At 47.0% G+C, this 70,178-nt stretch overlaps 2 protein-coding genes across 3 annotated transcripts; one reads left to right on the top strand and one right to left on the bottom strand.

Moving 5' to 3' along the window:
• Positions 1-2,092: 2,092 nt before the first annotated feature.
• Positions 2,093-8,925, bottom strand: Pgam1 (phosphoglycerate mutase 1). Its single transcript, XM_028774774.1, has 4 exons — positions 8,720-8,925; positions 4,771-5,045; positions 3,901-4,081; positions 2,093-3,159 (listed from the first exon to the last, which is right to left on the bottom strand). Exons 1-4 carry the CDS (start codon positions 8,856-8,858, stop codon positions 2,990-2,992), a joined length of 765 nt encoding a protein of 254 aa, XP_028630607.1. The 5' UTR covers positions 8,859-8,925; the 3' UTR covers positions 2,093-2,989.
• Positions 8,926-25,634: 16,709 nt separating this feature from the next.
• Rrp12 (ribosomal RNA processing 12 homolog) lies at positions 25,635-56,924 on the top strand. Of its 2 annotated transcripts, XM_028774188.1 has the most exons (34): positions 25,635-25,876; positions 26,441-26,670; positions 29,086-29,169; positions 30,249-30,325; positions 30,683-30,788; positions 30,976-31,092; positions 33,681-33,819; positions 33,906-34,033; positions 34,776-34,874; positions 35,413-35,504; positions 37,118-37,229; positions 37,437-37,534; positions 38,661-38,775; positions 40,309-40,451; positions 40,599-40,720; positions 42,938-43,002; positions 43,088-43,250; positions 43,596-43,750; positions 43,918-43,985; positions 44,434-44,527; positions 45,400-45,558; positions 45,659-45,739; positions 45,923-46,028; positions 46,231-46,338; positions 46,813-46,970; positions 48,117-48,208; positions 48,360-48,527; positions 48,644-48,813; positions 49,028-49,153; positions 50,751-50,800; positions 52,963-53,029; positions 54,077-54,144; positions 54,454-54,536; positions 56,431-56,924. In XM_028774188.1, the coding sequence occupies exons 1-34, from the start codon at positions 25,738-25,740 to the stop codon at positions 56,531-56,533; spliced, it is 3,885 nt and encodes a 1,294-aa protein (XP_028630021.1). In that variant the 5' UTR covers positions 25,635-25,737; the 3' UTR covers positions 56,534-56,924. The 2 variants fall into 2 exon arrangements, with proteins under 2 accessions (XP_028630021.1, XP_028630024.1); XM_028774191.1 differs by lacking the exon at positions 29,086-29,169.
• The last annotated feature ends 13,254 nt before the right edge of the window (positions 56,925-70,178 follow it).

Genomic DNA, 70,178 nt, shown 5'->3' with positions numbered 1-70,178 from the left:
CTCTGAAGACCAGGCTGGCCTTGAACTCAGAAATAAAACATCAGTTCTTAAGGGGAAAATATTCCTGTCTTTTTTTTTTTTTTTTTTTTTTTTTTGGTTTTTTTTTTTTTGAGACAGGGTTTCTCTGTGTAGCCCTGGCTGTCCTGGAACTCACTCTGTAGACCAGGCTGGCCTCGAACTCTCAAACTCAGAGATCCACCTGCCTCTGCCTCCCAAGTGCTGGGATTAAAGGCGTGCGCCACCACCGCCCGGCTCCTGTCTTTTTTTAATTAAAAAACATCTTCAATTTTGATTTAATGTTTTTCCTAATATCTGAAATATGCTGAGAATGAAATTTCTTGGCAGCAGTTTTACATTTTCATTTATTTCCTTACTGAACCTGGAATGTATCAGTTATTACCATATTTTAAAGAAGTATAAATCAAGGATTAGAATAATCAATTTATGTCAAGTGGTGGTAGTGGTGTTTTTAATCCCAGCATTAGGAAGCAGGCAATCTCTGGGTTCAAGGCCAGCCTGGTCTATGGAGGGAGTTCCAGGATAGACAAGGCTACACAGAGAAACCCTGTCTCAAACAAAATTTAAAAAAAAAAAAAAAAAAAGGCTTATTTTCCCAAGTCATACAACTATCATACAAAAACATAGCATTCAAAATCAGATCTTGCTGTAGAGCTTAAAAACTTCCTTGCCTTGGGCTAAGGGGCTTGCTTCCTTTACACCAGTGGCTGAAGAGACAGTCCATGAGCGCTAGCTGGACATTACTCATTCAGTTGGCACACATGGAACAAGCCTTCCAGTTTCAGGAAGTTGGGGTGTAAGTACCTGCAGGAGTGAATCCTGTCCTCAAAGAGCTTCATTCTAGTGGAGAAAGACCAGTGGTGTGAACCAGGAAACATTTCAACTCTAGTCATTTTAGAAAAGCCATCACAAGCCAGGCGGTGATGGCGCATACCTTTAATCCCAGCACTTGGGAGGCAGAGGCAGGTGGATTTCTGAGTTTGAGGCCAGCCTGGTCTACAGAGTGAGTTCCAAGACAGCCAGGGCTATACAGAGAAACTGTCTTGAAAAACCAAAAACGAAAAAGCAGGCCTGGGAATATAGGCAATTCAGACTTTGTAGGTTCAATCCTTAGCACAAAGTGTGTGGACAACAATCAGGATAGAGAACTGGCTGGGTTGCAGCTCAGTTGAACGCTGGTTGTGTAGTTTCAATCCCCAGCACTGCAAGGATAGTCTACAAAGTTCTTATGATCACCTACTATGACTTAACCACCTGTCACTATATCACTTTTTGAGACAGAATCTCATGTACTTCAGGTTGGCTTCCAACTCAATTGATAGGCCCCCTCCCTAGTACTGGGATTAAAGGTATACACCCCCAGTGACACATCTCCAAGGCCACAGGTAACAGTTCCACCACCTTCAGACCAAAATAATCAAACATGAGCTCATGGAGCCATTATTTTAAACCATTTCCTTTTTGTTATGCTGTGTTTGTGTGCATGTGCCATAGTTCGGAGTCAGTTCTTGCCTTCCTTCCACCTTTACATGAGTTTAAATGAGAAGTGCTTCACCTATTTACTGAGCCATTTGCCAGCCCTCCTGATGCTTAACTTATTCTTTTTTACCTGTATGTATGTGTTATATGTGCACCATATAGGTGTGTGCTGGGAATCAAACCCACATGGTTTGATTTTGTTGTATACAAAAGCATAAATACAAAAGCAACAAATGCTCCTAACCACTGAGCCACCCCGCAAGTCCTTCATTCTTAACTCTACCAGAGATTCTGGGAAGCCATGTTGGACATCCAACAGTTACTGGTTTCCTTTCCCAATTTAAAGGGCTGGGATTTTATTTACATCACTGCATTTAATGGCTGGTAAGACTTATGTGTATGGTGTTTCCCCTGAGTGTTTGTGCACTGTGTCCAAGGCCAGAAGAGGGTGTTGGATAACTCAGAGTAGCCAGTGCTTTTCATCTGAACCACCTCTCCAGCACCTTTAATGTTCTAAAACCCTTCATCCGACAAAGAACTTAGTGTGCACCTCAAACTGAATGCTGTTTTCTCAGACCAAAGATACAACAAACAGTAAGTATTGCACATCACTCCTTTATTATACTGATCTGGAAAGAGACTTAGTTGTTATGCCCAAAGGAGTTCTGAACCCACACGGTAGGGTCAAGCAGCTGGAACATGATTCAGACAGTGAAAGACAAAGACTTACTTGGACATGATCATGGGCACTTCACCTCTACAAAACAAGGCAAAGGGATCCAAACACAGCAAGAGGTACAAGGAGTTTATCCCATTTGATATGAGGAATGGCTTATTTTCTGGTGACCACATAGGACTGTTTCAACTGCCACTAGCAACCTTAGAGTTGCTTTTGTGTGCTGATAGAATGTATACATACTTTTTTTTGTAAAAGTAAATGTAACACATAGACTTGATAAGATTGATCCCAACCTTCTAGGGCCAGCAGCTCCTTTAGGGTCAGAGAGAAAGTAGGGTCTTTTAAATCACCATGAGGTTACTTTCACTCTCCACTGGAATGACTATGCCCCCAGTTACCTAATTGCAGTAAGAGTGCAGGACAGGTGACAGGGACAAAACTGGACTGCAGCTTCTCACTGGTCATACCACAGCACAGTTCCTCCCTGACTTCTTCCTAAGCAGACCCTTAGTAAACAAAGAGCTAAGAAAAACTATAATTACTATCTCTCAACTCTCCTGGTACAGGGAGCCATCCCTGGATGTGGACCAAGAACCTGCACCCCCAGAGGTGTTATCCTGACTAGATTCTATGAAGGGAGTGGGTGCAGGGGATAAAACACTAAACTGAAAATGGGAGCCACGGGTCCCCATCTGCAGCTACAACTTAAACCTAAGATCCTAAAGACACAGTCAGTGTGATGGGCGCTGGGGAGGGTGCAGGAGGCAGAACAGGGGGGGGGGGGGGCCGGGGGAGGAGTCTGCCGCCCTGCCTTCACTTCTTCACCTTGCCCTGAGCAGCCACAGCCTCCATGGCTTTACGCACAGTCTCCTCGTCCCCCAGGAACTGCATGGGCTTGATGGGCTTCAAGTTCTTGTCCAACTCATAGACGATGGGAATGCCCGTGGGCAGGTTCAGCTCCATGATGGCCTCTTCTGAGAGACCTGAAAGAGCCACCATTTTCAGCCAATAGACAAGAGCCCACATCTTCAGATTTACTCTTTACCTACCCATGGCAAAGCACTTAAGAAGGAACAAGACATTCTTTCTGATCTACTGTAATAGTGGATCTAGTGTCCCATGGAACAGCCCCCAATTATGACTTTCCAAGCCTCTCAATAGCATTTGAAAGAATGAGAAGGTATACAAGATTCTAAGATGAGCCACCAACAAACTGCAGAAAGTTACACTACAGCTATCCCTACAAAAGTAGATGTAGAAACGCAGGCCTCTATTCTCCTCAGATATCCTATAGCCTAGCCATCTGGACCTCTAGGTCCTCAGGCCTCTTGGACCTGAGTCACACTGTGATTGCAGTTTCAATCATATTCTGAGTGCAGTTCTGACACTTCTAGAGCAGGTAAGCATGTACAACTTTAATACAGTCACTTAGCATGTAACAGTTCTGAACTAAATATTATCCTACATAGAGCAAAGTGTCAGAGGCCCACTGTCACTATTTTGTAACACACTTCCTGCTGCCTTGAAATCAGGGTCTCACTATATAACCTCTTGCTTCAGCCTCCCTGGTATAAGCCACCACATCCTGCTGGCAGACCATAGAGATTGAGAAAGGAAGAAAGTCCATCTACACTGTCAAATTTTTCCTTGTTAAAAAAAATCAGTCTGATGCTGACGGTTCTGCTTTATCATCCTTAAGGACTCCTGTAAGAAGATGCACATACCCTCCAGATGCTTGACGATGCCCCGAAGGCTGTTGCCATGGGCGGCAATCAAGACCCTTTTCCCCTCCTTGATCTGGGGGACAATTTCTTCATTCCAGAAGGGCAGTGCTCTGGCAATAGTATCCTTCAGGCTCTCACAGGAGGGTAGCTGGTCCTCAGTAAGGTCTGCGTACCTGCGATCCTAAACAACAAAGATTCCAAGGTTGCCAGTTATTCCAAGTTGCATCTCATGTGTATCCATTCTGCCTAGCTACAATCTTAAGGGATTAAGTGACTGATGAAGATCTCTCTCAAGGGTCCAAAATGCAGCTCAGAACTTGAAGAGGATCAGGAGTCATTGTCCTGCATCCTCATTTCCCAGTCCAAAACACACATAACTTAGAAATCCAGGAAGGAGGCTTATCAAAACAATGTTTCCCAGTCCCCTTTAGTTTGCTGCTGGCTTAGGAAGGCTGGAGATGGCTTTATAAAATATGGCAGCACAAGTGAAGGGCATTACTTAGCAGTGGGAGGTTATGTTAATTATTTTATTATAATTTATAAGGTAAATGACAAGTGGTAGACACACAAAGAGGCCTGGGGCTGGAGAGATGCTCAGCTGTTAAAAGAGACCATTTGCTAACATTTGCTGCTCTTCCAGAGGACCCAGGTTTGGTTCTCAGCACTCACAGATAGAGGTTCACAACCACCTCTAGCTCCACAGGATCTGATCTCTTATGACCTCCAAAGGCACCAGGCACACATGTGTGCACATAAGTATATACAGGCAAAACACCCATACACATAGACTTGGAGAATAAAATAACGTGGAGTGAGGCCCACGTGCTAGCCCAAGGCTGATGATGTGACCACACCTGCACACGTCCATACCTTGCTGATGTTGCTGTAGAAGGGATGATCAGGCTCCATGGGAGGTGGGGGGACATCGTAAGATCGCCTCCAGATCTTTACCTGCGCCTCACCATGCTTAGCAGCAGTTTCTGCTTTATTGAGGCCTGTTAGACCCCCATAGTGTCGCTCATTGAGGCGCCAAGTCCTGACCACTGGCAACCACATCTGGTCAATGGCATCCAGGACTGTCCAGAGGGTCCGGATTGCTCTCTTCTGCACAGAGGTGAAGCAGATGTCAAATTCATAGCCAGCATCTACAAATTAAGAAGTGCAAATGAGCCAGGTTTGGTGACACATGCCTTTAATCCTGGTACCAGGGAGACAGAACAGGTCTTTGTGAATTCAAGGTCAATCTGGCCTCCATGGCAAGTTCCAGGACAGCCCAGGCTACAAAGAGTCCTTGTCTCAAAGAAAAAAACAGTGCCAAGTGAGAAGCTAGCAAGGCCTAACATGAGCTACAAGTGTTTTATACAGAAGTCTCTTACACAGGTAGTCTAAACAAAAACTGCTTGGGCAAGATATGGTGGCACACCGTATCTTTAACCCCAGTATGAAGGAGGCAAAGGCAGGTGATCTGTGAGTTATAGCCCAATCTACTTAGTTGCAGACCACTCAAGGATGGTGGGACTGTATCAAAAGAAAGAGGAAGGAAGGAAGAAAGGGAGGGAGGAAGGGAGGGAAGGAGGGAGGGAGAAAGAGAGAGAAAGAGAGAGAGAGAGAAAGAAAGAAAGAAAGAAAGAAAGAAAGAAAGAAAGAAAGAAAGAAAGAAAAAAGGGAAAGAAAAAGACAGAAAAGAGAAACTATTTGGCAAAGTATTATTGTTGCGGCCTTTGAGGGAAAATTTGTTGACTTACATTACAGCCAGCAGCACACTTCCTATTGGCTTCAATAATTCCAATAATATTCTGTTAACCAACTAACCCAAGGCCTAGAATATTACACCTGAACACATTTTCACTGAACCTGTGTTCAATCCCCAGAATCCACACAGTGGAAGGAGTGTGCCCACCACAAGTTATCCTTCCTGTATACCCTAAGGCATGCACGTGGGTAGAGACCTATGTTGATACACAATAGATGAAGGGGTTTAACTTTGTTTTAATGAAAATGGATCATAAGCCGGGCAGTGGTGGCGCACACCTTTAATCCCAGCACTTGGGAGGCAGAGGCAGGCGGATTTCTGAGTTAGAGGCCAGCCTGGTCTACAGAGTGAGTTCCAGGACAGCCAGGACGGACTACACAGAGAAACCCTGTCTCTAAAAAGGAGAAGGAAAAACAAAAACATTTGAGCTCTTAAGTCATAGCTAACTTTTCTTTTTTTTAAAGATTTATTTATTTTATATATGTGAGTATGCTGTAGCTGTCTCGGCATCGGATCCCACTTCAGATGGTTGTGAGTCACGGTGTGGTTGCCAGGAAATGAACTCAGGACTTCTCTCTGGAAGAGCAGTCTGCGCTCTTAGCTGCTGAGCCATCTCTCTAGCCCCATAGCTAACTTTTCTAAAAAGCTCATCACTGCCCCCTGCCCCCATACCAAACTGTGATTTAGTCTTCACTAGAATCCTATGATGTTACAATCTTCTCAACCCATTTTTAGCAGATGAGAAAAATAGAGAGGTGCTGGACATGGTAGCATGTTTTTAATCCCAGCTCAGCAGAGGAAGCCAGGACGATCTTGAGTTCAAGGCTAGCTAGCTGGGCTTGTCTTTATATTTTTGAATTAAGGAGCTGTCACTTCTCTTATGCCAAGACACGCTCCTGCATTCAACAGTACACAAGGCCCTCTTCAAGTTTAACCACAAACTTCTCTGGGCATTGCTTCATATTGAGACTAGCAACAGTTATTTAAAAAAAAAAATGTGAAGTAAAATTTCCTGATAGTCATTCAACTGACAATGAGGCCACTGAGACCAACCAGTGGGGAGAGGGAAGATTAATACCAGGAAAACCACCACCACCCACGAGGGAAGACAGATCTCACCCGAGCCTCTCTGCACAAGTTGATGAAACAGACAGCCATCACATCCTTCACCATCTCCTTAACCAGAAGATGAGAAATGTTCCCCAACAAAGCGCTGAGTCACCCACCGAGAATACCCACAGAACAAGCCTCAGCTCCCATGATTACATGCTACGGGCTGTCTCCTCCAAGTATTTCCAAATAGTCCCCAAGGCTAAAATGGTACCCCTGAGGATTCTGGCAAGAATGCCATAGGACCAGAAACACAAAGACACTGCTATTTAATCCAAAGTACAGCCATGGGTACAATGGATACAATATGGACTCCTCTCCCCACCCCCACCCCACCCCCTGGGATCCCTTCCTCAGCCAAAGGCTGCAGGGAAGCCTCACTAGTTTCCTTCTGAAACCCTCAGGAGTTCTGGTGGTACAGTATGCACCTTGGGTCTTCTATGTTACTGAATTATAGACAGTAGCCCTCAGTCGGTTTTTGCTTTTAATCTTCCATCCTTTAATCATCTGTGATATCTTTGGGAGATGCTAAACTTACATCAACTTTTTAAAGACAGTCTAGCTGTGTAGTCCAAGTCGACCCATGCTCTAGAGCCTCCCATCTCAGCTCCCTGAGTGCTGAAGAAAATTACAGGTATGCAGCACCATGTGCGATCTTATATGTGATTTTCTAAAACTTAGTGCTACAATATTTAATGCTGAAATGTGTTATTATTTTCCAGTTCAACATATAATCATTATCTTACCCAGAGAACAGAGGCAGTTAAGCTTTGTCCTGAGCTAGGCGTCAGCAAACTATCCCAGGCCTATACAGTGCTTCGTGGAACAACGCTAAAGAAAATGGCTTCTTAACCACGTTCCTTTTTCTAGTCTCACCTACATAGGCCATACATCTCAATGAATTCTCATTTCCTTGCATCATGATTTCATGTTCAGTCTTCCTTCATCTGAAAAGGATGTACAAGAAGCTAGGGAGGGCAACCAAGACACACAATATGACTTCAAGCAGGCATCAGCAACCCTTCAGTTGCGCCATGTCCAAGTTAGGATGTGCCCTAATCACCAAGAGAAGCGCCTTTTCACTACAGGGATTCTCTCCGTTGCAGGGAGGATTTGCTTATTAGCATTTCCAAAATCACAGAGATCTGTGGGTGGTGCGGAGCGCCCAGCACGGATAGGCAAAGGCAAGCTTTTATCTCCTGGACGCTTCCACCCTTTGCCCAGCCTCTGTCCTTGGCCATCAGCCCACCAGATCCTCACACTTAACTTGTTACTCCACCCAGAAATGGGGCAAGGACACTGGATTAGACCTAAGTAGGTATGACCTTGGACAAGTCTTTCCAGTCACTTTTCTAAACTATTAAGGGGACAGGGAGAGGTAAAAGGGAGGGAAATTAAATCCGCCTGCTTTATAGTGCTATAGAGAGCATCAACTGAAATCACCCACTCACATTTCTGGATTCGTTTTTGTGCTTTGCTGCTGAGCTACAAATCTTTCAGAAGCACGCGGTTTCCAAGTGCCTCGAAGGCCATTAGACATCTCCACCTAACATCCCCCATTACCCAGGACGAGCCCGTGACCTGTCGCTTCGCCATGATCGGCAGGCGACTCAAGTAAACGCGGGTACAGCCACTGATGTCACGGGGAATCCTCCGCCAGGCGCCCCAGGCCCTCGTGGTACCCTGATGGCTTCTGGCCGCCACAGGTGGGGCTGCTCAGACCGGAAGGACAGATTTTCGCCTAGCGGCGTCTGCGCCCTCTTTCTGGTACAGCCTCTCACACTTAACGGGGTGACCTTGACAAGCGGGCTCCCCACCCTGCGTTCACCTCCCCAGATGAAAACTCAACTGGAGAGGCCGCCAGAGGTGCCCGCCTCTGGAGAGCGCGCGGGGGCTCAGGCGGCCCCTAGGCCGGTGCGGCCCCTGTTCGCCACATCGCGCTCGTCTAGCTCGTACCTCGCAACGCCTGCCCGCCGCGCTTCGCCTCCTCGTGGCCTGCTGGGCTCAGGTCGGCGTCGTACCAGCCGCTGAAGCGGTTCTCCAGGTTCCAGGCGCTCTCGCCGTGCCGGATCAGCACCAGTTTGTAGGCAGCCATGACGACAGGTAGAGGATGCGGCAGCAACTGAGGATCGCTGTGATTCTCTTCGCAGCCCGCCCCCCGATCGCGCCTGCGCGCTTGCACTCTCCCGCCCCACTCCCGCGCACTTTCTCCCCGAAATCTTTCCACTCGCTCCACAAGCCTCCGCCCGCCCCGTCTGCGCATGCGCCTCAGGCAAGTTCTGCGGCCTGCTAAGGGGAGGTGGAGTGCACCGCGGCGGCAGTGCGCATGCGTCATACGTAGCGGTACCCGCGTGCTACCCGGCAGTCACGGAGCGCACGTAAGCAGGGAGGGCGGAGGATCCCGGTAGCCTGCTTGCGGCCCGAGGCACCGGACGGCCACTCTGTGCTTCCCCTTTAGGAATGGTCGCTTATCCTTTGAACAGTTCTTCAGCTCTGCCAGGCCACAGCCCCATCCCTGCGTAGTTCCAATATACACCCTTTCCCTTTTAATTTGTACTTCGGACAGGTCATAAAACCTCTCAGCCTCTCTTGTAAAAGTGATACCTGGCTTGCCCTCTTGGCCTTCTTGCTCCCACTCTGTCCCCTCTCCCCTTCCCCGCTCTCTCCACGTGCTCATGGCCGGCCTCTACTCCTGTACTTCTCTACTCTCTCTCTGCCTCTACTACCCTCTTAACTCCCTTCCCCATGCCCTGAATAAACTATAAAATACTATTAAAAAAAAAAAAAAAGATGTGCTAGATTAAAGACGTGGTTCATTACGACAGTCAGAGCACAGTTTTTTATATTTCTTTTCTTCCGGTAAAGAATCCTAGTGCTGATTCTGCATCTGAGACAGTGTCGAAGCTCCTGTGTAGGTCTACAGGCTCATGTCCTCAGGAGACTGAACTTTTGACAGAGCCAAGGAAAGTTTTAACATGAAGTGGTCAAGTACCAACTATGAGCTAAACAGACTTATTAGTGATCTTAGTGTCTTAATGCTTTATGAATATTAACTCCTTCCCTGTTTCCTTTGTTTGTTTGTTTGTTTTGTTTTGTTTTTTGAGGCAGGGTTTCTCTGTGCAGCCCTGGCTGTCCTGAAACTTGCTATATAGATCAGGCTAGCCTCGAACTCAGAGATTGCCTGCCTCCACCTTCTGAGTATTGGGATTAAAGGCGTGCGCCACCATGACCAGCTTTTCTAGTTTCATAATAACCTGTGGTTACTGTGTAGCTATGGGCTGTCCTGAAACTCACTATGTAGACCTGGAACTTACTGCATAGACCAGGCCAGCCTCAAACTCATAGAGCTGCTGAAAGGTACTAATGATGGAAGGGGGTGTCTCAGTGGGCCCATGCCGAGGCATCTCCCTGAAAGACCACCCACACGACGGTATAGCATAGAATAGAGTTTATTCAGGGTATGGGGAAGGGAGCCAGGAGGGTAGTAGAGGCAGAGAGAAGAGAGGAGAGAGGAGAGAGGAGAGAGGGAGGGAGGGAGGGAGGGAGGGAGGGAGGGAGGGAGAGAGAGAGAGAGAGAGAGAGAGAGAGAGAGAGAGAGAGAGAGAGAGAGAGAGAGAAGTAGAGGCCGGCCATGACCACGTGGAGAGAGGAGGAAGGGAAGGGGGAAGGGAGAGGGGACAGACAACCTGCAGGCAGGGATCAACTGAGCAAGAGAGAGAGGAGGGGGCAGGCAGCCCCTTTATAGTGGGCAGGCCTACCCAGCTGTTGCCAGGTAACTGTGGGGAGGAGCATACCTCGCTATTGCCAGGTAACTGTGGAGGTGGAGTCTAGACAGAATACTAACAGCTCCTCCTGCAGCTGCCCTGGACCAAGTGCTGGGGTTAAATGCCGGGCAATCTTCCGCTTTGTAGCCCTCAATCAAACTGCAGAATCTCTCAGCCTCATCTTTTAAAATGAGTGTAATAGATAGAGATTCAGTGGTCCCAGCCCCTTAATCGAGAGGATCAGGAGTTCAAGAACAGCTTTAGCTGGCTACAAGATTTCCTGTCTCTGCCCCAAAAACTATAGATGAGAAACCAGGACACGAAGGCACACTGTTCAGGGTTCTCCCCTGTGCTCTAACTAGCACCCACCACCTCCCTCCTGCCACTGGGAGAAGATGAAATTCAGTATTCAGTTTGGAGCAAGTCTGCACAGAGGAGTTCATAGTTCACAGCTAGGACCACCCTTTAAGAGTGGTCTGGGCACAGCCTCCACAGGGAGGGCACAGACACAAGTTTCTAGGGAAGTTTTCTTTCTCTTCCTGTTACAGTCTGTCAGGAGCCAGACCAATCCAAGGCTTTGTCAGAGGTCCCAACGAAAGGACAAAGGGAACTTTAGTTCTGTGTCCACATCCAGGAGCAGACTTGGCAAGGTCCAGTCCTGGCCCTCCTAAGGGTTTGGTTCCTCGGAATCTTTCTTTCTCCCCAGAAGGGCTATAGTCATCAGTCCTAAAACAACTGTGTCTGAGATATCCTATGTCCCCTGCTAACACTGCTTGACTTAGCTTTCTGCTAACCTTAGCTCATTCCCCCCCCCAAAAAAAAACCATGTAAGACAATGAACTTTTTAATAAACTTGTTTGGCATAGTAATGAGTTTATGCAGGACTTCCCAGGCCAGCTATCTGTCTTCTCATTTCTCATCCCGGTCCTCCCACAGTCCACCCCACCCTCCAGAGCCCTGTCCTGCGACTTCCTGTCAGCAGTCATCCCCACCTAATGCCAGGTTTCCATTCTAAAATCATTGACCTTTAGTTCCTTTCTCTTGACCCTAATCTATGTCCCCTCTTGTGACTCCTACCAGATTCTCCTCCTGCCTCACAAAATTCAAGATTTCTGTGCTCTTACCTAATTAGGGTCCTCCATTCCACAACAAGTAAGAAGTGTACAAAGAAGGTGCCCTTGGAAGCCTGGTTTGGTTTGCTCAGGGACTTGCAATGTGTAGCTCCCCTTCTCTTCTTCCCTTTCCCCATCTAGGAACTAAGACAATAATCACCTGTGCTCTGCGGAGAAATAAATGAGGTGACCCGGTGACCTGGTGACCCGGTGACCCAGGTGATGGGCTCAGTGTTATCTCTGGCAGTCAGTCAGTCAGAGTGTGAGAGATGTTAACAACACTGTGCTCCTAAATATTATTAACAGTGTGGCCAAGAAAGAGAAAATGTTAATGAGGACACCTGGGAGCACTCTGCCAAGCTCACCTCCCAGCAGGATACCTAGTAAGGGATGCCCCTTTGGTGGGATCAAAGCTAAGCAAACAACTAGAATATATTTTGTTCTCTCTCTCTCTCTCTCTCTCTCTCTCTGTGTGTGTGTGTGTGTGTGTGTGTGTGTGTAGCCTGTGCCAGATTGAAATTCTCACTCTTCCTGCTTTAGCTTCCTGAGTTGTGATATTGTTTGAGTACATACAAATGGACTTCTCCAGCACAGGCAGCTAGGATTCTTTGGGCAATAGGCCAAAGGCACCTGTACCACCCATATGGGAAAGGATTAGCAATCTTCTCCTCCTCTTCCTCCTCCTCCTCCTCCTCCTCCTCCTCCTCCTTCTTCTTCTTCTTCTCACCCTCTTCCTCTTCTTTAAACAGTTATGTACCTTTCTTTACTTTTTATTTGCATGAATATTTTGCCTGTGTTTATGTGCACACACTGTATGCATGTCTGGTACCCTCAGAGTCCTGAAAAAGACATTCAATATCCTGGAACTGGGGTTATAGAAAATTATAAGGTACCATGTGGATGCTGGCAACTGAACCAGAGTCTTCTTCAGGAGCAGCAAGTGCTCTTAATCCCTGAGGCCCAAATCAGGAAGATTTCTTAAACTCCAGAGAAAAGTAAGAATAGACCCATGTATCTTCCTTCAGTGAAAAAAAAAAAAACTTATCTCTAATGAACACAAGACACAAAAATGTGTCTTGGTTGACTCTTCTGCCCTCCAAAGCCTGGGTCAGAAGCAGAGAAGCATTTACAGGTTTGAGAATGAAGCAGGGAGACGGCCGCTGGTCAAGGCTTAGGTGTAATATGACCTTATCCCTCATGTCCATCCCTACAAGGTTCTCGGGATCCAGCAAAGCTTCTCTCAGGACACTGCCTGCCCTTCTACCCTAAAGGCAGCATCAGGACGAACGGGTCCTGCTATTGTTTGGATGGAAAGTGCCCCCCCCCAAGGATCTGTATTGGAGGATCCCCATAGGACAATGTTGGAAGGAGGAATTTGGAGAGGTCTTTGGATATTGAGGGTTCTGCCTCTCTCAATGCAGTCCAAAGGAAAATTTAAAATTTAAATAGAAAAGAATTAAAGAAAAGAGCTAAAGAGAAAGGAAGAAAAGTAGAAGATCTATAGAAGGTGGAACTTATTTTCGATATGCAAATCACTCGGAGTGTGCCCTGGAAAGAATTACCCTGTCCCAAGGCCTTTTCTTCACACTTCCTCTGCTTCCTGGCCACCATAAGGCAAGTTCTTGCTGCCATGACTGTGCTGTCTGGCACAACACAGCGTCTTTGACTGACGCTGAACCAAACCACCCCACCCCTATCCCTCACCCCCGACCCCCACCCCTGTTTAAGTCATTCTCAGGCAGGTCTGACTTTCCAGTTCTCCTTCTGTGGGGATGACCCTGAAGGGTCCATGCTTGTATTCTTTGCCCTCAACCCAGATCTAGGAATACTGTCTAAGGAATAAAGTCCTGGTTGGACTCCAGCCAGACTTGAAATTTGGACTCTAAGACCCCAAAGCTCCTCTTCTATAGCAATGTTTGATTCCTCAGGCTCAGGGGGACTTCCTGGGGGCTCTAACAACTGTAAAACAATGAGCCTGTGGGCTGGAAAAATCCAGAGAGAATAAGTAGTATCCACAGCCCTATTGGGCTCTGTGGTCCCTGTGGTACATGGAGCCTCCTTCAGCCAGCCTTCGCCATATTTTTTCCCCCACAGAACACTGCCTTATCAAGTACTGAACATTCACCGAGGGCCTGATTTAGAAGGAGTGGGGTGGAACAAGATATGTGAGGTGTGGAAGGGGTGGCTGCCATTCAGCCCCCAAGGACTCCCTGTGAAGACAACAAATGTCTTTGCCTGTAGACCCATCTCTCACATTCTCTCCAAATGTTCAGCTCTGCGCCAGCTGGGAGAAAACTGCTGTAGGGTGGGAAGCAGGAAATGAGCCAGGCTGGTGCTTCCTGCCTCTGAGCTTCTACGTGAAGGAGCTGTGCTGCCCTGCCACATGAAGCTTGAATTCCTGCCCTCAAAATCTGTCACCATTCAACATGACCAAAGCTGAGCTGGCACTACGAGAAGAAGAAGAGAAAAAACTTCCTGAAGGCTCCCTCTTGGCTTCAGCCAGACATGGTGGTGCATGTCTTTAATCCTAGCATTTAGGAGGCAAAAGCACACAGGTCTGCGAGCTGTGATTTGAGAAGAGTTTGTATACTGTCATGCTTTGAATATTGTTATCATTGAAGGTTCACAGGTTCACACATGGCCCAGTAGCAGAGGATCTGGCCTGGGTAAGCGTTGCAGGCTGAAGCCAGGGCTTTTGCTGTGTGTGCGTGTTTATTTGTTTATCTATTCCCCTCCCCCTCTTGATCTGGCCCGCTCACTCCGGCCCCAAAGGTTTTGTTTGTTTGTTTGTTTTAATTATATGTATGTCTTCAGACACCCCATAAAAGGGCATCAGATCTCACGACAGATGGTTGTGAGTCACCATGTGGTTGCTGGGATTTGAACTCAGGACTTCTGGAAGAGGAGTTAGTGCTCTTAACCACTGAGCAATCTCACCAGCCCTATCTATTTGGGTTTTTTTTTTTGGGGGGGGGGGGACAAAGAATCTCTATGTAATCTTGGCTGACCTGGAACTCAATATGTCTTTCAGCCTGGCCTCAAATCACTCATATCAAAAGTACTTTTCCACCCGTTAGTTCAGTTTGCTGTGTCTAATATTTTCTCTGCTATTTATTGTTTGTTTGTTTGTTTGTTTGACTGTTTGATTGTTTTCCTCTTCAAAATAGGATTTCTTCTTGTAGCTCTGGCTGTCCTGGAACTCACTCTTTAGAACAGGCTGGCCTTAAACTCAGAGATCTGCCTGCCTCTGCCCTCCGAGAGCTGGGATTAAAGGCTTGTACCACCGCTGCCTGGCTACCTTTCAATCTTTAACTGGGAGAGGGAAAACAAAGCCTACCAAGAACCCTAGACAGTAACATTAATATGATTCTAGCTACACTGTGTGTCCAGTGTAGGCAAAGTTGGCTCGTTAAGCCCAGGAGGGTTGTAGGTATAAATAAGAAACTCAAATTTTTTGAAGGGTGAAAATGTCTTCAAATGGAACTGGGGTCATTGTGGCATTGCCTGTGAAAATTCCCAAACTTTGAAAGCCAGCTGTGGGACTGGAGAGATGGCTCAGTGACTCCTCTTCCAGAAGTCCTGAGTTCAATTCTCAACAACCACATCATGATGGCTCACAACCATCTGTAATGGGATCCGATGGCCTCTTCTGGTGTGTCTGAAGACAGCAACAATGTACTCATATATATAAAATAAATAAATAAATCTTAAAAAAAAAGAAAAGAAAAAAGAAAGCCAGCTGTGATTGCACAAACCTTTAATCCCAGCATTTAGGAGTCAGAGGCCAAACGAGTGTGTATTAACATTTCTTCTAGGCACTGCTCCACAATTACCTGGCAACAGCCAGGTATGCCTGACTCACTATAAAAGGGGCTGCTTGCCCCCTCTTCACTCTCAAACTTTCTTCCTCTCTTCCTTCTCTGTCTCTTCTCTCCCCATTCCCCTCCCCCTCTCTCCACCTGTTCCTGGCCAGCCTCTACTCCTCTTCTTTCTCTCAGGAGGAAGGGATGCCTCACCATTGGCCCACATAGGCACCCCCTTCCCCCACACCAAACATATTCCTGGTTCTTCCCTTTCTTTTTTATAAAATACAACAGTGTGTTATTCCTGAAAATTCAAGGGGAAAGACCACCGACCAAATCATGGCCAAATTAATTAAAGCAAGCTCTCTTACTTGTGTACATAGGCTGTTTCTCCCTAAGGCAGGGTTCAAGAGATCAGCACTGAACATGGCGAAGATAGTTTTTAAAGTTCAGGAGTAGAGGTTCTCAAATGGGGGGCCTGACAGTCAAATAGGTGGGGTTACAGAAGCACAACCAGCTCATAGCAACTCCCCAAAACAAAACACACACATGCTTGCAAGCTGGTCATAACCAGCTCATAGAAACTTCCTGAAACACACACATGCTTGCAATCTGGTGACAACGACTTTTTTTTTTGAAACAAGATTTTATTGTCTTCGTAACAAAATAGGCTTAGATCTGTATCACTTGGCCCTTTCTCTTCTTGTCGCCGCCTCCCAGCTCAAAATGCTCACATCTCTTAGGAGCCAGCATCCTCTTAGATCTGCAGTTAGGCTCAGCACACTCAAGTCTGAGCAAGATCTTCTTTGTAGTTTTAGACTTTTGATGGAAAACAGGCTTAGTCCGCCCACCGCAGCCACTCTGTTTCCTCTCATTGTAGAGTGAAAAATTATAGATACTGGGTATATAGAATCCTTTTTAGACATATAACATATTCTTTAGGCTTTCTTTACAAAGACATGGAGAAACCGAGCCATGAAGCAAGTTAGGAATGTGGGAAGACCAGTCACCATTACTGGAACTGGCCGACCCGCAAAGAGAAAGGAAAGAATGCAAGTGAACTAGGTAGAAACAAGCTGGGAACCAAGCTGAGAACCAAACTGGTAACCGCAGTGACAGGGCAGGACCACATTCTTGAGAAAGATAGGCATACAGAGAATTTTCACCTGACCCTGACTCACGTAGGTTGGGTTCCTTTGGAATGTTCCACTATTTTTATGTTATGCCACTTTAACAACCCTTCATCCCCCTCCCCATTCCTTGGTTTGTGGTTTTTCCCTTTAAAAACCCCTCTCAAACTGGTTGTCGGGGTCAATTCAGCTCCTGCGTGGGCATACGAATTGACCGGCAGCTAGCTGTCACACACCCTAATAAACCTCGCTATTGCTCCGGTACATGGTGTCTCGAGCAGATTACTGGGTGGTCGCGACTTTCTGAGACTTGAGTGAGGGTCTCCCCTCTGCGAAGATCTTCATCATGACAAGCTTTCCCTGGGCATACAAGGAATCCTTGCCCTTCTTGTACTGGGTCACACTTTGTGGGGTCAGTGCTTCCCACATTTCTTGCAGGATGTCCAGGGGGTTTTAGGAACATTCACCATGCTTGCAGGAGCACTATCAACTCAGAAAGAAATAGAATTATTATTATTATTACTATTATATTTTTTAAACTTTAATTTATATGAGTGCACTGTACCTTTCTTCAGACATACCAGAAGAGAGCCTAGGATATCATTACAGATGGTTGTAAGCCACCATGTGGTTTCTGGGAATTGAACTCAGGACCTCTAGAAGAGCAGTCAGTGCTCTTAACCACTGAGCCATCTCTCATAACAACTTTTTGAAACAAAGGTAGGGTTGTCATTTCCTGGAACAGGCAGTACAGAGCCTGTAGTTAAGGTTACAGGTGGGGCATAGCCCAGTTCTTTATTTTTTTTTTTTTTTTTTTTGGTTTTTCGAGACAGGGTTTCTCTGTGTAGCCCTGGCTGTCCTGGAACTCACTCTGTAGACCAGGCTGGACTCAAACTCAGAAATCCGCCTGCCTCTGCCTCCCAAGTGCTGGGATTAAAGGCGTGCGCCACCACCGCCCGGCTCATAGCCCAGTTCTTGAGAAACAGATTTTTTCATAAATAGGAATGAACCTAGTTTGTGATTACTGTAAGACGGCTCTCAAGCCGAAAGTGGAGGCAGACTGGTTTATCAAGTGTGACATCTAAGGCTGTCCTCAGACTCAAGTCCAGTTTGCTTCATAGTGAGCATCAGGCCAGCCAAAGCTCCATAGCAAAAGCCTGTCTCATGAGAACCAACCCAACAAACTAATGAATTATATACTTTACGTGATTGAAGTGTATTTTACTTAAAGTATATCTCATATCTCAAAGCTGTTTTTAAAAAGTTGTAAACAGTTATTAAAGGGGTAGGGGACACCACCCACAAGAACCCTTGCTCTTGGGAGAGAAAGTAGGCAGTGGTTCTGGGAGCCCAAGATGGCTGTCTATCTGCTAGGAAGACAAACCTCTGTTTAGGGGTCCTGGACCATGGAGCTCTATCTCAGTATTCTCACAGGGGTGACAATCCTGGATGAAAACACAAGGTTCTTGTAGAGCTAGGGACAGTAAGAGGGACAAAGGATAACAAAGGCAAGAACCGTCCTTAGTTATCAGAATCTAGACCTAGCTGCTGCTCAGCCACAGTTACAGCCCAACTCATCCTGAAAGACTAGCAGGCACCCTACCCAGAGTGCTGTTTGTGAATCTCTAGCAAGCAAACTTCCAGGGGCCCAGATTTCTTAGTTGGGGAAGTGAGTTTGAAAGCTTAGCCACATCAAAGTTACTGGGTGGCTGCCCAACCCTTTCTGGTAGCTCGCTAGGGACTTGAAGAGCCTGGCTGCTTGCTGCTGCTGTGAAACGTTTAACCTTCCTCAGAGACCTATAAGAAGGATGCCCACTGGCCTCTGTGGGCCTGACTTCTCTTCATGATGATACTCTGATGATAACCCTGCTCCCACCTGCCACTGCCATGAGGCTTTCCCAAGGCATTAGTAATTCCTCTTTTTTCCTTTTTTTCATTGTCTCTTTATTCCTGGCATCCTGGGCTTGCTCTGTAGACCAGGCTACTTCCAAACTCACAAGGATCCACTTGCCAATGCCTCCCAAGAGCTGGGATTCAAGGTGGTTAGCCACCACACCTGGCATTAATAACTCTTCTTATAAATGCCTTAGCCACCCCCCCCCAATTCATCTCAGTGTCTTCCTTGAAACCCACAGCAAGACCAGGAATGCCTATCTCTGCCTTCACACCCCACATCTACCCTACATGAGAGGAGCTGTGCTGGAAGCCAAACCCAGGAAATTATCTGCTGTGCTGGGAAACCTAGTCTCAAGTCCCAGGAACTTAAAGAACGTCTGACATTTCCTGGGAGCCAGTTAACAACAATGGGATGGTCTAGGGCAATAAGGATATGACTGTGGACTGGTCTTAGACAATGAAGACTCAATAGTGGGATAGCCCTAAGCAATGACCCTCTCCCAAACTTCCCGTTTTGCTGTGTCTTTATAACCTACCCCCAAAATTAAAGTTTCAGAGCTTGATCAGAACTCCAGACTTGTTCTCCTTTTTTGTGTCTCTTGTCCCTTCATTCTTTCTCCCCCTTCCCTAAGGTCCCATCAAATCCCCACGGGCAGGGGCAGAGCTGGGCTCCTGGGTCCCGTTTCTGATTGAATATGCCCCTCTGCCGGGTAACTCCCTAGATAAAGGATATAAGAAGGACTTCCAGGATGGATCTTACAGTGATATCCTGGGCTCATCTCAGAGAGCCCAGAGAAGCCCTAGCAAAATGTCCTATGTTAAAGTAAGGCAAGTCCGGGAAGGGTGACTGAAGAGGGAGAGAAAAGGTTCTTGGTACTGGAGATGGGTCAGTGCTAAAGAGCTTGTATTGCCCTCGCAGAGGTTGGTTCCCAGCATCTGTGTTTAGCAACTCAGAACCACCTACAACAGCTCCAGGGGCATCTGCACTCGAGTGTACTTAACTACTCAAAAACACATGCAAACGCTAGCTTAATACTAAGATAGAGCTCTCGAAAAAGGTTTTATTGTGCTGGGAGTGGGGCTGCATACCTTTAATCCCAGCACTCAGGAGGCAGAGGCAGGCAGGTCTCTGTGAGTTCAAGCCTAGCCTGGTCTACAGGGTGAGTTCCAGGACAGCCTGGGCTACACAGAGAAACCTTGTTTCTAAAAACAACAACAAAAAAAGAAAAGGGGGAGGGGACTCATTGGGAAAGACTGTTCTTTTCCCGTGACAAAAAAAAAAAAAATTACCTTCACAAGTTTGTTTTTTGTTTTTTGAGACAGGGTTTTCTGTGTAGCCCTGGCTGTCCTGAAACTCCCCTTGTAGACCAGGCTAGCATTGAGCTCACAGAGATCCACTTGCCTCTGTTCAACGAGTACTGGCTTTACAAGTTTTAAAGGACTTAATCAAAGACAATTCCCCTCTGGGTAGTTGAACAAGGGCAGTTTGCTCTGTGGCTACTACTAACAACACGACCCCCACCCCCCAGCAGTTGGCTAACCAGTGACGTAACATGGGCTAGCCTCATTTTTCCTAACCTCTGCTTGAAGCTCACTTCCCTGCTCCATGAAGCTGCTGAATTTTAGAGGTGTGGTTCTGCCTCCCTTGGGCTTTTACTTCAGTACTGCCCGTCTACCCTGCAGGGACCGGGTGGAAAGGGATGCTAAACACCTTGCACGAATTGCTTTGCCATCTTGCCATAGCCACATAACAGCAAACAGATTTTCAGACACGGAAACTTTGAAATTCAGTCACCTGTCCCATGTCACATAGCAGGATGTGGCTTCAAGCCCAGGCATCTTAATACTCAGTAGCAACTGTGTCCCAGCCAGCTAGTCTTGACGAACTTCTTAGGACAATAGAGGCTGTCTCCATCTCTAGGGCTAGCTAGAGTTCTAAATTACACACCCAAGCCACAGACTTCCTTTTGTTTGGGACAAGAGGCTACCCTTTAATTTCCCCTTCCTACTGCCTGGTGTCCTAACAGATTACAAAACCACTGACCTAAGGAGGACTTCCTGCTCGCTCTTTTTGCCCTTAGCTCTCTGGGTGCAGTAGTTCTGTTCTCTCCCTTGGAACGTCACAGATTTTTTGTTTGTTTGTTTGTTTGTTTGTTTGTTTTTCGAGACAGGGTTTCTCTGTGTAATCCTGACTGTCCTGGAACTCACTTGGTAGACCAGGCTGGCCTCGAACTCGAGATTTTTTTTTTTATAGGTGTGCCTGCCAACAGTTGTCTCTCCCAGCTTTACCCAGCTGTTGGCTTGTGTGCCCTTGGGGAGTCACACTCAACCCTCTGAGACCAGGTTTTTAATTTGTGAAATGGGGAGGCTGGCTGTGCTCTCCTATGCTTGAATCAGAAATAGGTTCTAGAACTTGAGACTAGTTTCTTAGACACCTCACACTCCTCACACTTCTCACACTCCTCACACTCCTCACCTGCTCACCACGTTCCCTGTGGTCAGCATCTTGCTTGCATGCTCCTATTAATTTTTGTGAAACCTATGAGCAAGCATTCTTATTTTATTATGCCCATTTTACAGATTAAAAAAATCTGAGGCCTGGAGATTTATTTATTATTCATTGTATAAATTCTGTTCCTCGAGAGAACCCTGACGAATAAATTTATAATAAAGCTACATAAATCTTTATGTATATAACATATCTGAGGAATTATTAGTGGGTTTCTGGATGTTGTTCGGCCAGTTCAACAATGGCTATCTAACAATGGAAGGTCTAAGAATACAGTAGTTGTTGAGTATGCATGCAGATGGATGTCTTAGCTGTTCTTTAGTTTACACCAGAACCCCAAAGATGTGGGTGCCATCTGATGCCAGTGAAGGAATGGACTCACTGGCTAGCAAGGAAGAGGGAGCAAGCTTCCTTCTTCCATATCCTTTATATAGGCTGCCAGAAGAAGGTGTGGCCAAGATCAAAGGCGGATCTTCTCACCTCAAAGATCCAGATTAGGGGCCCAATGGTGCTGGTACACACTCTTAATCCAAGTGCTCAGGAGGCAGAAGCAGACAGATCTCTGTGAGTTCAAGGCCAGCCTGATCTACAGAGTGAGTTTCAGAACAGTCAGGACTAAGCAGAGAAACCCTGTCTCAAAAAAGATGCAGAGGCCGGGCAGTGGTGGCGCACGCCTTTAATCCCAGCACTTGGGAGGCAGAGGCAGGTGGATTTCTGAGTTCGAGGCCAGCCTGGTCTACAGAGTGAGTTCCAGGACAGCCAGGGCTATACAGAGAAACCCTGTCTCAAAAAACCAAAAAAAAAAAAAAAAAAATGCAGAAAACAAAAACAAACAAACAAACAACAACAAACCCAAAAAACAATAGCCAAAACAAACAAACAAACAACTCCAAACCAAACAAACCAGAAGTCAAACCAAAACCAAAACAAAGATCTAGATTAGAAGTGAATCTTTCCACTTCTAATTTGTTTTTAAAGAAAAAAATACCTCGGGAAGGTGGGGGGTAGTGATTAAGAGCACTGACTGCTCTTTCAGAGGTCCTGAGTTCAATTCCCAGCAACCGCATGGTGGCTCACAACCATGTGATGCCCTCTTCTGGTGTGTCTGACGACAGCTACAGTGTACTCATATAAATAAATAAATCTAAAAAGAAAGAAAGAAAGAAAGAAGGAAAGGAAGGAAGGAAGGAAGGAAGGAAGAAAGAAAGAAAGAAAGAAAGAAAGAAAGAAAGAAAGAAAAAGAGGAAAAGGAAAAGAAAAAAATACCTCACAGGGGTGCTTAACCATTTGAACTTTAGTTCATTCCAGATGTAGTCAAGTTGACAACCAAGAATAGCTATCACAGAGAATAAAGTAACTTGCTCAAGGTCACATAGCAAGTGGTGACACAAGTCCTGGTTCATGGTTTAAAAGTAGTATGAGCGCTGGGCTGTGGTGGCACACGTCTTTGATCCCAGCACTTGGGAGGCAGAGGCAAGTGGATTTCTGAGTTCGAAGACAGCATGGTCTACAGAGTGAGTTCCAGAACAGCCCGGGCTACACAGAGCAACCTTGTCTTGAAAAAATGCCCCCCCCAAAAAAAGAGTGGCATGTATCCTATGGTGCTGTCTGTGGTTTATGTGGTGTGAGGAACCCTGGACTTTATAGAGCCTCTTGATGGAAATCAGTTATAGAATTCGTGGGTAGGGAAATTGATATTTCACCAAGAGGTGAGCCCTGCAGTGGAGGGCAGAGGTGTGCTTCTTGTGCACACAGTTTGGAGGTGAGGCAGTTTCTGTTGTTCCCCAAAGGGCAAGAAGAGTGGGCGTCTCAATCTCAAACTGCAAAATCCTAGTAGAGCTAACATTTCAGCCTTTCCATATAGGTCTAGCCCAGGTTGCTTGAAATGCTCCCTCTTGTGGTGACGATGTGTGTCTACACTCATGCAAAGTACCATGAACTGTTTTTTTTTTTTTTTTTGGGGGGGGGGGAGAATTTTCCATGTTAATTTTAATTGTCAACTTGATAGGATTTATAATCAAATAAAAGGCAAATTTCTGGTGTAATGTGTGTGGTGTGCCTAATGGTGTTTCCAGAAATGTTTAACTGAGGTGGGAGAGATGTGCCCATAGTAAGTGGACAGCAACATTCGATGAGCCAGGACCCTAGACTGGATAAGAAAAAGGGAGTACAATCAGCCTATGTCTGTCTGTCTGTCTGTCTGTCTGTCTGTCTGTCTGTTCTTCCTGAATGCAAGCACAATGTGCAGCTGCCGAACACTCCAAGCACCTTGCTCTCCCTACCACAATGGACTGCTCCCTCTAACTGTGAGACAAAATAAATTCTTCCTTTTTAAATAGCTTTGTTGGGCATTTTGTCTCAGCAGTGAGAAAAGTCACTAATGGACAGCCATTTTCACATGGACTCCAAATGATGGCTCGGTGGGTTTAGTATTGTATAAAAGGTAAAAAAAAAAAAAAAAGATATGAGCTGAACATTGTAGTATACATCTGTAATTCAAGCACTTAACATACTGAGGCAGGATGATTGCCATGAGTCCCAAACAAGAGTGTGTTACATGGCAAGGACCTGATTGCCCCATTCCCTCCCCCTGCAAATAAGATAAAATAAAATAAAACAAAATAGAAAACAAGAGTATGAGCCATCTCTTCAGCCCCTCTATTTTTAAAGGTACATGCAGGTAAGTATATAACTACACAATAATCCCTTGTGATTACATCCATGTAAACCCCTAAGATATTAGAATATAACTACATGTCTTGTCCTTACACTTAGCTGTTACCAGATTCCAATATTCTGGGGTCTTTTTTTTTTAATTAAATAGAACCACACAATACACATTCTTTTATGTCTGGAGTCTTTCATTTAACTCTTACTTTCACATAGCAGATTTCTGTGTATACTACGCAGAAGCTGCTGTTTATAAATGATGAAATATTTCATTACATATCATTATATCACAGTGGATCTGATCTATTCTGTTGATGGGAGTTTGCTCATTTCTAGTACTCAACCATCTCTTCTTGTAGCAAGTAAGAAATCATCTCTGTTGGGTGTGTATCTGGGAATGAATTTCTAGGTAGAGTAGTAGGGATATGTTTTTAGTAGATACTACTAGACCAAGCCAGATGTTATGCCTCATGCCTGTAATCCCATCACTTAGGAAGTGGAGGCAGAAGAATTGCTGTGAGTTTAAGGCCAACATGGGTCACACAAGACGTCACTTCAAAATACAAACAAGAAACAGGGGCTGGAGAGATGTCTCAGCGATTAAGAGCACTGTCTGCTCTTCCAGAAGTCCCGAGTTTAATTCCCAGCAACTACATGGTGGCTCACAACTATCTGGAATGGGACCCAGTTCTTACATACATAAAATAAATAAATCTTTCTTTAAAGAAAAAGAATTGCTGGGTAGTGGTGGTGCGCACCTTTAATCCCAGCATTTGGGAGACAGAAGCAGGTGGATTTCTGAGTTCGAGGCCGGCCTGGTCTACAGAGTGAGTTCCAGGACAGCTCAGGCTACACAGAGAAACCCTGTCTCGAAAAACAAACAAACAAAAAAATTCATACTGCTCTTGCAGAAGAGCTGAGGTCAGTTTCTAGCAGCACAGCAGAGAACTCGTAACTGCCGGTAACTCCAGCGCCAGGGGATGATCTGATGTTTTTGGCCTCCACAGGCACCTGAATTCATACCACCACACAGATGTACACATAATTTAAGAAAAATAGTACTAGCAGTTTTCCAAAGTGTCCATATCAACCTTTCATTCCAACAGCAGTATATGGAGACAGCAGGGCTGTGTCCTTGCCAACAGGGCACCACTTCTCCTTCAGTTTTGCCTTTCGGATGGATATTCCCTTATGGTTTCAATTTGCAAAGTGGTTTCAACTTGCAAAGCAAGTCTTATTGCTTTTTTCTCTCGTGAGGCCAATTTCTGACTTTTGGGTTTTGGTTTTTTCTTAACTATGTCTTTTGTTTGCTCGGTTTTGTTTTGTTTTGTTTTGTTTTGAGACAGGTTCTCATTGTGTAGTCCTGAAAGTCTTGGAGTTCACCATATCAATATATAGATCACGCTTGCCTTGAAATCACGGAGATCAATCTACCTCTGTTGCCTAGGCGCTGGGATTTAGATAGGATCTTGCATCTTGCAGTGTGGTAACTAGAATGGCTTTAAACATTACGACAATCCTCCAGTTTGCTGGGATTACAGGCGTGCGGACACCACGCTCCACTTGAACAACCGATTTTTGTTTTGTTTTGTTTTGTTTTTTTCGAGACAGGGTTTCTCTGTATAGCCCTGGCTGTCCTGGAACTCACTCTGTAGACCAGACTGGCCTCGAACTCAGAAATCCGCCTGCCTCTGCCTCCCAAGTGCTGGGATTAAAGGCTTGCGTCACCACTGCCCGGCCCAATTTTTTTTTCGGCCCAATTTTTTGAAAGTAATATAAAATTGTCTTTTAATTCCAAAGAAATTCCCGTTTTATAAGGCTTCCTCCATGGCCATGAATCGTGGCTGTGCAGCAGGAGCCTATAGCACCAGAACTCCTTCCCTAGAGTAAGGTCTCTGAGCAACTATGAAGCCTCAGACCGGATGTTGATTGCTCTTGCCGTGGCAACAGACTGAAGACAGGAAGTGACATCAGAGGAAGAGGACGCGAAGCCGGCTGAGGACACACACGTGGGTTCTGCCGTGAGTTCTATCTTTTCGGTGTGTTTGGACGCGTGTTCTCTAGCGAGTCCGAGCCACCGTTTGGTCAACATGGGTCGCTCGGGGAAATTGCCCTCCGGTGTCTCGGCCAAGCTGAAGCGCTGGAAGAAAGGCCACAGCAGCGACAGCAACCCCGCCACTTGCCGCCATCGCCAGGCCGCTCGCAGCCGCTTCTTCAGCCGTCCGTCAGGTAGCCCGGCCGGGGGATTCCTTGGGCGGCGTCTGTGGCATTCGGCCAGCCACATTAGAATGTCAGCCCTGGGGCTCCCGGTGAAGACCCGCCCCTCGAATTTGACAGATGCGGAAGCTATCCTCTGAAGGGAAATGAGTTGTCTAGGATACTGCGGCCTCAGGGTTGAGATACTTGGCCTTCACTACCCTTGGGTGGCTCGTTAGAGTTGTGTATGTGTTGAGAGAGTCTTAGGGAGCGAACCCAGGACCTTGTGCACGCTAACTAAACACTCAGCTACTAACCCACATCCTCAGCCTTTGGGTGTCTCTGTACAATATACGACCCTGGCTCTGGATGTCGCTGTGCCTGTAGTAGAGAGAAGCAGATCTGGGGGTTCCTTTCTCTTGGCTTTGAAAGTTGCAAGCATACACAGGGAGGGCTGTGCAGGCAAGCCGGGTTCCAAATCCAGCCACTGGGATTGGGGGTCTAAACCCTCTGGCTTGTTTCTTAGGGATTCTGTTCCTTCAGCCAAAGGCAGTTTTGGTGGAAATGGGGCCATTACCTTGTTACTCTGGTTCTCAGGAAAGAGCGACCTGACAGTCGATGCTGTGAAGCTGCATAATGAGCTGCAGTCGGGGACCCTGAGCCTGGGCAAAAGCCAAGCCCCTGAGACGGCCATGGACCAAGATCCAGAGGTGGCTTTCACTGAGAAGTCCTCGGGCACGTTTCTAAGTGGCTTGTCTGACTGTACAAACGTCACCTTCAGCAAAGTGCAGCGCTTCTGGGAATCCAACTCAGCTGCTCACAAGGAGGTAGGAGATTGGTTTCGGAGTTTGTAGGGCAGTGGGCGGGGCACATTCAAGACTTACATACAGCTCTGGTGACAGCAGCTGGTATTTCTGGATGATGTGTCAGCTCTCTTACCCTTTGTGCCCTTTACATATACTCTCCTTGGGTAGAGTCCCCTTTAAAAAATGTGTGTGGTAATGTTCATATATATTTTAAAATTTTTGTTGTTTATTTTTTTGAGACAAGCTTTTCCTCTGTAGACCAGGCTGGCTTCAAAACCGTAGAGATCCATCTGCCTTTGCCTTTCACGTGCTAGGGTTAAAGGTTTGTGTCATCATGCTCAACAAAGCATATTTATTTTTATTGTGTGTGCCATGGCATGAGCATGAAGGTCAGAAGACAACTTTAGGGAGACCTTTCTCTTCCTTCCACCGTGTAGGGCTCTGGGGTCAGATTTAGCTTGGCAGGTTCAGAAGCAAATTCCTTAACTGGCTGAGCCGTGTGGGGTGCTCCTGAGTCCACTTTTTAAACAACGTCTCTGCTGACTAAAATCCTTGAGAGTAGAAATGGTTTCAACATTTGTCATCCCAACTGTACTTCACACAGGAATTTTTCCATGTGTTTCCAGGGAAGCCAGTGTTCAAGTTCATGGTGAATAACTGTGGTTAGGATTTGTTTTGGTTAACAAGGAATGTTTTACTTAATTGACATTTCAAAGTTAATATGTTTAAATTTTTCATTATTTAAGTGAAGAATATCAAAATGCTACAATATACAAAGATATAAGTAGACTGAACTGTTACAACTCGTCCCCCAATTTGAGTCCCTCCAGTGGGTATTGTCAATGGGTCACTATGTGTATTTCTAGACTAGCACTGCCCAGTAGAACTGTAAAGTGGCCTACGTGTGTAATTTTGAATTTTTAGAAGCTACATTTTTAAAGTAAAAAAGAATAGGTGAAATTAATGTATTTGACCAGTATATATAAAATACTAGCATTTCAACACATTTAGTTAACTTTTGTGTTATTTCTTTTTTTTTGTTTTGTTTTTTTTTGTTGTTTGTTTTTTTGTTTTTTTGTTTTTTCAAGACAGGGTTTCTCTGTATAGCCCTGCTGTCATCGAACTCAGAAATCCGCCTGCCTCTGCCTGTGTTATTTCTTTATACTCTGCTTTTTATGTTTTTTCTTTATTTCCATTTGAGTTGTGTGTGTGCATGTGTGCCCATGTGCCCATGGAAGCCTTATCTCCTGCAGCTGGACTTGGAGTTGGTTGTGAGCTCCCAGGGCGGGCGCTAGGAACTGACTCCAGTGCTGTACAAGATCGGCAAGACTTTCCAACTTCTGAGCCATGTGGATGTGCGGTGTCATCAGTCAGGATTGTTGTGGGCATTGTTTTGTTTTGTTTTTAGACTCGGGTCTCACTCTGTACCCCTGGCTGGCCTGAAACTTGATGTTTAAACCAGGCTAGCCTTGAACTCAAGAGATCTGTAAGTCTCTGTTTCTCAAGTGCTGGGATTAAAGGTGTGTGCCACTGCCTGATGACAGGGTCTTTTAGCCTAGCTCAGGTTGGCCCGGATTGCACTTTGTGGCTCATGTTAACCTCAGACTCACAGTAATCCTCTTGCCTCGGTCTTTCGAATGCTGGGATTATAGGTGTGCACCACCGTACCTAGTTCTGTTCAACGTTTTGTGTGTTTACTAAGGTTTACTAAAAATATAGTTATGTTTTCTATCCATTGCTTTCCAACTTTGTCACTGACAAAACAGTATTTCTAAGTTATTGTATCTATTTTTTCTCACACTGTTGGTTTTGTGCTTGTTGTTTTTCAGTAATCATAAAACATTTAAATCTCATTATCTGGGCATGGTAGTACATGCCTGCTGTAATCGCAGTATGTGGAAAGCTGAGGCAGAAGAATTGCTGTCAATTTGAAGCCAGCCTGGGTTATATAGCCAGACTCTATATCAAAAAACAAGACAAAAACAAAACAAAAAACAGCAAAAAAGCCTATCAAGTCTAAAATAATAATAGTGTAATAATAATATTATTAATTACTACCACTACTACTACATTCTGACTGCTGTTTCCTCTCCCTCCTCTTCTCCAAGTCCCTCCCCTCTAGCCCCACTCCGGTCCTCGTAATAGTGTAGTATATGATCAGTTTCCTCTTGCTGACTGTGTTCCAGTTTGTGGCTGCAGTGTGCATGTTCACAGAGGTGTTTCTATAAGAAACAGTGTCCTTGAGGTGGCCTTGGAGAAGTCATGTTCTTGGGCCTCTTGTTTACTAGGCCCTGTGGTGTGTACTCCAGCTGCTCCAATCTTGTCTGACTTAGAAGCCCTAAGCCAGGACATCAGTTTGTGAAGAAGAAAGGGAAAGGGGCCACCCAGGCCACGGTTCCATTTGATACATCATGGCTGCTTTCTCCTCCTGTGCAGATCTGTGCTGTGCTGGCTGCTGTTACTGAGGTGATTCGATCCCAGGGAGGCAAGGAGACGGAGACTGAGTACTTTGCTGCTCTGGTGAGTGTGTGTGATGAGGGCTGCGTGTTCAGAACAGCAGGTCAGTCAAGCTATCAAGAGAAAACAGATGCCCCTGGCCTGTGGGGGCAGGGCAACCTCCAGTGGGTAAAAGTACTTCTGTTCTCTGGTGGATTGTGGATAATAAGGCTGGTTGCATTTACTGTCTCAGCCTTGTAAGACAAAAGTTCACTACCTTATGAAGACAAGTTAGAACTGGAAGATCCTTTACAACAAAATTACTTCCAAGATGTGATTTAGGGGTCCCCATGGTCCTTTTAGGGGGGCAAACAGGACAAGATTATTTCCATAATGATACTAGCATACTGTTTACTATTTTTATTCTCATGAGTGTACCATAGAGTTTTCCAGAGGTTACCTGATAATGGAGGACAATTTGGGGGAGTTATGTTTAGAAAAGGTTTTCACTGTAACTCAGGCTGGTCTTGAACTGATGTCAGTCTTCCTGCCTTAGCCTCCCAAGCGCTGTGATTCCATGTACGGCATCAGCTCTACTATGGTTTTGTTTGTTTGTTTGTTTTGTTTTTGTTTGTTTGTTTGTTTTGCAGTATTAGGAATTGCACCCAGGGCTTTACATATGCTTTTATTAACTCAACTGCATCCTTAGCTGACACAAGATGAGAGTCTTTCTTCTTTTCTTTCTTCCTTTCTTTCCTTCTGAGATAGGTTGATTGTTCATCCTAATGGAAAATGCCACCACTATACCAAGCAAGATAAAATATTCTTATTCCTATTTTATAAGAAGAAAACTGAGCCACAAAAGGTTACTAGGGCGCTTGGGAGACAGAAGGAGAGGCAGGTGGATCTCTATGAGTTTAAGGGCAGCCAGAGCTACATGGTGATACATTGTAGTCTCAAAGAATAAATGAATAAAGTAAGAAATATAAGGTTACTAGGCCAAAGGTACACAGTGACAAAGCTCAGATTTGAACGTTATATACCTTGAAGAGGGTTCTTGATCATAACTCTGAGCACAGCATGTGGGTTCCACCTGCCACACACTCATTCCTGTGTGTGCATTGTGTTACTCACCTGTCTGTACCCCTCACTGTGGCCCTCAGATGACAACAATGGAAGCAGTGGAGTCCCCAGAGTCGCTGGCTGCCGTTGCATACCTACTGAACCTTGTCCTGAAGCGGTGAGTCCAACTGGGACTTGGCAGACACTTGAGTGTGTGCGTGTGTCTGTCTGTCTTTCTGTCTGTCTGTCTGCCTGCAGAGAGAGAGACAGACAGACAGACAGACAGAGAATGTGTCTCTTTAGCCCTCATACTGGGGTTTTAAGATGAAAATATTTGGGCTGGAGAGACAGCTCAGAGTCCATGAGACCTAGAGCCCAGGCATGGTGAGCACACTAACCTGAGTGGCAGATGAGCTCCTGTTCTCATTGGTGACTTGCTGAACGACTGGGCCAGAGTGCTCGTCCTTTAACACCAGGGCCTGTCTCAGTTGCTTTTCTTCAGCTGCTTTGGATTAACTCTGTATTTTCCCCACAGTGTGCCAAGTCCTGTGCTCATGAAGAAGTTCTCTGATACCTCCAAAGCCTTTATGGACATCATGTCTGCCCAGGCGAGCAGTGGCTCCACCTCTGCACTCCGATGGGTCAGTGCTTGGAGATTCCTGTGTTCAGTGGGTGTGGTTAAAGCACCGGCCCTTCCTTGGCAGCGGTGTTGGTGGTACTCTACAGATCCTTGAGCAGATCTCTTTGGGCTTTTCCATGATTGGTGAGACCCTGGACTCTTTCCCTGGGGCTGGGAGAGCTGAGGGACTTTCTACATTTTTCTTTAAGGTCCTCTCCTGCCTGGCCATCCTTCTTCGGAAGCAAGACCTGGAGGCCTGGGGCTATCCTGTCACCCTTCAGGTGTACCATGGACTGCTGAGCTTCACCGTGCATGCCAAGCCAAAGGTGAGGCTCTGGCTGAACAGGGTTGGAAAAGACTTAGGGCTTGCACTCTTGGTTTGGTTTCTTTCTTGGTTTTGTGTGTGTGTGTGTCGTGTATTCACATGTGTGCATGCACAGTCATATGTGCACACAGAAGTGTCCTGCCCTTACCATTCTTAGCCTTATTCCTTCCTTCCCAGAGTCTCATTAAGCTTGAAGCAGGGCTGGAGGCTGGTAAGCCCCGGTGACACTCCTGTCTGCACCCTGGAGGCGTTCAGGTTCTACAAGTGCATGCCGTAACCTATGCCTGACTGTTATTTATTTATTTATTTATTTATTTATTTATTATACTTATTTATTTATTTATTTATTTTTAGTTTTTTGAGACAAGGTTTCTCTGTGTAGTCCTGGCTGTCCTGGAACTCACTCTGTAGACCAGGCTGGCCTCAAACTCAGAAATCCACCTGCCTCTGCCTCCCAAGTGCTGGGATTAAAGGCGTGCACCACCACCGCCCGGCTTATTTATTTATTTATTTTAGATTTATTTGTATTTGTGTTAGTGTGTGTAACACCTTTGTACATATGCTTACAGAGGCCACAAGAGGTGTTGAGTCCTCTGCAACTGTGGTTATAGACAGTTGTGAGCCACCTGATGTGTGGGTCCTAGAAACCAAACCTGTATCCTCTAGATAATCATTGGGCCATCTCTCCATCCCCCACCCCCTTCCTGTTTTCTGTGTGGTTCTGAGGATTTGAATTTAACCTCATATTTACACAAACACACTTACCTGCTAAGCCTTCTCCTTAACCCCAAGTCCTGAAGTTTTGCAGTTTGTTGTTTTTGTTATTTGAGACAAGGTCTTACTTTATAGCCCCTGGATGACTTGGAACTTGCTATGTAGACCAGGCTGGCTTTGAGCTCAGAGATCCCTGCCTGGGATTAAAGGCTTGTACCACCATTCCCAGCCCAAGTCCTGAGGTTCTGCCTGAGATTCTGCTCCCTGCTTCTGAGGCCTTGTCCACTGAGTCCAGAAAATGAGGAACACCCCTTCTCCTGCAGGAGAGTCACAGCCTAGTGCTTCTGAGCCTCTCTTCAGCCTCCTCAGTCCTCCACCCTTCCTGGCAGGGAGATGGCAGTCTTGATGGGGTATCTGGTGTCATACAGACCTACTCCCCCTCCCCCTTCATTTTTAGGGCCCCATACATACTAGACAAGCACAACCACTGAGCTGTCTCTCCAGCTGCATTCTTGCTCTGTTGTTTTGAGAGAGTATCTTACTAAGCTACCCAGATTGGCTGTGTACTCACTCTGTAGTCTAGTCTAGGCAGGCCTTGAACTTTCACTTGCCTCTCTCAGCCTCCCCATCGGTTGGAATTACAAGCCTATCACCAGTCTCAGCCCTGAGCTGGGTTCTTAGTTCATCTTGAGCAAATTACTTAATGTCTGTAAGCCTGGGCCTCCTAACTAAGAGATAGTTCCAGTCTTGCAGCAGAGTTGTGTGGAGTCTCAGGCCTGGGGCAGTCCCTGCTTTATAGCAGGCACTCAGCACGAGGGTCTATGCTGCTTCCTCAGAAATTATTATACTTCCTCGGGGGACGTATACTGATGCCCATGTGAAGTGCTTATAACCCAGGGCGTCCCCTGCCTCCTTCCTTGTGTATTCATGTGATCATTAACACACCTTCTTTAGGTTGCTGTTACAATTTCACTTCATTAGAGTAACACTTTGTCAGCAAACTGTCTTTTAAAAAAAAGTTTCTATTTGTGTATGGATGTCATTTGTTTGTTTGTTTGTTTGTTTTGGTGACAGGGTCTCACTATGTAGCCCTGGCTGACTTCAGAACCCACAGTGATCTACCTGCCTTTGTTTCCTTAGTGCTGAGATCAAAGGAGTAGACTGTTGGGGCTGAAGATATGGCTCAGCAGTTAAGAACACTGACTGCTCTTCCAAGGGGCTAGGGTTCAATTGCCAGCAACCACAGTCATCTTTAACTCTAGTTCCAGGGGATCCAACACCCTCACACAGACGTCTATGCAGGCAGAACACCAATGCACATAAAGTAAATATAAAAATAAATCCATACCATCACCCAGAGCTATGTGGGTGTTTTGCCTGTGTGTATATATGTGTATTACGTGCATGCCTGGTGCCTATGGAGGCCAGACTAGAACACCAGATGCCCAGAAACTGGAGTTACAGGTGGTTGTAAGTCTCTACGTGGGTTCCAGATACTGAACCCTGATTCTCCTCAAGAGTAGCTAATGTTTTTAATTTCTGAACTATCTCCCCAGTACCTGCAAGTATCTTTTATTTTCTGCTCTATATTTGCTTATTTTTTTGCTTCAGGCAAGTATCGTCTTCTGCTTACTGGCACTTGGTTAACACGTAGAGTAGTGGTCCTGGTGTTGCTGGGTACTGAAGATGAAGACCCTGCTGCTCAGAGTTTGGATCTCTGGGCTGCCTCAGAGCCATTTGGCTAGTTAGCAAGCTTAAGATTCTGTAGTGTATGATCCTGAAATAGCAATGGGTATTACACAGTATGTGTTCCATCAGGCTGCTAGTAGCGGTTGTGCCAAGTATCCAATGCTGATCTTCCCTTGTTTCCATCAGATCCGTAAGGCTGCTCAGCATGGAGTGTGCTCAGTTCTCAAGGGCAGTGACTTCATGTTTGGTGAAAAGGCCCCTGCCCATCATCCTGCTGCTGTCTCCACTGCCAAGTTCTGCATCCAGGAGATTGAGAAGTCTGGAGGTGAGGTAGCTAGGCCCAGGGCAGGTAGAGGGGAAGTCGAGTGGGATTCAGAAGGATTAGGAGTAAAACTCCCTTTTGTCTGCCAGGCTCCAAGGAGGCCACCACCACACTGCACATGCTCACACTGCTGAAGGACATGCTGCCCTGCTTCCCAGAAGGCCTGGTGAAGAGCTGCAGTGAGACTCTGCTACGGGTCATGACCTTGAACCATGTGGTAAGGGCTAGACACAGGAAGAATGGGAACTCAGTCTTCCTGATTGGTCTGTAATCCCCGCTGCTGAGAGGCCAAGGCTCTCTGTCCTGACCCTGTTTTTACCATAAACCAAAGACACGGTATCATCCATGCCGTCAGAGTGGGCTAGCTCATCTTTTTTTTTTTTTTTTTTTTTTTTTTTTTTTTTTTCTCGAGACAGGGTTTCTCTGTGTAGTCCTGGCTGTCCTGGAACTCACTATGTAGACCAGGCTGGCCTCGAACTCAGAAATCCACCTGCCTCTGCCTTCCAAGTGCTGGGATTAAAGGCGTGCGCCACCACCGCCCAACTTGGGCTGGCTCATCTTAAGGCTGCGTGGAAGCTGACTTCAGATTCCTGTGCATGCGTAGTCAGAGAGCTGCTTTAGGGAGTTGACTCTCTCCCAGTTTTACACAGGTTTTAGAGACTAGGCTCAGGCCATCAGGCGTGGGTGGCAAGCACTTTACCTGTTGAGCCCTAACTTTGTTTTAAGTGTTCTTGGGTTTGAACGTGGGGCCTCTGTGCATTAGATAAGGCTCTAGCACTGAACTGTGTCTCAGTTTTTTGTTGGTTGCCATGGCTTACTAGAGTGACAGTCTTCAGGGTGTCTGGGAGTCTAGGGGACCTGTAGACTCCATGTAGCTCGTGTAATGGAGCAGGAGTTGGAAAGCCCCAGGGCAGCTGTGGACTTTGTATTTCCTTGCTAAGTCTGTGTCTCTCCTGCAGCTTGTGACAGCCTGTGCCATGCAGGCCTTCCATAACCTCTTCCATGCCAAGCCTAGCTCTAGCACCCTGTCAGCAGAACTCAACGCCCAGATCATCACGGTGAGGCCTGATGTTGGGGGAGGGTAGAGGTGCCAGCTCTGCTGCCTTACTTCAGTGATGAGGTTGCTTGGGATAATCTGCCCCAATGGAGAATAGCCAAGCTTGCAGACAGAAGAGAGACCACTGAAACTGCATCAGTGGTCATAGGAAATAGGCACTGACTCCTAATCTAGTTAACACTTTAAATGATTTCAGTTTGAGAGGGCTTCTAACCTCCGATATCTGTAAGTGGACTTTCAGAGGGAGACATACGTCTTCCCCAAACTATTTGCAAAATATACACTGAAGTGGCATTTCCTCAGAGAAGCCTCTACTTCAGTGATTCCCAGGAGGTGTGTCAGGCACCTCACTTCCACTCCTACAGCCTTTTGTTCCTGAAATATGAGACCTGGAAGGGTTGGAGCAGGGGAGGCCAGGTGGCTGTGACTTCTGACCAGACATCACAGTGCTTTTGTCAAGATTCTAGGAAAGGGCCAACCAACATCCTTGGGACTACTGCTGACTGAGACTCTCCTGCTCATTTCTGTCTCACCTCTAGGCATTGTATGACTACGTTCCCAGTGAGAATGATTTACAGCCCCTGCTGGCCTGGCTTAAGGTCATGGAGAAAGCCCACATGAACCTGGTCAGGTAGGGATGGTGGAAGTCAGTCTAGGGTCTCCCTTTAGGTTGCCTACTGTTGATGCAGATGTGGGGGCCATGAGCCAGAGCTGGAGAGGCCATTCAGTACCAAGGCCTGTGCTGTGTGGGTGAGGACCTGTTCTTATGTTAGGACAGCAAGGGCGGGCAGCATGGCCATTCTTCTGTATAGTTCCTTCCTCACTGGAGCAGCGGCTAGCCAGCTGCAAGCAACAAGACAGAGGACAGCACCTTCTGGGCTGGAGGCAGCCTACAGCCTGAGTCTCAGCTTGCTCTGTGCTTTTTGGTGAAGGGGATACCGTTTCCTTTTTTGTGGATGGAGACTCTCAGGAGTCAGTTCTCTCCTTCGATCATGTGGATTCCAGGCATTGAGCTCAGGTCATCAGACTTGGAGCAAGCGCCTGTACCCACTGAGCCATCTCAGTGGGATACTTTGTTTTGTTTAGTTGTTTTTGTTTTTTGGAAGATGGGGGTCTCATTACATAGCCCTCCCTGACTGGCTATATAGACAAGACTGTCTTGAACTTAGATATCTCTATCCCTCTGCCTCATGAGTGCAGGGATTAAATGAGCTAATATGCCTGGCCTGGCCTGGTTCAGCTTCCTAACTTTGGGTATTATAGTTGTCAGCCATCGTGCCTAGTCTTGGTGTGATCTTTATTTGTTTATTTTTATTTTTTTTCTTTTCTTTTTTCTTTTTTCTTTTTTTTTTTTGCGTGTTTATGTGTGAGTATGATGTGTGTGAGTTCCTAGATGTTGAGTTACTGGTACACACATGCCACAGTAAGCGCACTTGTGGAGGACCTAAGAAAACTACTGTCTTGCTGTAGATGTGCTGGGTCATTACTGTGCTCAGCTTTGTGAGAGTGTGAGGGATTCACACCCAGATCCTGCTCAGACGGCAGGTAGCCCACACTGAGCCACTCCACAGCCCGGGTGTTATTTTACGTTATATTTGTGTGTGTGTTTGTGGTATGCGTGTGCCATGGCATGCATGTCTAAATCAGGAGGTGACTCAGGAGTGGGTGTCTCCTTTACTGGATGGATTCCAAAGATCACTCCTCAGGCTTAGTGGCCCAGGTTGGGGGGAGCCCTTACCATGGAGCGATCTTGCTGACCCTCAAGTGTGATGCTTTTTGTTTTTATGTTTTGGGTTCAGATTGCCTGGGTGTGTGCGTGAGTCTCACTCTGCCCCACTATGTAGCCTTGTGTGTCTCAGTTTTGTCATCTGCAGAGTAGGAATTTGACTTAGTAACTGTTGCAAGGTTGGAGTGAGGTGTCTGCTGTTAAGTCAGTTGGCAGGGAGAATCACGAACACGTTAGCAGTTTTTATTATCTTGTTTGTATGTTACGATAGAAAGTTTTGATTTGACTCTGGAAAGTGTAAGGGGTAGGGAAGAAGGAGATGTTAAGGAAGACAAGTTCTCATTCTGTGTGCCAAGCTACTTAAAGCCAGTTTAAGTAAACTTAAGCCCCATGTATTGTTACTTCAAGGATGCTGCTTTTTTGACAGTCCAGGCCAATAGATGTTTTCACCTGAGTTCTGGTGGCTCAGGTCTCTGAGGCTCAGGGCCAGGTTCCACAGAAACATTTTGTCTTGATAGGTTGCAGCGAGACCTGGGGCTAGGCCATCTTGCTCGGTTTTTTGGAACTGCAGTAACCTGTCTTCTCTCTCCTCATTCACAAGTGGTGGCAGCTGCTACCCAGACTCTCAAGGTACTTCAGCCTGCTGAATCCTGCTTTAGCATAAGAGGTGCTGCCTGCTGTTCTGTCTCCCAGGCCACCTTAGATGCCCTGCTTTGTACTGGGGGAGCTTCTCACAGTGGGAGACATGCTTTTGGAACTTCAAAAAGCCCCTATCTGGGAGGGTGAGTGGGACTGGGGGTACAGTCTCAGACTAGACAGCCTGGGCCTCTCTTTCAGGAGATCCTGAAGGAGTGTGTGGCTCTACACATTGCTGACATTGGCTCTGTGACCTCTTCAGCCTCGGGTCCTCCCCAGTACATCGCTAAGATGTTCAGGTAAGAATGTGGTGTCACGACTAGGAAGGTACAAAGAGGACCTTGTTGGAAGTTCTGTCTGATGACCTGGACTCCACTTACCACTTTAGATAGTGCACCCAGTACCAGGTGTGCCATAGAATTGGGTAAGTGCCAAACACCTGCCTGAGTGAGCGGCTCCGCCAGTTGCGCGTGCTGCTATGTTTCAGAGGCATTCAGAGGTGCCATACTATGAGCCCTGCAGCCCTGCCTCTGAGCTTCTGGACCCTGGAGCTGGCGTTGCATCCAGTTCTATTACTTGCACACCCCAGGTATCCGGAGCAATCTCCTCTATCTATTGACGCCTTTGTGTCCTCCTCAGTGGGAGAGCAGCACCAGGCATGTAGATAGGCATTCAGGAAACAGAAACTGCTGACCCTTGTGCTAGGAGACTGTATGAACACCTCTTACTGCTGGGAAGAGAGGTCATCTCGATTGTAAAAGGCTGACCATGGAGTGTGCTGGCTTGTCCTCAACATCTGTGAGGAGCCATTCACAGACATGGCCACAGTGTGCTAAGCAGTCCCTGGAAATGGGAGGGCCCTAGATCTGTCTCCTGGGTCTGTTTGTTCTGTCTGGTGCTCTGGTGACTAATGGGTAGGGACAGAGGATGGCACTGTTCTTGTACAGCTGGCATGTGGTATCAGGAGCCCCCGAGGAGTAAGCCTCCTGACCTCAGCCACCCCTGGCCCAGACACTGCTCCTTGTTGGCCCTTTCCACCTAAAGTCCCCAGGGCCTCAGATACTGTGGGCGAGATGGGACCAGCTACCTGTTCCCTGCCGTCCTCCCCACTCAGGTCAGGTAGAGAAAGCATGGGACAGCATAGTACCCAGGCTGAGGAGCCCAGCGCAGTGACTGACAGGTGGTTTCATGTCTCTGAGCCTCAGTTTCCACATCTGAAAATGGGACATATTACTACATCATGCATTTCTCTTCAGTCAAGAGTATATAACTAAAAGTGTGAGCACTTTCTACACATTAGCTCTCCACTCTGTCCACCTGGGCCCCCTCCACTTTACAAGCTAGTGGGGTTTGCGGCTCACAGTACCATCTCCTGTTATTTCCTGGGATGCTGGGACTGTGGCCCTGACTGTTGCTCCTTTGCAGGGCAGTGGAAGAGGGCCTGTCATACAAATTTCATGCGGCCTGGAGCTCTGTGCTGCAGCTCCTGGGTGTCTTCTTTGAAGCTTGTGGAAAGCAGGCCCATCCTGTGATGAAGAAGGTGAGCTGGGGGCTCCTGGGGCCAGGGCACTGGTGGCACTTGGGTCCTTGGTCTGAGGACTCCTAGCCAGGAAGAACATGTCTACACTCTACACCAGCCCAGTGTTGACAGTGCCCACAGCAGGTGCCTGGTACCATGGCTGCAGGCGACCAGTGTGGGAAAAGCAAGGAGGATGCATGGTAACCACCATACCAGCCCATGACCTTGGTTGAAGTTGATTTAGAATTCTGTGGTACCCTGGCCCTTTTAATTTTTTTCAAATCTATCTGTCTATCTCTGTCCGTCTGTCTGTCTGTCTACCTATCAATCATGTGCATTGGTGTTTTGTTTGCATGTATGAGTGTGTCAGATCCCCTAGAACTGGAGTTACAGACAGTCGTAAGCTGCTATGTGGGTGCTAAGGATTGAACCCCTGTCCTCTGGGAAAGCAGCCATGTTCTTGACTGCTGAGCCATTTCTCCAGCCCTTCTTTTAAACTTTTTTTTTTGTTTGTTTTTCGAGACAGGGTTTCTCTGTGTAGTCCTGGCTGTCCTGGAACTCACTTTGTAGACCAGGCTGGCCTCGAACTCAGAAATCCGCCTGCCTCTGCCTCCCAAGTGCTGGGATTAAAGGCGTGCGCCACCACTGCCCGGCTCTTTTAAACTTTTTAAAGGTTTATTTATTTATATTATGAGAGTTTTGATCTGTATGTATATATATATACATGGATATGTACCTGGTGCCCTGGGAGGTGAGACAGAGGGTCTTAGATTCCTTGGAACTAGAACTGCAGATGGTTGTGATGCTAAACCCCAGCCCTCCGCAAGAGCAGCAATTCTCTTAGCTGCTGAGCCATTTCTCCAGCCTCTCAAATTTTAATTGTCTAAATGCTGTATAACCAGAGAGTGTAGTGTTGATATTTTAAACAGCCTTAGGTTTCAGGGTTTCTACAGCCCAGGGTGAAATACCTAAGGCCTGAGAATCCTGAGTAGGTCCCAAGTCAAGTTGCAGCTGGTGGGTTAGCTCCTGGGTCTTTCTCGTTGCTTCTTCTCATTGTTGTCTGGGTAAAAGACTGTTCAGCCAGGTTGGGGTTAGAGGATTGGCAAACCAGGCAAGGCTACGAGGAGCAAGGCTGGTTGGTACTGATGGGAGCTAGAGAATGCGCCTCTGCCTCCTCAGTACAAGCTTAGCCGGCTGTAGGTCAGCCGTGGCCTGAGCCTTAGAAAGGGATTGGACACAGCCATTTAGTCAGTTGGGTCATTAGTATGTATCTCTGTGGGCTTCATCTATGTCCAGAATCTGGCTCATCCTTTGGAAAGACTCGTAGCCTGGTCTAGACCTTGGATCCCTTCTTTGAAACTTGGGTGTATAATAAAACCGTTACAGAGTAAGGAGCCTTTTGATAAGTCAGCTACTGTTCCATGGTCAGCAGAAAAATTGCATTTTGTTGTTTCTCGTATGCAGACCTCGACTGTGCTAGGCAATTGCTCTGCTGCTGCACAGCGTTACACCCCGGCCCTGCCATCACGTCTTTGTATCCTCTCATTGTTCCAGTGCCTCCAGTCCCTGTGTGACCTGCGCCTCTCCCCTCATTTCCCCCACACAGCAGCCCTAGACCAGGCTGTGGGGGCTGCAGTGACCAGCATGGGACCTGAGGTGGTGCTGCAGGCCGTGCCGTTGGAAATCGATGGCTCTGAGTAAGTATGACCCTGCTTGTCTTCAGGAGCCCAGGAGAGACCTGCATCTTGCTCTATTCCAGGAAGGGTATCCACTAAATGTTCTACACAGAGGGCTGTTCAGTCTGGTTCTGCCATCTCCTCTCACTGAGTCCTTCCTTCCCACAGGGAGACTCTGGATTTCCCACGGAGCTGGCTGCTGCCTGTCATCAGGGATCATGTTCAGGAAACACGACTTGGTTTCTTCACCACTTACTTCTTGCCCTTGGCCACCACTCTTAAAAGAAAAGGTGTGGAGCCCTTGGCTGTGTGCAGTCTGAGCCCCCTTCTCCCCACACCTAGGAGTCCCAGTTGAACAGGTCAGAAAGACCAAGTCTAGCATACACATTTGGCCTCACTCCTCTAAGAAGTGTGGAACTGGCCAGCAAGGGCCCCCTAAGGAGCCTCCACCCCCTGGGTCTTGTTCTTCCTCCTCCTTATTTTTTTTTTTTTTTTTTTTTTTTTTTTTTGGTTTGGTTTTTTCGAGACAGGGTTTCTCTGTGTAGCCCTGGCTGTCCTGGAACTCACTCTGTAGACCAGGCTGGCCTCAAACTCTCAAACTTAGAAATCCGCCTGCCTCTGCCTCCCAAGTGCTGGGATTAAAGGCGTGCACCACCACCGCCCAGCTTCTTTTTTTTTTTTAATATTTATTTATTTTTATTTATATGAGTACACTGTAGCTATCTTCAGACACACCAGAAGAGGGCATCAGTTCCCATTACAGATGATTGTGAGCCACCATGTGGTTACTGGGAATTGAACTCAGGACCTCTAGAAGAGCAGTCAGTGCTCTTAACCATTGAGCCATCTCTCCAGCCCTTGTTCTTCCTTCTTGAGTCAAAGGAAAGAGTTCAGTTCTTCTTTGTCAAGGTAGCCCTTTAGGTAGATTTTAATTTTTTTTTTAATTTTATGGTTTATATGTATATAGCTGGCATCTGTATCCCAAGGTTCTGTGTTACAGATTCAGTCAACTACAGAGACAATTCCCTGAATACTATAAGAGTCCTTCACGTGGTATTTGATAGATATCTGGAAGCGATTTAATGAATAGGGAAGGAGTGTGTGTACCATTTTTCTATACAAGAGACTTAACCATTTGGAGTTTCATTTCTATGGGGATCCTACAGCCAGTCCCTCATGGATACTGAGGAAATGCTCTATAGACTTTGATAAATCTGATACAGATGAATTTACCGGTGTATATGTTTGTGTACATGGGTTCAAACTCATGGAGATCTGCCTGCCCTTACCTCCTGAATGCTGAGACTGAAGGCATGCACCACTATGCCCTGCTACATCTTTGGTTTGCAAACAACGAGATTTTGAAGGATATTAAAATGATTATTGCCAGGAGGTAGTAGCACACATCTTTAATCCCAGCAGTCAGGAGGCAGAAGCAGGTGGAACTCTGTGAGTTCGAGGCCAGCCTGGTCTACAGAGTAAGTACCAGGACAGCTAGGGCTACACAAAGAAATCCTGTCTTGAAAAACCAAAAAAAAAAAACAAAAAGTTTATTGATAATTTATTTCCTAATGGTATTTTTGTTTCAAGTAGTCCTTGCTGGCCTCATACCCAAGGTTGTACTGCTTCAGCCTCCTGAGTACTGGGATTGCAGCCATTAGTCCCTCTGCCTATTCCAGTGCTCACTTGCCTATAGTTTTTCAGTCACTCTTAAATCTTAAAAGAAAAAAAATTTTTAAAAAGAACAAAGAATATGCAGGAAGCATTTAAACAAAAAGCTAAAGCACACCCAAAGAGAATTATTCTAAAACATTACTGTAGTTTGCTTTTCCCATGTGTTTTACTAAATTGGAGTAATAACTCATGTGTTAGTAATTTTCCTTAAAGCCCTTTCTTAGGGCTGGGGACGTGGCTCGGTGTTACGGTGTGAGCTGGTCTGTGTGAGACTCTGAGTTCAATTCTCAGTACTGCAAAAGGGTTTTCTCCTTGTTAATAAAAAATTATCAGCCATGCAGTAGTGGTGCATGTGTTTAATCCCAGCACTCAGGAGACAGAGGCAGGTGGATCTCTGAGTTTGAGGCCAGTCTGGTCTACAGAGTGAGTTCCAAGTCAGTCAGGGAGGGCTACATAGAGAAACCTATCTCAAAAACCCAGGAAAAAAGTCTTCTTATTGGCAAGTAACGAAAATGGAACTCGTCCACATATCTGTAAGCACTGGGATGTTGGTTTGTTTTTTTCGAGACAGGGTCTCATTTAGCCTTGAATTAATAAGTAGTTGAGGCTAACTGAATTCCTGAGCCTCCTGAGTGCTAGGATTATAGGTGTCAACTGTAATGCCTGCATTCATCGATTTGTTTTCATTGTTAGAATAGTTAGTGTTACTATTAATTTGTGGGGATATTACCTATATTTGTATCCTTATTGTAGGGCTTTTGGTTTTGGTAAAATGAGGCCAGTTGGCCAAGAGGATTTCTGGGGTCACACCATGTCTTTGTCACCCCCTTCAGCAATGGACCTGGCTCAGGCAGGCAGCACAGTGGAGTCGAAGATTTATGATACACTGCAGTGGCAGGTGAGCGTCAGTGAGGGAAGGACAAGGGGAGCATCGTGCAGGGTACAAGTCGTCACATTTTCATTTCCAAATTCCTCCCTCCCAGATCTGGACCCTCCTGCCTGGTTTCTGCACAAGGCCCACAGATGTGGCTGCCTCCTTCAAAGGCCTGGCACGGACTCTGGGCACAGCTATCAATGAACGCCCAGACCTGAGGGTCACTGTGTGCCAGGCCCTGCGTACCCTTATCACTAAGGGCTGTGAAGCAGGTAAATGTGGGAGCTACTGAGAAGATGACCTGGGGTGCTGGCCTTCTGTGGCCCACACTGCTAGGCAGCTGTCTGAGCTGGTACTATTGCTGCTGCTGCTGGGCTCCAGGAGGCTACCATTAGTCCTTGCTTCACTCCTCTCACCAAAGGGTGAGCTCCTGTGGATCGTGCAGCCAGTGTTGAACCTGGAGGCTTCTTGTTCTCTGTGCCCTAGCCTCAGCTTCTGCTGGCAGAAGTTCCATTCTTGTGGCTTTTTAATCCTGCCACAGGATCCTCAAAAAGGGTGTGACCATTGAGTTACTACTAGCTCTGTCCCTTCAATGCAAATTTGGGTCCTCTTGCCAGAGGCTGACCGTGCTGAAGTGAGCCGCTTTGCCAAAAACTTCCTGCCAATCCTCTTCAACCTGTATGGGCAGCCTGTTGCAGCTGGAGAGGCAGCAGCCCCTCGCCGTGCTGTGCTGGAAACCATCAAAACTTACCTCACCATAACTGAGTCTCAGGTGAGTGCTGGGAGGGGAGGGGTGCTGTTGGGTGTTGGAAAGGTCAAGATCCCACCTCAGGGCACTGGAGAACAGGGGACTTTACACACCAGTTGTAGCTGGTCTGGGGACCAACTCAAGAACCTGCTGCATGGTCACTCTGTTTCTCTCTCCATTGGGGCTGTTAGTTGGTGAATGGCTTCCTGGAAAAAGCCACCGAGAAGGTTCTCGATCCTGCCAGCTCTGATTTTACCAGGTAAAGTGTTCCGGGCTTCCTCACTTGAGCTTGGTAGCCAAAGGGTACCTAGCAGAACCTGTGGGTTCCCTCTAGCAGTCTTGTGCTATCAAATGTCCTAGCTGTCCTGAGAGATCTGATTAGCTCATTATTACTAAAGAATGGAAAGAGGATGGATCGTAAAGATCAATGGGTTCAACTCCACCCCTTCCTAGCTCACGGGGCTTTAGACCAGTCACATACTCTGCCTCCAAGCCTCATCTGTACAGTAGGTGTGGTAGCAGTCCCTGTAATGTCATGTCGCTCTTTGAGGACAGAGCACTAGCTGTGCCGAGCACTTGGTGCTCTGAGTACTCCCCGAGTACAGTGCTACCTTGCTTTTACCATTCACAAAGGTCCAACCCTGAGTGGAAACAGCTTCTGCCCGTCTCTAGTCCTCTGAGCCCCTTCCCGTCTCTCCCTCTGGCAGATTGTCTGTGCTGGACCTGGTTGTGGCTCTGGCTCCTTACGCGGATGAAGCTGCCATCAGTAAGCTGTACTCTACCATCCGGCCCTACCTTGAGGTGAGCTCTCCCTATCCTTGCTACGTTTTTCTTTGTCTTTCTTTTCTTTGTTCTTTTTTCCTTTTTTTTTCCTGGGTGGATCCAGGTTCTCGTGGATGCTAGGCATGCACTGTGAGCCCCACTCCCAAGGTCTTGTATAGAACTGTCCTGCCTTTGCCTTTGCTTATGCTGGCCCTGTCTAAAATGCTCACCGTGTGGCTTACAGTGTGTGGAGTTCAGCACAGTAGCACCCTCCTGAGGACCAGTTCTGCTGTTCCCCACAAGTTTGTATAGTAGCTAGAGGAAGAATGTGCAGGTGGACACATGTCCAGGGCAGGCTGAGATGAGCTGGGAGAGTGCTGGGATTCCTTCAGAATTACAAGGAGTCAGTGGGGTAGAGAGGAGAAGGCTCTATCAGAGAGTGCCTGGTATATCACCCCTCGCATATTCTGGGCCATCAGCCCAGGCTTGAGTGTCTGCTATTTATTACTTTTATGGTTTTAGATCTGCCTCTGTTTTATGTGTATGTTTTGCCTGCATCGTGTGCCTCGTAGCACTTAGATGAGCAGAGGGCAGCGGGCCCCTGAAGGCTGTGGTCACAAAGTGGCATTACACACAGTTGTGAGATGCCATGTGGGTGCTGAGAATCAACCTGGGTCTTTTGACAGAACAAGTTCTTTGAATCCCAGAGCCCTTGCTCAGCCCCTTACCTGTTAGTGGTGGAAAGAAGAGTGGCTTGGAAACCCAGTCTGGCTTTGTCCCTGAAACTATGGCTCCTGTTTCGAGGCCAGCTTCTCTCTGAATCCCCTCTAGCAGATGCTTGGGGAATGTCACAGGATGAAGTAGAACCCAGTCACCTTCCTTACTATCTGTGTCTTATTTGCCCCTCTCAGAGCAAGGTCCATGGGGTACAGAAGAAGGCCTATCGCGTGTTGGAGGAGGTGTGTGCCAGTTCTCAGGGCCCTGCGGCCCGCTTCGTGCAAAGCCACCTGGATGATCTGAAGAAGACCCTGCTGGACTCACTTCGGAGCACATCCTCGCCTGCTAAAAGGGTGAGGGCTCTGGGCTGCCTAGTCTGCAAGGGAGGAAGGGCATCAACACCCATACCCAGGGCTCGGGGTGACACTGGCGGATCCAATGTTGTGCCCACAGCCCCGTCTGAAGTGCCTCACACACATTGTGAAGAAGCTGTCAGCTGAGCATGAGGAGTTCATCGCTGCCCTCGTCCCAGAGGTGAGGGTGGAAGGGCAGGGTGCATGTTTGTGATTTCTTAGTGTGCTTTTTAAGAGATGGCTGTGAAGTGAGAGCTGAAGTAACAATGTTGAACACATGTCCGTTCACTGCCTAGTGAGTGTGTAGACGTGTCGCTCACCCAGGCTGCCCCAGTAGCATGTTCTCACAAGGCTGTTTGGCCAGGTGATCCTGTGCACCAAGGAGGTGTCAGTGGGTGCAAGGAAGAATGCGTTCACCCTGCTGGTGGAGATGGGCCACGCTTTCCTGCGGTTTGGCTCCAGCCAGGAAGGTGAGCCTAGGGGATGAAAACTGGGGTGGACAAACAGCCTTCAGGCTGAGGGGAGAGTCTTCAAGGCCCTCTCTTAGAGAAAAGGTGGAGGGAACGACTTAGACTGTTCTGGCTGTGCCTTTGGGTGGACTGCACTGTAGGCCTATAGTGCCCATCCCTGAGCACTCTGTCTTTGAGTAACTGTTCCACTCTCTGTCCTCAGAGGCTCTGCAGCGATACCTGGTCCTGATCTACCCTGGCCTTGTGGGTGCGGTTACCACAGTCAGTTGCAGCATTTTGGCTCTGACCCACCTCTTGTTTGAGTTCAAAGGTAAGTGTTTACCTAAGGGCCTGGGGTGCTGTCATAGTAAAGAGTGCCCCCAAAGTCAGGACAGGGTGACCCCAGAATGGGGAAAAGCATCAGGATGAAGCAAACAGATCTATAACCCAGTCCTGTCTGCTTCCCAGTCTCTTCCCACAAAGTTCTCCCTCCGTCCTTACATTCACACCACCCAGCAGCTATAGACCACAGTGTTCTGGGACCTTTGTCAGATTGGTCAGAAAGAGGGTTGGCCCGTCCCTGAGTCTTAGTTCTGGTCCCTCCTCTTCCCAACCACCTAAAAACTTGGAGCAGCTTTACTGATCTCTTAGAACCTCTGCTGATCTCTAAGATGGAAGACATGTGGACACTCCATGGGTGGTATTCAAACTGTTAGACCCACAGAAAGGCCCTGATAACAGCTGACCCATGGGTGGGTCTTGGGTTTGAGGGGTTCTTGTATCTGACAGCAGCTCATGTGCACAGGGCTGATGGGGACAAGCACGGTGGAGCAGCTCCTGGAGAATGTGTGCCTGCTGCTGGCCTCTCGAACCCGTGATGTGGTCAAATCTGCACTAGGCTTCATCAAGGTGGCCGTGGTGGTCATGGATGTGGTGCACCTTGCTAAGCATGTGCAGCTAGTGGTGAGGCTCCCTTTTCTTCACTGGGTGATGGGTGCTCCTGAGGTGCACGTGTGAACTCCACAGGACTCTGGGCATGTTAGTTCAGATCGCTTTCATTACTGCTCTGAGCAGCAGACGACATTAAGGAGCCCTGGGTGGGCTTGTAGGAGACTGACAAAGAAGGCACAATGCCCGTAGTGTCCTTATTGACCTGTGTCCCCTCCACAAAAGCCAGACCAAAGACCAAGGGACAGGGCTTCTCCCATGTTGTACAGATAGAGAAGTAGGCCAAGTACTTATTTTCAAGGTCTAGTTTCAAGTCTCAGACTGCACTGTTTTCTGTAGGATCACTCTTCCCATCCCTGCCAGGGCACAGAGGATCTGAAAAGTCCCTCGGGGTTGGGTGTCTGGACTTCTAAGCCACGCCTCCTGCAAGCTGGAATAGTTTGCTAATGTTTCCCACTTCCAGCTGGTTGAGTCACATGGCCCTTCAGATCGCTCTTGTGTATCCTTTCTGAGTCAAACCTTAGCTTCAAGGAACAAAGCAAGGATAGATGTTCTCCAGAAGCCTTCAGCCTAACTGGGAGCCAAAGGTTTAAGACGTGGCTAGAGTGGAGATCGATTAATCTCTTTATATTTAGAACTTCCTGAATCCCGTTAGAGGATATGTGGGGACCTTGTTTTCTGGCCCCACTGGAGACCTTACTGATAATGAGGTTTGCCACCCACGTGTGTCACCCATCTGAGGCTGGATGAGCATGACTCATGATAGAAAGAAAACATGAGACGTCAGGACGCTGAGTAGTGTCTGGCAAAATAGAGTGAGTGGATCAAGTGGCACCTTTATGGCCACTTGGCAGTCAGGTATCTGTGCCGTCGAGTTGCTGTGAAAGAACCATTGGAAGAACATGTGGAGAGTGTTTAGTTGTCACTGTGGAAGGACAGTCACAGCTGTGCTATGAAAGAGGGCCTAGCGGAAAGATGGGGTTCCAGAGTAAGGAACTGTAGTTGAGCCAATGAAGGGGTGCCCCAAGAACAGGGCAGCCAGTACCTCCCCGCTTAGCTAGGCCCAGCTGTACTGCACACTGGTCTGCACAGCAAGGAAAGATGAGCAGAGTGGAAGGCACCGTGCTCTCTCCCTCTGACACCTGGCACTCTGTCTGCTAGATGGAAGCCATTGGGAAGTTGTCAGATGACATGCGACGACACTTCCGCATGAAGCTTCGGAACCTGTTCATCAAGTTCATCCGCAAGTTTGGGTCTGTGCACTTGGCTGGGGTAGGGTCAGGGTATGGGATTCTTGGTCTCTTAGGGGGCCTCAAGGGAGGTTACTGGTTCCTGAATAGCTCCTGCCCCTGGGCAGGGATCCCCGGCAAGTACCTTTAGACAACCCTTCACTGTCTCATGCAGATTCGAGTTGGTGAAGGGTCTGCTACCTGCAGAATACCACAAAGTCCTGATAAACATCAGAAAAGCTGAAACCCGAGCCAAGAAGCATCGTGCCCTGAGCCAGGCTGCTATGGAGGAGGAGGAAGAGGAAGAAGAGGAAGAAGAGCCCGTCCAGAGCAAAGGTGACAGGTAAGACCGTGGTACAGCCCAAAGGCCTTAGTCTACCCCTACCCAAAACCTGTCCTGGCAATGCCTTGGGTCCCCCTATCCCAGGAGTGCATTGAAGTTAGACTTCTCTAATTTAGCATTGAGGAGATTTTGGCTGACTCTGAGGATGAAGATGAGGAAGAAGAAAGAGCCCAGGGCAAGGAGCAGCGGAAGTTGGCACGACAGAGGAGCCGGGCGTGGCTGAAGGAAGGCGGTGGCGATGAGCCCCTCAACTTCCTGGATCCCAAGGTGGCCCATCGAGTCCTTGGTGAGCAAGAGCAGCTGACCTAGGAACCCAGAATAGACTGGCCATGTTGCTGGATTCATGGGTGGTAGCAGGGGTTGGCTTCTGTGGATGGCTTGTGGGCAAGGACTAAAAGTCCCCTACTTGGGAGCTTTCGTGTTGGGGGGGACTCTGAGGGAGGAAGATATGAGTTGGTTAGGATTGACCTATCTCACCTCATGACAAACTATTTCACTAGCCACCCAGCCTGGGCCTGGGCGGGGCAAGAAAAAGGACCATGGCTTCAAGTTGAGTGCTGATGGCCGGCTAATCATACGGGAGGAGGAAGACGGAGACAAGGTGGAGGAAGAAGATGGCACTAAAGGTAGGGTCTCCACAGAGAAGCAGTTGCTCTGGCAGCAGGGGCCGGGGCTCTGCGGCTTGATGCTCATTTACTCACTTGAGGACTCTTAGCCTATTCATTTGGTGACCATTTATTGAAGAAGCATAGAAACAGATCTGAGAAGTTTACCCATAAGTCACCCCTGAACATTCTGACTCCTCAGATTTTTCTGAGCACACTAAACATGTTTTTACTTTTGTTTCATATATTCTCTATACTTACTAATTTACCTATGACTTTTTGTTGTTATTTTGTTTTGTTTTTTGAGACAGGGTTCTTTTGTGTAACCTGGCTATCTTGAAACTCTGTAGAGTAGTAGGCCACCCTTGAACTCAGATATTCCTGCCTCTATTTCCTGAGTGCTGGGATTATAGGCATGTGCCACCACTGCCCGGCTTCCCATGACTTTTTTTTTTAATGCAGTATACATACAACAATTTAAACAAAACCTGGAGGAAACTCCCCTCACTGTGCATGGTGTGAGCATCTCTTCATATTGTGAGCATCTCTTCTTGGTGTGAGCATCCCTTCTGCTTCTTTTTCCTTACTCCTTTTCTGTTGTTCAGTTTGGTTTGGTTTTTAATGGAAACCAGCCGAGCCTTAATCTGATTTAGTGACAGGTAGAACCATGTCTTTTAAAAGAATGTCATCCTTCCCAAACACAGTGGTCCACTCAGTAACAGAGCATTGCCTGGAATGTGTGCAGTGCGGGCAAGTGTCCGCCTTCCGGCTCTGGCTCTCTCTCCTGAGCTATGGGCCTTTGATTCGCCTGCTTTCCTGACTTCCTCACACAGGCTCCTTTGCTCCTCACTGCCAGCTGCTTGTCTGCTGGTTCCCGACTCTGCTTAATCAAGGTGGCTTGTGCTGTTCCTTAGACTGTCTCTTCCCTGCTTCCCTCCCACCCTTTGTGCTCCTCAGGCTCCTGTAGACTTGATGCCCACAGTTCCTGTGGCTGGGGAGCCCCTCTGCTCCTTAAGATCCCACACTGTTCCTTTGCATTGTCTCTAGGGTCCCTTAGCCACTATGTCTCATCCCACACAGAACGCCCATGTGCCAGTTGTCATTCTTCTGTACATCGTTAGTCATAGGCTGGTTTATTTTCTTGCAGTGCTGGGGACTGAACCCAGCACTTGGTACATGCTAGGACAGTGCTCCACTGAGCTACATCCCCAGCCCCTACACATGCTGTCTTTATTGTCTGCTGACTGTTGCTTTGCTTTGCTGGAATCTCGTCCCTCCAGATGATCAGCTTCATACTTTTCTATTCCCACACGGTGCAAGTACACAGAGTGAACAGAAAGGCTTTTTGAGTAGGAGGGTAAAATTGTCCTTTCGCTAAGTGAGGGCATGTATGGGATGGGGCTGACTCTCCAAATCACTCACGGCTTGAAGGGGCTGAATGGTTGACATGGAGTAGGGACAGCAGTTTGGTTTCCCATGGGAAAAGGGCACAGGTCTGGAGAGGGCAATTTTCTGGGACTGCAGTCAATGTCTTGTCTTTCTGCTAAAGAGAGGACATGGGATAAGGGTGGTTAGGGATGCCCACATGCTCATGAGCCTGTCTGCCCTCTGACTCCAGGGGAAGATGAAGAGATGGCCGATGGGATGGAAGATGCCAGTGTCAGAAGTGTGAGTAATTGTGGCCTCATCCCTGCCCACAGCTCCCATGCCCCAGTCCCCCCCACACACACACATGCATCTACCCTTCACCCTCAGTGTTCAAGACTCCCGGGGCAGTGTGGATGTGTGTGTAAAGTGAATCAGCATAGAGCAGGCATGTCATAAACAGCCCCATGTTGCCCTCTGGCAAACCAGGCCCTGGGAGCTAATTTATTAAGAACATTTCAGAAGGCTGGAGAGGTGGCTCAGGGATTAAGAGTACTTCTCACTCTTGTAGATGACCAGGGTTCGGTTTCTAGCACTAAGATGTTGGCTTACAACTATCCATAACTCCAGTGCCAGGAGATCTGATAACCTCTTCTAGCCACCATGGTCACCAGGCACACATATGGAACACAAAAGTACATGCAAATGACGAACAAAGTTTATATATATATATATTCATTCATATATATATGAATGAATGAGAAAGAATGTATCGGGAGGGATTCTGTTTGGAGACTAAGTGAAAACCATGTAGGAAACCATGTTCATACAGAGTGAAGAGAGTGAGGAGAAGCTTCGCAAGGGTGCCCCGGGGGAATCGTGTGTGGCCTCTGTTGCCCACCTGTACAATACCTCCCTTCCACCGGCCATCCCGGGTGGCCCAGCTCTGCTTGCTAGGGCTCTTTCTCTGGTCTGGATTCTACTCTTCCTCCTCTTGCTTCAGCCTCAGGCCAGTCTCACCGTGAATGAGCCTGTCACTGTTAACGGCAGGTCTAACCAGGCTTCCTGGGCTCCAGTCCAGGGTTCTGTGTAGAGTCTTTGACGTGTCGAGAGCTTGGTACTTAGTGGTGCTGACTGGGTCGTAGCTGTTCTTTATCACTGTTCATATTCCCCAGACATGATTCTGGTTGAGGCCTCCCTGGATTTTCTAGAACCTTCATAGGGGTTCTGGTGATCTCTTGGCAGCTGCCTCTTATTCTTGGCCAGCAAGGATTGACCACAGTCCTCTGTAGATGAATCTCAGCTTAGAGATAGAAAGATCAGACATCTTCCCTCAAAACAGCAAGAGCATTCTAGTGATGACCACGCCAGTGGCTGGGTCTACCATCAGCTCCTGCCACCAACATCCCAAAGTCCTCTGCCAGTTGCTGAGTCGTCCTGTGTACATGGTTCTGGGAGCATAGGATGCTAGGGGTCAGCCAGGAAGTGGTGGCACATGCCTTTAATCCCAGCACTCGAGAGGCAAAGCCAGGCAGATTTCTGAGTTCGAGGCCAGCCTGGTCTACAGAGTGAGTTCCAGGACAGCCAGGGCTACACAGAAAAACCCTGTATTGAAAAACAACAACAACAAAAGATGCTAGGGGTCAAGACATCCTTGGTAGAAGACTAGTTAGTGGGCTAGCCTTGGCTAATAAAGCTCAGCTGTCATCCTCTGTTGTACAGCCTGAGTCCCACATCTCCAGTTTCTGGTTCATATTACTGGACACATGTTCATCCTGATCCTTTGGCCTGGTTCCTCTAGCCCTCACCTTGCCTATGGACTCAGAAGACTTCCAGGCTGGTGTCACAGGCCACAGGATAGGAGCTAGCCTAGGTCACCCCTGGATGACCCACCCACACCTCTACCCATTGTGTAGTATCTTTGCTTGATTGCTAATACCTAAGCCCAAATATCCCTGGGGGCTGCCCTGTGACGGGTCCTCTGCTCGTCCCATGCATTTCTGATATTGGCACCAGGCTTGCAGTAGGTGCTTATTATTAGCATGTGCTATATCATACTTGTCCATGTGTCCCATTGACGGATGACTTCTGTGAACCTATTGTCCATTGAGGGTCTTCCACCTGCCCAGGTACTGATGAGGGAAAGAGGTGGAACCTACCTTGCCTGTAGGAAGGCAGCCTGGCTGGTGTCAGGTTTCCAGCTCCCTTCAATAGCTTTGGGTGTGAAGAGGGAAATGCAGTTGTCAGAATGCAGCGGAGAGCCTGTCCCTGGCCCAGCTGTGTGATATGAGATCATGGCTCTCCAGTTGTGGGCTGCACTTCTGTGTAACGGGGGTGAGAGCTCAGCAGAGGGCCTTTGTCACCAAGGCAGGTCACTGCTCTGTTCCCGCCCCTGCTCCCCCTCATTAGTGGTGTAACCTTGGCCCTTTGCTCACTGCCTCCCTGCTCGTCACATCTTCCTATAGAAGAAGAAGCTTAAGCGGCAGAGGGACGACGAGGAGGATGAGCTGGAGATCCCACCTCGGTACCAAGGTAAGGCATCCTTTCTCCCCTCTGCATCAGGCTGGGAGTCACAGAGAAGAAGGCAGAACCATGAAGTTGCACTCAGTTGACAACTCCACAGATTGGCTGATGAATCTGTTGTCAACCTGAGTCAGGACTAGACTGAGGGACAAGAGATACTAGCCTCAGAGAACCTAAGGGTTAGGTTTGTCCGTGGTAAATCTAGACTTTTTGACAAGTCCCTTTGTTGAGCTCCTTCCTACCCAGACATCCTTCTGTGAGACTTGTAAGTAGCCTTGTGAAATGTTAGCCTCTTGAATATCCCGAGACCCTGGTCAGACGGTTCCTCTCCACATTGGAAGCAACAGGGTGGCTCCTCTGCTTCCTTCCTCCTGAGGGATACCACAGGGTCTGCCCTGGTTCTGCTCACAGTGCATCTGGAGGTCCAGAGCTTCGGAGGCAGTCTCTGATCTGGTAGCAGCGTGTTCTCTGGACCCCATGTCATCTAACCCTGCAGGAACTAACTATGGCTTGACTTATGCCTCTAAGATAATATTGCGGGTAAAAATCCTTATAATTCATGGGACAAGGAGAAGCCTGTGCTCAGGATACCTTGGCCAGCTGTTCCTTAGTGTGTGATCTTGTTCTGTTACACTGCCCCTCAGAGAGCTGCAGTGTCTTCTCAGGGAGGCTTTCTGAGTTGGCACTGCAGGGTTCCACCTAGGACTTTTGAAGGCCAAACCAGAAGTGGCAAGCTGACCCTGGGCAAGTTGTCTTGCCTCACAGTAAGGTCCAGTTCCCACCTACAGGGTGGAGTAAAAGCTGCCTATGTGCTAGAGTGAGGACAGCGTGGGGCATGGGACATGCCCTGTCCACGGCAGGGGATAGGAGTGTCACTTTGGAGAATGTGGGTCCTTTGTGTCAGTGCCAAGTTATGTGTTCCTGGAAGTCATTGCCAGGGTATAGAACAAAGCTCCTAGTCCATTGTCTCTCTAGAGGCCCTTTGAGAGGTGCCTCTTGCCTTCCTGAGGGGACCACTGAGGCTCTGCCTAACTCATGATCTCTGCTTCCTTACAGCCGGAGGCTCTGGCATCCATCGCCCTGTGGCTAAGAAGGCTGCACCTGGAGCTGAATACAAGGCCAAGGTGAGCGCTGTGGGCAGAGGACAGTGAAGGGCAAGGAGGAGCTGTGCCGTCATTGGCCTGTGTAGATACTTTGTGCCGTCACCGGCTGGCGTAGATACTTTTTGGAGCCAGACAGACCAGAAAAGAAAAGGGGGCACTGAGGTCATGGTACCTGAAGTTGGAGGCCTTGACAGATGGCCTTCCAGAGCCATAGAAAACTTAAGGCTAACTGAAGTCAGGGGCAGGAAAAGAACTCCACGCTCTGGCTCACTCTGATGCAGGCTTTGCCTTTTGTTTGTTTTTGCCTTTGCTGTTTCTCTGGATGAGCAGAAGGCAAAGGGTGATGTGAAGAAGAAGGGCCGCCTGGATCCCTATGCTTACGTCCCACTCAACAGAACCAAGCTCAACCGCAGGTATGACGGCATGCAGGCTGCTCCGGGGGCAGGTTTCTTCTGGTTATTTTTTATTGTATGTGCATGTGAGTGCCTGTACCTCTGTGTGTATGAATGTGAAGTCTAAAAGCCAACCATCAGATGTCTTCTATTGATCTTCATGTTTTCCTGTTGAGATAGATCTCCCTGACCGTATAACCTGGCAAATGTCAGGTCTCCAGCATCCCCTGAGATTGCAAATCTATGGAGGGCTGCGGCTAGTGACAGGGGCCTGGGGCCTGGGAGCCTTAGCTCAACTGGGACCAGGCCACCTTTCACAGTCCCACATCGCCATCGCGCGTCACTTACTACACCTGGCTTTTTATACGGGTGCTGAGGAGCCCATCTCGTACAGCAAGCACTTTACCGGCCAAATACTACTCAACCCTGTTTTTATTTTACTTTACTTGTATATTCATTTATTTTGTGTATTCGAAAGTCATTTGAGTCTGATCTCTTCCCAGGGATTAAATCTTCCAGGGATTAAACTCAGGTTATCAAGCGTGGCCGCCTGTGCATTTACCAGCTGAGCCATTGTGCCAGCATCCATCTTGATATTTATCTTTATTCATTTATTGGATTTTTGGAGACAGGTAGTTGTGAACCACTGAAGGTAGATATTGGGACTTGAACTTGGGTCCTCTCTAAGAGCAGTGTATGCTCTTGACCCTTGAGCTATCTTTATAGCTCTGACCTTGAACTCTTGTTGATCTTCCTGACCACGGGAGTGAGGCACTATGCCTTGTTTGAACTATCATTTGAACCCTAGGCATGGAGATGGAAATTGGCTTACGAACACTTGTTGCTCTTGCCCAGGATCCAGGTTTGATTCCCAGCACCCACATGGCAGCTCACAGCCATTTGTAACTCTAGTTCTTAAAGTTCCAATGGCTTCTTCTGCCTCTGCAGCACCAAACATGTACATGGTACATACACACATGCAAACAAAACACTCAAACACATAAAATAATAAATCTGAAAATATATATATTTTAAAAACATAAAAACTCATCAGATATTCCTTCCTTGGAACTCTTTTCCCTCTTATGAGTTTCTCATTCTCCCTTAAAAATAAAATAATTCTTGATCTTAGATCACATAGATATTCTAGAATATATGTATTCTGCATAGTCACTGTCTTTTTTTGTTATTTTTGGGTTTTGTTGTTGTTGTTGTTAAGAGTTATTTGTTCTATATGTGTGAGTATACTGCAGCTATCTTCAGACACACCAGAAGAGGGCATTGGATCCCATTACAGATGGTTACGAGCCACCATGTGGTTGCTGGGAATTGAACTCAGGTCCTCTGGAAGAGCAGCCAGTGCTCTTAACCTCTGAGCCATCTCTCTGGCCCCCATACCTGTAATAGTTTTCATAATTTGCTTTTCTGATCTTCCTTTGTTGAGTTTGCTTGTTTCACTTTACTCATTGATTGGGGCTTTTGGGTATAGGTTTGGGGACCACATGAGGTGTATAGAAGTGCTTGCAAATGTTATGTTCCTAGGAAAATGAGTTCCAAATAGAAGTTACAGGGAGATGTCTGCAGATGAGCCTTTAGTAGAAAGTATGGCTGGATAGAGCAGTCCTAACTGTTTCATTAGAGGAAACATGGAGGAGGGCTTTCTTCAGGGAATGTTTACAGTGACCAGGTCAGGACAGACAGGGTCTGCCTATTTCACCTGTCTATGCCAGGGTGCCCATCATTTGATTGATTGTTTTTCTGTTGAGACCAGGTTTCCTATGCAGGATCTCAGACTGGCATTGAACTTGCCATCCTCAGCCTTCCGCGAGCTGGGATCACAGTCCTGCACCCCCACAGATCAGCACCATAAGGAGAAACAACTGCCTGTTCTCAGTTTGTTCTTTGTTTCCTACAGGAAAAAGGTGAAGCTACAGGGACAGTTTAAAGGTTTGGTGAAAGCTGCCCAGCGGGGATCCCAGGTGGGACACAAACTCCGCAGAAAGGATCGTCGGCCTTGAATCCTTCAGCTCCTGAATGGAGCTGTTCTTTGCTGCAGTCCAGGGCCCCTTTCTAGCTCCCATGATGTTTAACACCGATTCCAGATGTGAGCCTTGCTGAACCTGGACAGAGAATGACTCATTGGAACCAGGGGCTGAAGACTCACTAGAAGCAGGACTCAGTTCCAAGAGAGATGCCCAGGATTTTGGAAACTAATGTCCTTTAGAAACATTGTCAACATCTAGGAGCAGAAACGTGACATTGCTACTACCTCTGAGAAGGCCTTAAGTGGTGCTCTGCTTTCTGCTCAACATGGCCATGAGAGCAGAGTGATGACCGTGGTCTGCATGTGTAAGATCTGCTGTAACCAGGCATAGAATAAATGTGCATGACCATGCATCAACCTGAAAACAAGAGTTTTATCTTTGTCCCTCCAGGGATATGAACAGTGTGACTTGACCCCTTCCTGTCCAACTCCCAGTAATCTGTCTAGCCCATAGCCTTAACCTGTGTCAGGGTAGCTCCCTGTGTCAGAAAGTGGTATTAGGAGGTGGAAGGGGCAGTGAATACTCCATGGCTGGTTACTGGATCACAGGGTGGAGACCATGGCTGACGGCTCTCAGAGCCGCATCTGAAGCTGCCCCTGTTCACAGGCCTCTCTCAGCATCTCTGTCCATTGACTCAGCAGTTACCGAGCCCTTCCTGGCCCCAGCAGTCATCGAAGGAACCAAAACAGAGAAGAGCTCAGCTCGTTTTCTTAGACCTCCCAGGACCACCTGCCCAGGGGTAGCCCAGGCTGCGCCCTCCCACGGCAGTTAGAAATTGAGAAAATGCCCTACAGAGTGCAGGCCATTCCTCCTGATGATGCAATCTGTGTCAAGTAGACACAAACCTGGCCAGCACACCTGTCTAAACTCATTCCATTTTGTAGACTAGCCCTTTGCAGTGCCCCAAGGTCACCTGACCCATCAGCCCAGAAGTAGAGGACCATCCTCTAGTGCATGGAGTAGAGAGTTCTGGCTCCTATCTTTTCTTGTGAGAGGAGACCAGCATATGCCTGGCTGGAACTCATGCTGGCAACCAGGCTGTGCCCAAACTCAGAGGTCCACCTGCCTCTGAGGGCTGAGATTAAAGGTGTGTGATATCACCACTCACCTACAACATACACGTTCATAAGGAGTTTCTGTTTTGGTTTCATTCCTTTGGCACTAATGATGCCTCTAGCAGATTCTTCACTATTCTTGATAGTCTCTCTCAATACTCTTTCTTCCACTTTCCAAGAGGACCCAAGCCCTTTCTGGAGTCAGTGTCTTTCATGCTAGGGCATTTCCACCCATGATCTTGGGCTGAGAACCTGACAGGAACCAGGTTGCCAAGAGGTGGCACTGTTTACATACCTCACAGAAACCTAGAATGGGAGATCAAGCTAGAAAGGTAGCCAGAAGATCGATTTATAAAGGTTACCCAATCATAACCCCCATTATTACCACTCAGCTTCACACTTATCTCAGCCCAGGTCTTTCCTGGCTCCTCCTCTCTCAGGAAATGGAACCATATGTATTCGGAAGCCTCCTGTCAAGGGGGATGGGTCTGAGCCAATCACCCAGAATTGATTCTTTAAAAAGAAGCCTGAAGCTGGCCTGCTTATGGCATCTCGCAAGGAGCTCTGCATCCTTTCAAGGAGGGTTGACCTGGTAAGGTTAATAAGAGTTTTTGAACTCTGTTTTGAGAGGCAGACTTTGAGTTTTGGGCTTTAGTGAAGGGGCATGTATTGGTCTTCTGCCCTAGGAACTCAGGAGCTTGAAAGATATGGAAGGTGGTGCTGTTTTTCTGTCCACAGGGGACATGTAATACAAGACCACAGCAGCATTCCACACACAGGAGTCATCCCACCACAGGGATAGTAGAAAAACTGTAAGCTTCATCCAAGGTCTACATTTAGAAATTAGCTTCTTTGGTTTTTGTTGATGTTGGAATCTGAGTTGTTCCCAGGCTTTCTCTTCTGAATCCATCTTCCCTTCATTTTCATAAACTGAAGGAAAATCTATACCCTCCCGTATTATACTACATACTACCCTAAAGGCAGCTCTTCCATGGGAGTGTGCTTGAGCAATGGGCCTTACAAAGTAATATAGTCAGGAATCGGGTTAGGCGGCCCTTGTTTTCCTCATGATTGTGGCAAAGACTTGGTGGTGACTGTCTTGGTAGTTCACTGCCAGCAGAGAGGCTGCCTTCACTAAGTTAGTAGTTTGTTTTACAGTCTGATCCACTGAGGAAAGGTTAGTTTGGTTAGTACTGTAAGAAAATGTTGATGGTATTCTAGTAGGCCTCTCTTCAGTCTCGAGTCTTTTCCCCCACTGTTTTTCTTGGTTGTGTTCTTTCAAAGAATAATCCAAATTCAAATATATTTTGTACTTCATTATGAAGGAAAGATTCACAGAACATTTGAGAAACAACAAAAAACTAAAAGCCGAGGTTTGAATCTTGAGGAGACTCACGTAACCCTTCAAAAGAAACTGAGGCCCACTTTCTTCTTTAGTGCACTCAGCCTGCTTTTTTTTTGACAGAATATAGTACTTGGTAGTGCTTGGGACAAGGTGGGACAGCACGTGGCAAGCTGGAGCTTTACTCTGCAGCTATATCCCTATCCCTGATACTTGGTTTTGTTGTTTGTTTGTTTGTTTGTTTGTTTGAGACAAGCCCTCATTGTAACCCTGGCAGGATGTCCTTGAATTCATGGAGATCTGCCTGCCTCTACCAATCTAAACCCTGGGATTGCAGGTATGCAGAACCACGCCTGGCTGCTTTATTATTTTGAAGACAGTCTCATTATGTAAGCCTAAACCAGCCTCAAACTCACAATCCTCCTGTCTCAGGCACTTGAATCCTGGGACAGCAAGCAGTCAAAGCACTACTTCTAGCTAAAACAAGTTTTTGCTTTGTTCCTTTTAAAATTATTTGGCTTTTTTTGTGTCTGAGTGTTTTGCATATGTGTCTGTGTACAGTGTATGTGACCTGTGCCTGTGGAGGTCAGAGGAAGTGAAGTTACAGATGGCTGTGAGTCACTGTGGATGCTGGGAACTGAACCTGAGTCCTCTGTAAGAGCAACAAGTGCTCTTAACCTCTGAGCCATCTCTCTAAATCCAAAGAAACCATTTTTAAATATAAGCATTTATTATACATTTGCACTTGACTTATAACAAGGTTTTCACCCTACCTGAGTAAATATTTCAGAAATATTTCAGTGGCCCAGTTTAGAACATCTGCCCAGTGGACAAGGCTCAGTTTATTTATAAAGGCTTTTGGAGCCCTTATTAAGGATGCTGCTCTTTGCTTACGCAGGAATTTAAAGTCACCACTTGATGCTAGATTGTGCGTAATATTTAGAAAATGACATGATGAATGTTCTTTGTTCTATTTTTGATATACATTATTATGATCGGATAGATGACTGTACTCTAGAAAATAACCCTGATTTGGGACAATGTAAGCTGGTTTGCCGTTTCCTGAAATTATGCTTAATGTAGCTACTGTCATTAGACACACTTATGAAGCTGTTAGCTGACAGCAAGTCACTGAAGGCCGAGGCTGCACGGCAGAAGGTTGCTTCCTCCCACCCCATCCCACTGATTGTCATGGAAATGCTCAGCGGGTCCTCTAAAAGAACAAGTATTCTTAACCTCTACCACAGCCCCAGCCCGTTTGCTTTGTTGAGAAAGTCTCATTATGTAATGGTGGCTGGCCGGAATAAATGGCCCAGGCTGGCTTGAACTCATAGGGGTCTTCCTGCTTCTGTTTCTCTGAGGGCTGGGATTAAAATCACCATACTCAGCAGTGGGTTGTTTTGTTTTTTCTTTTCCAAAGGGTCTCTGTAGCCCAGGCTGGCCTTGAACTTGGTGTATACCCAAGGATGACCTGAAATTTGTAATCCTCTTGTGGGGATTATAGCCATTCTATGAGGTGTTGGGTATCAAAACCCAGGGTTTTGTTCATGCTAAACAAGTTCTGTCAGCTGAGCCTGCCCAGCCCTCTAGAACAGAGTTCAAGGCTGGTCTGGGGTCAGTCACCAGTGAAGTCAGGAGCGTACAGTGTGATGGTTTGAGTAAGAATGGACCCATAGGCTCATAGATTTAGGGAATGGTACTACTTGAATGATTAGGAGGTGTGGCTTTGTTGGAGAAAGTGTGTCATTAGTGGGTAGGCTTTGAGGTTTCAAAAGCTCAAGTGTCTCTCTTCTCCTGCCAATTGGTCTGGATGTAGAACTCTCAGCTTCTCCAGCACCATGTCTGCCTGCCGTGCTTCCTACTGTGATGATAATGGACAAAACCTCTGAAACTATAAGCCAGCCCTAATTATATGCTTTCTTTTATAAGAATTCCCTTTGTCATGGTTGTCTCTTCACAGCAACAGAACCGTTACTAAGATCTAAGGTTGAGCATGATGGTACATGCCTTTAACCCCGGCACTCTGGAGGCAGAGGCAGGCAGACTTCTGTGACTTTGAAGTAAGCGTGAGATGAATAATGGGACCAGTCATTCCCACCCCACCCCTCCCCGAAATAATAAAATCAAATTAGAACTGTAGCCTGGTGTTGTGGTCTCACACCGGAGCTGGGTTTGTGTTGTCAGCTCAGTAAATCTCAACTCCATTAAACAAGTTCAAGAAAAAATCTGGGCTCAGGAATAAGCCGAGTCAAAAGTGTAATTTCTTTTCTGTCTTTTTTGGTTTTTGAAAATGGGTTTCTCTTTGTAGCCCTAGCTGTCCTGGAATTCATTCTGTTTTTGGTTTTTGTTTTTTCTTGGTTTTTCGAGACAGGGTTTCTCTTTGTAGCCCTGGCTGTCCTGGAACTCACTCTGTAGACCAGGCAGGCCTTGAATTCAGAGTCATCTGCCTGCCTCTGTTTCCCAAGTGCTGGGATTAAAGGCGTGCGCCACCACACTCAGAAAGATGTATTTTATTAGTTTGTAATGAGAAACATAATGATCCAATGATTAGCCAGGACATGCTTTCTTTTGCATTAAGTCAAAAACCAGTGGTTAAAGCAGCTAAGACACAGAGAGGGGATCCCATAAATGACAGGTTGGTAGTGTTGTCCTTGTAGTGGGACATGCCTTCCGATTGTGGCCTATTCCTTCACCCCAGCAGCCTGTTGGAGCCCAACACCCACGGCAAGTGAGCAGGAAAGATCATTTTCTCCTGTGTGAACCAGACTGAGTCTGTTCCCTGCTGCAGCAAAGTGTTTCTGAGATTTTAATTAGGCCCGGGCTCCTTCACACATGGCATCCCTGGATCAGATTTCTAAACCCAGCTTTTCTGGCTCTTACAAAGGAGAGAGTCAGCTGCTTCTAGGGCCTGGTGTGGACAAGTGATCCTTCATCCTGTAGGGTAATGTCCAAAGGGCAGCTTGGTTTTTTTCTATTTTTGTGCTGTCACTCTGAAGACCTACAGGTACCCTCTAGACCTTATTGTTGAAAATCACAATTCCAAAAAGCATGGGAAGCCCAGCCACCAGGCAAATGGATTTGTGACTGGATCCAGGAGCGGCCTGTGCGTCTCTGCAGCTCCTGTGCAGGTTGTGTGTGCCTTGGGAGCCTGGATTTTAACCAGAACTCCTATTACAGTAGAGCTCTTGGACCTGAGGCCACGGAGCAAATGAGCTCGTAGAATGACAAGAGATAGTTATCATCCCGAGCAGAGCTTATACACAGTGTATACTGATTGCGTCACAGTACAATAATTCTTATCTAAACATGCCCTCTTAATCATCCCAACTGCAAGTACTGCCCCTTACAGGGAGGTGGGGCACACCCAAAGTATACACCATAATCAGCAAGTGGTGACTCTGACATGTGGCATTCTGAAGACAATTCCCTGCCAAGATGAGGGCTGTCACATGGGCCACGTGTTCCTTTTCTTAGCACTTCACACAGAGCCCGGATGTACAACTAGACCTACCTGATCACTGGGGCTGGATCTGAAATTCCTACATGGGGGCCATCAGCAGCAGTTGCAGCCCAGGCTGGTACAGCTTTTACCTGCATTCTGATTGTGGTTTCGGATTCCTACCTAGCAGTTTACTTAAGCTCCATCCTTCTCGAATGCTACCTCCCACCACCAAAGTCTGGGTGGACTCATGGCTTGAGGACTTATGGGGCCAGGCATGGGAAGTTCAATTCATATCCCCACAACCTGCTATACTCAGCCCTGGAGAGGATGTGGTAGCACCAAGAGGTTGAGCTGTGAATTTGCAGATGCCATGTTAGGTTGCCACACCAGTATCTGTTCTTCCCCGTTCTTACCCTGGGAGCTCTTTACTCTCCAAATGCAGCTCTAGCACAAGAACCAAGTACAGAACTGGTCTAGGTGAGGAGGTGGGGCTGCCTTGGCTGAGGTGAAGGGCAGGGCACGACTGAGTGTTCCTTTCCCTTCTACCTTCTGGGAGGCAAACCTGCAGGTCCGTCTTCATTTTATTTTTCTTTCACATTCTTTTTGTCCCTCTCCATCTCCCTACTTCCATAGATACTTCTGCACTTGTTCAGAGTGAAGCACTTCCAACAAAAGTTTGGAGGCAGTGGGGCACAGTGGTAAGCTATGCAGGCGGGATCCCTGCTGTCAGAAAGTTGAGGAGGTTGGGGCTGAAGAGATGGCTCAGTGATTGAGAGCACTGGAGGTCTAGAGTTCAATTCCCAGCACCCACACGATAACTCACAACTATCTAACTTGTCTCATGGGCTTTGATGCCTCTTTTGATGTGCAGACGTACATGCAAACAAAACACCCAAATACATACATAAATAAATCTTTTTTTTTGAAAGCAGTTGAGATGGAGGTAGATCAAAAAACAGAAACAAGGCCGGGCGGTGGTGGCGCACGCCTTTAATCCCAGCACTTGGGAGGCAGAGGCAGGCGGATTTCTGAGTTCGAGGCCAGCCTGGTCTACAGAGTGAGTTCCAGGACAGCCAGAGCTACACAGAAAAACCCTGTCTCAAAAAACAAACAAACAAACAAACAAAAAAAACAAAAAAACAACGAAAAGGGCTGGAGGGATGGCTCAGTGGTTTAGGGCACTTGTTGCACTTGCAGAGGACCTGGGTTCAAGTCCCACTACCCACATAACCATCCATAATTCTAATTCTTTGGTATCCAACACCTACTTACGGCCTGGCATGCACATGGTGCACAGACATACAGATAGAAATACAGGTGAAAGACTCACATACATATAAAATAAATCTAAGGAAAAGAGAGAAAGATATGGGGCAGGGAGGTGTTTCCCAGCAGTGGCTCCTTCTCCAGAGGACTTGTACTTGATTCTCAGCATCCCACATGGCAACCTGCAGCCATCTGTAATGCCAGCTGCCCTCTGGCCTCTTAGAGCATCAGGTACCAAGATGCTACATAGACATCTACGCAGCTAAAATATCCATATGCATAAAATAATGTATACAAACTAAACAGTACACATGATTGGAAAGGTGCTGTGGAGGACGGCATGGATGCTTTGAGGGGACTGACTCAGTGTGAGGCTGGGGTAAGAGGGCCTCCTGAGGGCTGAGAGTGTCTAGTGTTCCCAGGGGTCCAAGCGTGACCATGGCTAACCTGTAGACCTATCTCTAAGCCTTTTGCTCTCAGGCTCACTGTTGGTGTGATCTGGGAGTAGACAGTTCTTCTGCTTTGGGGTCATGTGGCTACAGGTAAAGTTGGAGAGAAAAAAAATGGCCTAGACTGAAGAATAGCATATGACCCCTTGAAGCAGAAGTTTGGCCTTTTCCAGTAACTGATTGGAGGTCAGGATTGCCCAACCAAAGGAAGGGGGGTGGAGGGTGGTCACTTCCGGTGAGGGCCATCTCATTGTTCTATCTCCTTATCCTATTCCAGACCATCATCCCTGCAATAGCCGATAATCTTTCTTGGTTTGTTGAGACAGGGTTTCTCTGTATGGCCCTGGCTGTCTTGGAACTCACTCTGTAGACCAGGCTGGCTTCAAACTCAGAAATCCACCTGCCTCTGCCTCTCAAGTGCTTGGATTAAAGACAGGTGCCATCATTGCCAGGCAGTCATTGATCTTTCAAAAAAAAAAAAAAAGTTGGGCTGGTGAAATAGCTCAGTGGTTAAGAGCACTGACTGCTCTTCCAGGGGTCATGAGTTCAAATCCCAGCAACCACATGGTGGCTCACAACCATCCGTAATGAGATCTGATGCCTTCTAAGGGGGTGTCTGAAGACAGCTACAGTATGCTTACATATAATAAATGAATAAAAACTTTAAAAAAAAAAAAAAAGTTAATAAATCGGATCGTGTACCCTCTCCCAGTTAAAGTTGAGAGAATCCTGGAATCCTGTGAGAACTGACACCAGCAGCTTCTGGGTGCAACTGTCTGGAGACTCAAGGCTAGGGGAGGAGCTATCAAAATCGGGGCAAGGGTGGGAGAGAGAAAGACTGGAATATCAATACGTGATAGAGTCATCACCTCTAAGCCTTGAAGTTAGGGTGCCCCAAAATGAGAACTAGAAGAGGAACAACTACTGAGGCAGAAAAGCCAGGGCTCTGAAGAGATGGTTCAGTGGTTAAGGGTGAGCACCATTCTTTTAAAGGATTCTAATTTCGTTCTCAGCACCTACATTGGGCAGTTTACAACCTTCTGTAACTTTAGTTACAGGGGAGTCAACATCTCTGGTCTCCACAGACAGACACCCCCACCCACATACTATAAAGTTTTTATATTTTATATGATAAAAATATTATAAAATTATGAACATAATGGTGGGCATGGTGACCCACATCTTTAATTCCAGCAGAGGCAAGTGGATATGAGGCCAGCCTGGTCTACAAAACCAGTTCCAGGATAGCCATGGCTGTTGCATAGAGAAACCTTGTCTCTAAACACAAAACAATAATAATAATGATAATAAAATATAAGCTGGGTATAGTAGCACACACCTTTAATCCCAGCACTCAGGAGGCAGAGGCAGGTGGTTTTCTGAGTTGGAGGCCAGTCTGGTCTACAGAGTGAGTTCCAGGAGAGCCAGGGCTGCACAGAGAAACCCTGTCTTGGAAAAAAAAAAATGAAAAAACCAAAATAAACAAACCTTTTATTTAGAGAGAGGGGGGGGGAGATATTGATCAGCCAGGAGAGCATAGTACCCTGGTCTCTTAGGGTTTTACTGCTGTGAACAGATACCATGACCAAGGCAATTCTTATAAAGGACAACATTTAATTGGGGCTGGCTTACAGGTTCAGAGGTTCAAGGCAGAAATATGGCAGTATCCAGGCAGGCATGGTACAGGAGGAGCTGAGGGTTCTACATCTTCATCTGAAGGCTGGTAGTGGACGACTGACTTTGAGGCAGCTAGGATGAGGGTCTTAAAGCCCACACCCACAGTGACACACCTACTCCAACAAGGCCACACCTACTCCAACAAGGCCACACCTACTCCAACAGGGCCACACCTCCTAATAGTGCCACTCCCTGGGCCGAGTATATACAAACCAGAACACCTGGAGGCTAAGTGAAGGTTACATTAAGAGAAGGATGTCAGGAGCCTGCTAGAGGTCAGAAAGATGGGGTATAAAAAATAAGGGAAATCTGTGTACATAGCACTTCAGGCTAAACTGACTAAAAGGAAGCAGAAGGAAAGAGATAAACACTTAAAAAGCTTAATGTTGAGCATGTGGCTCAGTAGTAAAACTGTTGCCTAGGAGACACAAGGCTCTGGGTCACAGAGGTCAGAAGAAGGCATAAGATACCCTGGAACTAGAGTTACAGAGGGTTGTGAGCCATACCATTTGGGTGCTGGGAATGGTACCTCGGTCCTCTGCAAGAGCAGCCAGGGCTGTTAATTACTAAGCCAACTCTCCAGCCCTCTATTCATTTTTTTATAAAAGTGTGTGTGTGTGACAGTGTGACAGTATGGTGCAGGTGCCCATGGAAGCCAGTGACATCAGATCTCTCTGGGAATCAGGAGTTACGGGTAGTTTTGAGCTGCCCAATGTGGGCACAAGAAATCAAACTTGGGTCCTCTTCAAGAGCAGTACACTCACTGAACTGCTGAGCCATCTCTCCAGCCTTAGAAACACTAAAAACAGTAAAAACCGAACAGGATAGCGAGGTACTATCTGAGGGATGCCGAGATGCAAACAGATGAGCCCCACAGAAACAGACCCTTGGCCTGAGTAGCAATACCATATAGGCAGTATCAGATCTGAGACTCAAAGTACACATGGTGGCTTTTCCAGGCCAAGGGTCATCTTGTGTACCGCAGAGACAAAGATTTGCTGTGGAGGATAACAGCAGCATTCTGGCTCCCAAGTTAAAAATAAACTATTAAATATCCACATGAGAGTCTAGTTAAAAACAGTGACCCGTAGCTGGATGTGATGGTGCGTGCTTTTAATCCTAGTTTATTAAAGTAAAATATCTTTAAACTCTGGAGGCCGAGGCCAGCAGATCTCTTGTGTTTGAGGCCAGCTTGGTCTACATAGCGAGTTCCAGGACAGCCTGAGCTATGTCCTGTCTCAAAGACCCCTAACTAAATGGGGAGGGGTATGTGTGGGTGTCCAGTTCATAGAGTGCTTGCCTAACAAAAAGCCTTGCGTTCAGTCCCCAGCACTGTAGACCAGACCCACAATCCTAGTACTCTGCAGGTAGAGCCAGGAGGATCAGAAAGCTAAGGTCATCCTTGCTACATAGTGAGTTTGAGGTTGGCCTGACATATATGAGATCCTCTCTCAAAAGAAAATAAATAAATTTACATATGTAAAAGCAAAAGGGAGGCGAACTATTGAAAAATAATGTTATCTAATCTGATCTACCCATTATGTAGCATAATATTATACATTCAGTAGATTTTGGTCCTGTCTATGAAATCCAGTATATATTTGTCTTATGTTGCATGCAAAGCCAAAAAAACAACAACAACAAAAAAACAGTCTTACGAGCCGGGCAGTGATGGCGCACGCCTTTAATCCCAGCACTTGGGAGGCAGAGGCAGGCAGATTTCTGAGTTCGAGGCCAGCCTGGTCTACAGAGTGAGTTCCAGGACAGCCAGGGCTATACAGAGAAACCCTGTCTCAAAAACAAAACAAAACAAAACCTAACAACAACAAAAAAAACTAACAAAAAAACAAAAAAGCAGTCTATGCTATCCCTGGCTACTCTCTGGCCACGGCGGTCTCTCCATTTCCATGGCTACCTCCACGCAGTGGCTTGCCCAAATTTCTGAGGTTCGATTGCAGTTGAACGGCCAAATCCCTGTAGATAGCTGCTGCCAAACTGATCAGTCCTCCCAAATTTCTGCAGCTAGCTGGGGGCACACTCTGGCAAACCCATGCTCTGCCACAGTTACCTTTCCCCTGGAGCTCAGTTAAGTCACAGTGAAATGGAAAACACCAGACAATCTTAGTTTAGAATCAACAGATAACATAACCTCTGGGCTCAGAATCTAGCATCCTAATCTCACCAACTATTCTGTTAGAAATCTTCTGGGGGTGGATTCCACCACTAGATCTAACAGTACTCAGCCTACATTTTTCGTGCTTTCACTCCCTCTGTCAAAAAGGAAGTTCTGCCGGGCGGTGGTGGCGCACGCCTTTAATCCCAGCACTTGGGAGGCAGAGGCAGGCGGATTTCTGAGTTCGAGAGTTCGAGGCTAGCCTGGTCTACAGAGTGAGTTCCAGGACAGCCAGGGCTACACAGAGAAACCCTGTCTCAAAAAACCAAAAAAAAAAAAAAAAAAAAAAAAAAGGAAGTTCCTTTCACCTGCCTGGATTCCCACTTCATCTCTCAGACCTGGAACACCAGCCTTCTCCTTGCCCAGTGACTGGCTTCTTGTCATCTTTATTACCCAATCAATCAATTAGGGAAAAATTCTACTACAGTTTCATATAACTTGTTTATTTTTATGTACATTGGTGTTTTGCCTGTATCTATGTCTGTGTGAGGGTGCTGGGCCCCCTGGAACTGGAGTTACAGACAATTGTGAGCTGCCATGTGTGTACTGGGAGTTGAACCCAGGACTTCTGGAAGAACAGCCAGTGCTCTCAACTGCTGAGCCATCTCTCCAGCACCCTCAGTTTACATTTAAATTTAATGTGTTATCTCAATTCAGATGAGCTGTGTTTCAAATGCTCAACAATGCTTAGGGATGAAGGCTTACAAACGGACATCTTATCTCTTGCCTCTTCCTTTATTGAAGCACTGAATTCCCTTTAAACAAGAGTTAAGTTTTATTATGTATGATGTATACATGCCATAAAAGTCACTTACTGGATGTGCTTCTGCAGCTTTTAGTGTAATCACTACCAGCTGCAGTTAAAGAACACTGTGAGCATCCCAGAAAGGTTTCTTCGTGTCTGCTTTGTTTTCATTTTGAAACAGGCCTCACTGTGCAGCCTGTGCTAGCCTCAAGGCCTCACCATGTAGCCTGTGCTAGCCAAGCTTTCCATTTTAGCCTTTTGGATGCTAGGATTACAAGCATGCATTACCATACCTGGCTGGCCATTTATTTTCTCACACTGCTGAATAATACTCCATTGTATATGCACACACACAAACACGTTTTGTTTATCCACCCACTGTTTGAAGGATATTTGGATTGTTTTCAGCTTCAAAATTCTGACTAATACTGCTGTGAACATTCATGTGCCCGTCTGTGTGGACAGGTTTCTAGTTCCTTTGGGTCGTACCTTGAAAGTAGATTCATTGGGTCACATGGGGAGTTTATAGCAGTAGAGAATCTGCTACCGTTTCTGAAACTAGAAGCATCATTTCATGTGCCCTCTGAGGATGGGTAAGGCTTCCAGCTCTCTCTACCTTCTTGAAAGCAGTTGTTATTTTCTGCATTGTATATCTTGTTTTATGTGTATGAATGTTTTGCCTGTCTGTGCACATGTGTACCCAATGCCCTTGGAGGTCAGAAGAGGGCACCAGATTCCCTGGGACTGGAGTGAGACAGTTGTGAGCTGCCTTGTGGGTGGCTGGGGATTGAACCAGGGTCCTCGAGAAGAGCAGCCAATGCTCTTATACTCAGCCATCTTTGTAGCCCCATTTATCTGTGTGTGAGTGTACAATATCGCATGTGTGGATGTCAGAGTCCTCTCCTTCTGTCATTTGGGCCCTGGGGATTGAACGGAGGTTGTCAGGCTTGTCTGCAATCACTCTTACCTGCTGACCTATCGAGCTGGCCGTTAGATGGCAGTTGCTATGTGTCGCTTTCAGTGTGCCCTCAAAACTGAAGAACAGCCTTGCACGGGTTGGAAAAAGGCAATGAGATCGTTTCCTGTCTGCAAATAGACTGTGGCTCCAAATATGAATAAAGATAGGAACCAAATGCCAGACACACCGTGTCATGTTGGGTTGGTTGGTTATTTTGTTGAGACAAGGTTTCCCTGTGGTAGGCACTTAAACCATGCAGGGTGACCTTTGTCTTTTTTCACTGACACTCATGTTATAGCATGTGTCAGTATGTTGCTCTTTATAATTTTTCTGTGTCTTTCATGTATACATACATCTGTATGTACAGGTATATACCCAGGCATGCATGCATGTGTGGAAACCAGAAGACATACTGGGTATGTTCCTCATCCATTTTCACCTTATCTTTTTAAGACAGGATCACTCAGCAAACCCAGAGCACACTGACTGGCCAGAGAACTCTTTGGGATCC

The sequence above is a fragment of the Grammomys surdaster genome, unplaced genomic scaffold (genome assembly GCF_004785775.1).
Source record: "Grammomys surdaster isolate TR1022 unplaced genomic scaffold, NIH_TR_1.0 66, whole genome shotgun sequence".
Taxonomy (NCBI): domain Eukaryota; kingdom Metazoa; phylum Chordata; class Mammalia; order Rodentia; family Muridae; genus Grammomys; species Grammomys surdaster.
The sequence above is the reverse complement of the archived record's forward strand: the minus strand, read 5'-3'. Positions and strand labels throughout refer to the sequence as shown.

Coding starts and splice junctions, on each gene's coding strand:
- Pgam1 (XM_028774774.1), bottom strand. CDS start 8,858: ATGGCTGCCTACAAACTGGTGCTGATCCGGCACGGCGAGAGCGCCTGG. Junction 4,082..4,770: donor TCTACAGCAACATCAGCAAG/GTATGGACGTGT, acceptor TTTGTTGTTTAG/GATCGCAGGTACGCAGACCT. Junction 3,160..3,900: donor CATCGTCAAGCATCTGGAGG/GTATGTGCATCT, acceptor TGGCTCTTTCAG/GTCTCTCAGAAGAGGCCATC.
- Rrp12 (XM_028774188.1), top strand. CDS start 25,738: ATGGGTCGCTCGGGGAAATTGCCCTCCGGTGTCTCGGCCAAGCTGAAG. Junction 48,814..49,027: donor GGTGGCCCATCGAGTCCTTG/GTGAGCAAGAGC, acceptor CTATTTCACTAG/CCACCCAGCCTGGGCCTGGG. Junction 54,145..54,453: donor GAGCTGAATACAAGGCCAAG/GTGAGCGCTGTG, acceptor CTGGATGAGCAG/AAGGCAAAGGGTGATGTGAA.